Source organism: Schistosoma mansoni, chromosome W (assembly GCF_000237925.1).
Source record: "Schistosoma mansoni strain Puerto Rico chromosome W, complete genome".
NCBI classification, from domain to species: Eukaryota; Metazoa; Platyhelminthes; class Trematoda; order Strigeidida; family Schistosomatidae; genus Schistosoma; species Schistosoma mansoni.
Window position 1 is genome coordinate 8,223,560 of NC_031502.1, and position 72,089 is coordinate 8,295,648.

The following is a 72,089-nucleotide window of genomic DNA, read 5'->3' on the forward strand; positions in this document are numbered from 1 at the left end:
ATTATTCTTACTTTCATCGTTATTTCAGTGATCTTTTCCTCATCTATCTTCTTGTCATTGGATTATTGATAACAACGTGCATTTAACTTTGGAAAAATGCTATTTTTTTGGTTTTCATTGACATTACCTCGGTTAAGAGAATATAATGATAATGACAACAGCAACAACAACCAACTTATCCGATGATAAACAAATGGAAATTAAATTTACAAAAAAGCAACCGTTTCATCATACTTCTGTTTCGTCTAATAATAGTACATTTAGAAACTCATGATTAGTTCATACATCACATAAATTATATTATATTGCTTTTAGACTCAGACGTCTTTTTGAATACAATATAAATTACTTAATATTAACACCTTATTGTTGTCTCGAATTTCTGTGACTAACAATTGATAGTGCGGACAAAACTTCAGCGAAAGAAATGGTATTCAATTAGCATCTAATCTATTATGACACTTAAATGAAATTTTAATACCATCGAAATTAATCATGTCGTGGAGAACAGACATTTAGAGCATCGGTATACTAAGTTATAAAGATCACACTTTCAAACATTGATTAAAAAGAACTGACTTCGTTCTAAATACTTCGGTTGGGAAAACCAAGAACAACTGGAATATTACACATGAATTGTGAGAATTTAGGCCCAATATATCAAACATATCCTTATTAAAACAGTTAGAATAGGAAGGAGGATACAAGTAGACAGTTACTATGTCAAAAGTATTATATACAACTATGTTCTATGTGTCATCCTCATACTTAGCACATGTTTAAGTCATTTCAATATTCATAAATTCATTTTTCACATTCTTTTGTGTTTGTATTTCTAACTGTAGAACTCGACAATAAAGTACATTCTTCCATCCACAGTTCGACTTGTAATTTATAATGCATGAACAATAAATTGTTTGAAATGTAAAACGGTTGTATGTGTTCCACATAACGAAATGTGTAAGGTTTTGATTCTACCATGATTATGTAATGTGAATGAAATGGATTTTTCATCAACGAGGTGATAGCATGTACAATGTTTCCTGTATGGTGTTGAAGGTAACTTGTAGGTGACATGCATCTAATCATGAAGTATTTCTTAGTGTTCTATTTTACCAAGTACATTTTGTTGTACAATCAATCAGTAAGAACTAAAATAATAAGTGATGATTTCCATTATATTATAGTTGAAATCATGAGATAATTGAATCTAGACCACCATGGAAAACGTGGAATCACTGGATGGCCGATTCGTCCAATTGTGTGACTCTTCAGCAGTGCGCATTCACGATCCCGCCTCACCATATTCGAACCCATGACCTATCAGTCTCGTGCGCGAGCGTTCAACCTGTAGACCACTAAACTGGTCGGCATCCGACAGTGTTAATATCTAACTTCAACCAATCCACGATTTCCGTTATGTTTAGAGATTTTCAACCACGAGTATTAGTCACATCTTATTTGAAACCAGGAAACCTCAGACACTTGTGTTATCGTAGTCTGACACTCATCAATAGGGTTTTCCAACAACTCCCAGTTCAAACGAACCAAGAACATTTCAGCGATTAGGTGTACATTTTCAAATGTAATAATCTCACGATATAATATGTTGATGTTTCATTGTCACCAGTCACTATTTCTTATTCGTGTAAATCCTTGTACATCCAAATGAAATTCAGTCCATTGATCACAACATTCGATTGATTGTTTGACTGATATCAGGTGTTGCGAAATTTATATTTTGAAGTAGTGTTCTTAAGGGAATCGTGAAGTGATTTGTCAGTAGTAGAGCAAACGTAGAACAGTATGTTCTTTCCCGATTCGCACTTCCCGAGAACTCATCACATTTCTAATGTTTCACCAATATTAGATCGCGTTGAATAAATCACTTTTGTTCATCTCTTTAGATTGATAATAATGTCTGCAGTTTATTGCTGCTAATTATTTCTTTAGATAATAACAAATAGCTCAGCGAATAAATGGCTAGTGAATTCGAGTTTACTTTTGATTAAATCGATATACGTGAATTCATTCTGTCAGTATTTTATGTTAACTATAATTGTGTATCATAGAAATATGACAAATTTGACTGTATTCGAGCTGCAATGTATCACTGGGAACTAGTTGTCAGGTACACCTTCATGTGCATGTATTATCGCGTTGCAGAGATTCATGGCTGAAATTTTGATTATTCCTTATAGGGACATGTATGTGCTGAGTGGATGAAGTTTCGGTTTTATACGTTTGAGTGTAATTGGACAGTGAATAACAATGCAATAAAAGATGTTTATTTTGTTTAATTCATATAGGTGGATGATAATACAGATGCTTGATCTGATGGTAGTGGCAAAAGTAAGCGACTCAAAATGAGACTAACAACGGACAGTAATTAGAAAGTAGTTTAATCGTTTAAAGATTCCCATCATATTAAAAGACTAATATTTGAACGAAGAATATTTTTTTCGATAAATTCTTTTCCACTCGATAGAATTGTAGTAGCACTATCATATCTCTCTCACCCAATTTGACCCATATTTATTCTGATTACAGATCTTAAATTTTCACTTAACATATATACAGATTCAAGAGTTGACATTCTATACGAGTCATATCAACATTAACAATTTTATTCTATTTGGTTTGACAATCCTAAATTTACATGCTTTTAACGATGTACTTTGCCTTTAACCTGACCATGTTTTCGGGTTATTAATTTGGATATATAATTATAGAACCTGAAAAGGATACTCTATTTCTTAATTTATATGAAGTCTGTTTGGAGATTAAAATCGCTGGAATTAAGTGCAGTTTGATGGACTTCATGATTAAACTCATACTTGGTGGACAACCATTAAACAGATTGTTCTCAATCTGTAATAAACCATTTACACATTTGTCAATTCGAATACTAATGTGTTCACATACAACATCGTAGCTTACCATTGTTCCATTCTTCTGGTAATAGATAACACTGAGATTTTTTATTTACAGTCATATGAATGCTTTACGACATTATCAAGTTTATGTTAATGTGTCTTTAGTATACTACCTAGATATTTACAATGAGTATATGTGAAATCTCCTTGGAGTCGTATTCGAAATCAGTTATAGGAGTTTCCGGGTGCTTATATAAATTTAAATAAAATCAGAACAAGCACCGGTGCAGAATAATATGAATTCATGATATTTCTAATCATTGACCTATTTTCCTATTATGTAACATTGATTCAAGCCTTTTGTTATTCTTATCACAACTAGTACACCTATCATCACACTACCGATTTGTACTTTTCACTTATTATGTTTAGTTATGTAATCTATTCCACTGTTATCATTGATTCATAAACTACCTTGATTGGTTGAATAATTTCGTGTATGCATATAAATATTACTGTATATTAGAGTAAAGCCTGATGAGGATCTAATAGAAAATAATATTGTTCACTTATATATGTTGTTCTAAATCACAATATGGGAATTTTTCAAATTTTGAAATCACAGAAGTGAAGTTGCTTGAATAATTATGGCACACTTTATACGTTCTCTATGTGATACTCTTATATATTTTAAGAAAATATCTTGAATACTAGAAAAAATATCCTCAGTGAATTAATGCTCTTCTTGCAATCGGATTCATCTGTTTTTTGATTACGGCTCCTGATTGATTCCAGGAACAGATCCGTCGATCTTGTTTGAATTCTAATTGTCAGCAATAGAAGTTAAAAATACAGGGTTCATTCCTCAGTGAGATGGTATATGGGCATATTATGGGACGAAACATTCATCTGACCTTTTTTTATTTTCATTGATTGCCTAACTAGACTTTGATATAAATAACCTTCAAATAATCGTCTATGCCAAATTAGTTCTGTTGACTAGTAATATATTTGTTTAGTAGTAAATATTTTCCACTCAAAAATCAAAATTTTGTCCCAGTGGAATCTTGGTATATTTCCGTATTATTAAGTTTTTAATAGTTGAGATTAAGAATCAATTGGAGCTAGACCATCATGGAAAAACTGTAAGCACTGGATCAGTGTAGTTCGACCAGGTCTGCTGTGAGATAGTAACCCACTGAAGACATTGGTGGATGTGTCGCTCAATTTCGTGGATCGGTTGAAGTTAGAGATTAACACCGTTGGATGCCGGCCAGCTCAATGGTCTAAAGGTTAAGCGCTCGCGCGCGAAACTGATAAGTCCTGGGTTCGAGTCTCGCGAGGCGGGATCGTGGATGCGCACTACTGAGGAGTCCCACAATAGGACGACACGGTCATCCAGTGCTTCCCAGTTTTGCATGGTGTTCTAGCTTCAATTGATTCATGATCTCAACTATTAAAATACTATAATATCCACAAAACCCCTTCTTGTTTAACAATACCTTAGGTTAGCAACTGAATTTGTTTGTTATTTTTTTATATTTATTTTTTTAATAAACCTCCAAAATCATGAAAATTAATCGAAACATGTGATCATTAGTTTTTTTAAAAAAAATATTTTTTTCAAGGTTATTATTACTGATCATTCTCTTTAGTAAAATACCATGAACTTACTACTCCTTTTCATTTCGTTTATTGTAAAACCTATTGAAAAGATAATTTATCAAAATGGAGATATCTATCTATCTATTGGGTTGTTTGTTAATAATTCTATTTTTCCCATTATTAAAAAAAACAAGCAAACAAAAGAATTGGGATATATTTTTTTTAATTTTTTCGGAAAATTGAATTGTTGTTTATAGAATAATAAATCACATTTTGAAAATTGTTGTTTTGTTGATATTTTTCAACTGTTGATATTCAGGACTGTAATTGATTTGTGTGCATGTAACCTTGGAACTTCTCAAGCATACATCTTAGATACCGCTATTTCTTAAAAGGTAATTACATTTATAATTAATGGTCAGTATTAGATTTCAAAACCGATGGTATAGGCTACTAGTGTTGTTATCATAACTCAGTGGTTTTGCGTAAAACGTTTGAGTTCTATGATTAGACGAAGTGAACATTATAATTTGAACCTCTATGTAAATGTTTATCAATCATTTGGTTTTTGGTGATATTTACCAATACTATAAAGTTATATATTTGACATGAGATTAGACTTAATCGACCAATCCATCAAAAAAAAAACCATGAGAAATTTGTCAGTTTAAAATAGTCTCTTTGAAGATCCTTCAACAGTACTCTTAAGTAATCTTCATAGACAGGGAAAATGTTGGCGATAGTTCGATCAAGAAAATCCTAAACAATTATGTACTCCTTTACTATTATCCTTCTGAGATAATAATTATATATTTTAAATTTGTTCTCTATAAGCTTTTACGGTTTCGAGTTGAAGTACAACCCTTAAACAAAACCTAATATTATAAACGACATTCGAAATTAGTCCTTTTTTACACTTTTCGTATTGTTTTTTTTCTGTTCACGGTACATAGGCACAAATATCTGGAGCATTGGAAGAAGTTAGAACATTAGCTTTTCACTATTCACTTGTAATACGCCCCCGAATGCCCTGGTACGGCCGAGAGTGGGGAGAGTCCGCTCTCCCTCTCAAAATGCTCTCACATGGTCACGAATATACAGCCACTGCCGGGGAAGTCCTATTCACTGCCTTCTCGTGGCGGGGATGTTGTTTACGAAATTGAGAGGACGAAAAGCGAATGCCCGGTGCTTTAACCGGGTTGGTGTACACGGAAAGTCCGTCTAGGGGAGTTGGAAAACCCTGATTCCAAACCAATGGGGCACATGGGCTCCAGTATCCTGAGGGGATAAGTGGCGTATGAATCAACCGTTGGTCACCGGCTACCATGGGACTGCATCTCCTCACGATGCTCCACTGCCTTGTGGATCAGACCTTTAGGTCAAAGGCTCCGGGTATGGCCCCCTAAGGAAATCACCTGTTTCGGTTTGAGCACCTTGGCAGTATCACAGCCCTCACACAAACCAAATGAGATTTGTGTGGCGCACATATATCTGGTGCTTCCTTGTACTAATATTTATATGTTTAAATAATAATAAATAAATAAAACTTGTAATACTTTATAATTTCTAATTTAGATGATGCTTTCTATACAGAATTTGTCAATCGAACTAAAGCACTAATTGACAATTAGATCTATCAGGGATTTTGACTTTATCATATCTAATGAAAAATGATGGAATTTTTTCCATTATTTTATATAAAAATGAAAACGTTGTGAAAAAACTTATTGAAGTTACCCCTTCGATATGATACATCATTTAAGTTGGATTATTCAATAATATTTATCATTTCAGACAGCAAATATCTTCAGTTGTTTTCTTATTTATTGCTCCATAACTTTTCCACTTTGATAAATCATGTTACTAGAAATAATTGTTTAATTAGATTGTATCCTTATAGTCTTGGTATAACGGAACCCGATGGTTTAAGATGTTCAAAGGGGTCACTATTGATGGACTCTCAAAAGAATAATGTCCCTTTACGTCCTATACTTGATATGAACAACTCTCCATATCACTCGATTGTTGAATGGTTAGTTAACATTTAACAACCTGTTAAATTGTATCCTTTTAATGAACAAACGCTTTTCTTATAGATTTCGATAATGTTATTTTTCTTAAATATGCCGATTCCATACAAGATAAATTTATATTACAAGTTTTAATGGTAAACATTTTTGTTTCTACTGAATATTGATTGTTTATTTCGATTAAATCAATAACTCTACAGTAAAATTCTAATTTCTTGAAGACAGCAACAAAATAGGTAAGCTAAGAATCATATATGAAGATTTGTAATTATGCATAGTTGCTAAGCTCTATAGTTCAGTACAATAAAGAAAACAGACAATTTTCAAATAGTGATTTTACATAGAGAGGAAGAAGGAGAGAGAGCCTATGAAATGCATTTTATTATTAATAACTATTATTGGAATATCTAAGCGTAATTTTTTAAATCAGGAACTGTTTATAACCTATGGAACATTTATTCAGGGATTGTTGACTTGAAATCGTCCAGGACATTTGCTATACACTGTCAATAAATAGTGAAATAAAATAAAAGATCTGTTTAGGACTGAATGTTTCCCATATAACATCAATTCACAACAAACATTACCAGTGAATTGTACAAAATCTTTTAAGAAATCAATCTCAGTAGAGATATAATGATTTTCTAATTCTAAGCTGTCAATTTTGATAGATCTGCTATATGCCACTTTATGAACTAAATCGTATAACCAAAGTATTTTGATGAAAATACTTACATAGTGATTAGGCTTAAGGGTAGTTTTTGCGTTTATTTTCTTTACCATTGTTTCATTAGTAGTCAAATAATCAATTAATAAGCATGAATGAGTGAAATACCTTTTATTGAAAATGCGGTACATTTATGAAGGCACCATAAAGTCAAACTGATAATTCATTACATTTCAATCAAAACACTCAACCATTCTAATCATCTTTTTTTGCCGTTACTAAAGCGTTACTTACTTACATACTTACGCCTATTACTCCCAATAGAACATGGGCCGCCGACCAGCATTCTCCAACACACTCTGTTGTGTACCTTCCCTTCTAGTTCTATCCAACTTTTTTTCACTCTTCTCATGTCTGTCTCCATTTCTGTGTACTTTGGTCTTCCTCTTCTCCTTTGACCTTCAGGATTCCGTGTGAGGGCTTGTCCCGTGACGCAGTTTGGTGCTTTCCTCAATGTGTGTTCTACCCACTTCCACCGCTTCTTCCTGATTTCTTACTCCTCTGGAATCTGGTTTGTTCTCTCTCACATTAGGTTGTTGCTGATAGTGTCTGGCCAACAGATCCGAAGTATTTTGCATAGACATCTGTTAATAAACACTTGTATCTTCTGAATGATGGCTTTCGTAGTTCTCTAAGTTTCCGCCCTATACAGTAGAACTGTCTTGACATTTGTATTGAAAATTCTGACTTTGGTGTTGGTTGGCAATTGTTTTGATTTCCACATGTTCTTCAGTTGTAGGTATGCTCTTGCTTCACCGATCCGTGCCTCCACACAGTTTTTTTCCCGTTATAAAGACTTTTACCAACTTAAAATAACTTTAAATAAATAATACTGACTGATTAATAGAACAGTCAATGTAAAAAAACAGCTAAGAACTATTGATTCCGCTAAGGATAAATATAAAATTTTCAAGCTGCTTCGCAGTGCACACCATGTAGATTTTTGAAGTGTGGATATGAACCATGGATGTAGAAATCGGAATTCGAAATCAAAGAAAATTTACTAGAAAGTCAAAATCTAGTGATTTATATCACATAAAAAGCGCAGTAAAACCAATTGTGCACTCGATTTCAGAGATGTTCAGTTAAAGTCGACTTTTTTCAGAGTATCCCATTGACGATACCTAATTTCGAAGAATATACCAATTTTTTGACTTGTTTCATCAACCACTTACGGTCAAATGTAGTCAATTTGAATAATCGCTATGAACAATCTGATCTAAATGGCTTCACTGATTAGATTTAGATATTTGTTTAATAAATTACACATAACTTTACAAACTACTTGAACATTCATTTAGTAATATACTTAATCGATGTGAAAATGCAGAATATGCTGAACTAAAGTACAAATGTTTCCACATCAGGTAAATTTAACACACTTAATACTATATATTTCATAGATGACCCCATAAATACTGTTGATAAGCATTTGATCATATATGAATAATTATTTGTATGCTTATGAACAAAGATGGATAGTAGCTAGCAGTGCAATACAGGACGCGCTTTTCATCCTATTTGGGACTCATCATCTGAATGTACCTGTATCTCAGAGTTGATGTTCACTCTGAGACTAGAACTGCTAGTAACTATCCATCTTTGCTTACCATGCTTATGAATTAGGGCTTTATCGAGGCATTAAGCACAGTATGCATATATACCAATAAGAGACTGATCAATTGCAGTCCTAAATGTCAATGGGAAGATTCAGCCAAACAACACCAAGTGAATTTATTTGTATGCTTAATTCGATGATACAACTTCCAATTAATTTTTTTGAACACAGTCAGTAATCCATGGTGAAGTGTCAAAAATTACCCAATAATGCTAAGGCGGATATGAATAATATTTTTGAAGGAATAACATTAAAACAAATGTGGTTTGAATTTAATAATGAGATCCACACATGCATTAATAAGCAATTTTTCATAACTCCCTAACTTGCACTCCTCAAGCCTGATATCAAATAATATCAATAATCATGTTATACCTACTGACTTACGTATGTTAACCCTCGTGGAGGAGCATAGGCTGATCACTAGGACTCCCCAACCAACTCTGTCCTTAGCAATCCTTTTCAGTTGTTTCCAAATGCTATTTACTGTTATGATGTCTCGCTACAAATCGTGAAGTAATTTGTTCATATTTCTTCCTCTTTTTCTTTTTCCTTCAAAATTCCAAGTTATTGCTTGCCGTGTGATGAAGTTTGATGATTTCTGCAATGTATCTCTAATCCATCTGCAGTGTCTTTTCTTAATTTCTTCTCCAACTTGATGTTGGTTTGTTCTCTCTCGAAATAGGCTGTTGCTGACGGTATCCGGACAATGGACATTCAGTATCTCACATAGACAACTGTTTATAAATACTTGTACCCTCCTGATGATGCTTGTAGTAGTTCTCCACGTTTCAGCTCCATATAGTAGGATTGTCTTGATGTTCGTACTGAAGATTCTGACTTTGATATCGGTTGACACTTGTTTTGAGTTCCCCATGTCATTCAATTATATGAGTTCTGTCCTTGCTTTGACGTTCCTCACCTTCACATTTGCATCATATCCTCCACGTTCATCGATGGTCCTCCTCAACTAGTCAGTCTCTTAACAGTCCTAAACATCAATGGGAAGATTCAAACAAACAATACTAAATTAATTTAAACTTCACCCCATCGCACAAGCAAGTAACTATTAGGAGTCAGTAGCTGAGTGGGTTACGCGATGGCGTTTGAAGCGAAAGGTACTGGGTTCGAGTCCCAGAGTGAACATCAACTCTGAATGCAGGTATATTCAGCTGACCAGTCCCAAATAGGACGAAACGCTCGTCCTAGATTCCACTGCTAGCCACTATCCATCTTTGTTTATATCAATAATACTGTTTTTAAATATAGAATGAGCAATATTATAGATTCAGTATAACCCCAGAAAACACTGTCTGTACATCAAACTATAAGTTTTTATATTTCCATGATCTAGATTTATGATTGAAAAAGTACATAAAATTTCCATTACGCCGAAATCGTTGAATGAGTTATTTAACATTCAACTTATTTACAAAAAAACGTATTCTTGTATAGGTCGACATGTATAAATATTCGTTGATTAATTTGAAGTGAAATATATTTACCACAGACAATCGAAAATCTATAGAAAGAATTCAAACAATCTGGGAAAGTAAACGTGATGTTTGTGCAGTGTCTATGTAGTGTCAACCTATCCAGGAGGTGAATAATATCCTTACACCTTACTCCACACCACATATATGTTCCACAAAAAATATAATTTACACTTATATTCTGTTTTTTAAGTAAGTTGATTTTCATCATTTGCACATACATTTTACGTTTGGACCGTTAATGTGTAGTGTGACGGCACAACCTTCCAAATATTTTAGAATCTTGAATAAAGAATTGTAGAAATAGGTCAGAAAATGTGGTCAGTTATCAGATTCCGACAATACTTGTAAGAATAAGGGATGACTTATAAATTGTGAGGGAGAGAAGATATCTGTCATGAAAGAATTCGTGAAGAAGATAAAATAGGAATTTAGAAAATAAATGGTGTTACTTATGTTTGTTTACGTCGCTATATTCTACTCAAATGATGTTGTAACTAAATTTACTTACACCATAATACTCACTATTCATCATTGATAGCTTGTTTAGTAAAAGATCAATTCAGTCAACTTTATTGTTTATATTCTTTTACATTGTGTAACTATAATTCATTGCCTTCTGGTTTAAAAACCGAAGAAAAATATAAATTAATAAATTCATTCAGTATTGTTTGTTTGAATCCTCCCATCGATTTGTTAAGACTGCAACTGATCAGTCTCTAATTGGCATATGTGCATACTGTGCGTATTGCCTCAATATAGCCTTAATTCACAAAACTCTGAGATGCAGGTTCATCCAGCTGACGAGTCCCAAATAGGACGAAACGCGCGTCCTGGATTCCACTGCTAGCCACTATCCATCTCTGCTTACCATAAATTAATAAGTATGTCATCCATTATAGAATAATCACTATCCGACTTGGTCGGTGCAAATTGACTATCGATAAGATGCGATTAAGAGTAAGATAATTGATTTATTGAATATGATAACCTCTCAGTTTTACATATGCTTTTAATTCAACAGGATTGTTATATCCAAACAATTTCTAATATGTTCACCCAGGTTTTATATTTGTTTGCGATGAAATTCGTTTCTAAGTTAGTGTTTACATGCAATTAATGATCATCGAAAGATGGAACTCTATGAATAGCAATATTTTTCCAGAAAACTTTATCTAAACAACAGGGAGACAGGTAGTTTAGAAGAGGAATATTGACCAAATAATAAGATTTTAAAAGCAACTTTGTCTGAGGTCAGTCAATAATTACTTGTGAATAGAAATTTTATGAATTCCACCCAACAATTAAGTAAATAGGGGTAACAAAAAATTTCGTTTCACCTTACAATACATCAATCTTATTCCTTTCAAAATACTTCACATTTATGATAATATGTTCTACATTGTGGCCTGATCTTAGTTCGATAACCAATTAAACTAGGGAGCACCGGAGGGTAAGGATATTCTCAGCAATGCTCAGTCATGATCCTATAAGGCGACTGAAACGAAAACTTTCAATCCCGTGATAAAAACTATAGAAATTCAAAAATCTTGAAGATATATTTGCAACATCCTCATTCCCATTATTCGAAACTACATCGAAAGTTCTTCATTTTCAGGTTTACCGGGGATTTCGTCATTTTATAATTTATATTCGCCACAATTGTTTGAATCTTTTAATGTGTATTAATAATTCTGTTTATATTTAAAATCATCTCTGACCTATGAGCCGGAGTGGATTGGGAAAAGCAAAATATTGTCCATGTTTTATATTTTTGTTAATATCAGTAGTGGGCATTAGTCATAGTCTTGCATTACGCTTTCAGCTTTCGCATCCACCACTGTAAATCTTGACTTACGTGAAAAAGTGTTGTTTTCTTTTGTGTGCTACCTCAGTATGACAAAAACTTTTTGATTTCTTCAAGTGTCGCAAATAAACGTAGTAATAAAGTTTGTATATTTATTGAACAGGCCATGTATGAGAGTGTGATATTCAAATTCAATGTTTTGTTAAACAAGATGAAGATTAACTTCATAAGCCGAAAATTCACCTCAGAAGTATTGGAAAAATTACTGTAACATTCAAAAGGAAATGGTGACTTCGCCAATATTATTTACTATTCCGCCACATGTTCACGTTTGTATACATACTGTTGTGTTCTTGTAAATTGGTAAAAATGATAACGTACTCTCAGAACAATACGCTGATTATCAAATAAGCACTTATACTGATAATCTGCTAAGGAGATCGAGTCTCAAAACTCGATTACGAATAGTTGAAACCTGTGTATTATTTATCTTGAGAATACAAATTTATTTACATTAAAAATGTATTCAGTTATGATCGTATGACTATTGAGCTACTTACCGAACAATTGAATAGTTAACTAATCAAGGATGAAAATAAAGGTCATTCAATAACCAATGAGACTTCATTACGAATCATTAACTGTTCAGCGGATAAATCTTTTATTCATTCTTTCTTTCCTTCTCTTTCTCTCGGATACACACAAACGCACATATGTACAGACAAACAGAAGTGGAAGCATATAAACAAATACCTTACCTATTTTTGCACTCATTGATAAACATTCAGTTCTCAGTCTATGAAAAAATATTTTCTATTGTCTTACAGCTCATCTAAACAGAATGCTCCAATCGATAATTAATTTCATTGCTTTTGTCATTAAATGAAACCAGGTTGTTGTTTGTTTGTTTTTTAAAAAAGGGAAATAACTTTAGACTTCATCTTATTCAATAACTATATCCATAATTTAAGGTATTCCCCTGTATAGTAACAACTGAAATTCATGTATACATGAAGACAAATGCTGAAACTGTACATTAGACCATGTATATGATAAATGATATCTGCTTATATAAAATATTTATACATTCGTAGAAGAATTATGTCAGAGCCATTTTTCCTCGATAAAGAAAGAAGAGGAGAGATGAAGAATTAGACAATTTACATCTACAATTTACTCTGTAAATTTTATATAGTTAAGATTATGAGTCAATTGAAGCTAGACCACCATGGAAAACCTGGAAGCACTGGACAGCCTGTGAATTCTATCATAATATCTGTATTTCTTAAAGACAATTAACAAGAAGAATTATTCTGTGAATAATAATTTTCCAGTCGTATTTTTGTCTGATTTAATCTTCTTTCTCATTACTGAAAGCAACCTATCATCTTCAGTTATAATGCTCAGGTTTCCATCCAAGGTTGCTTCCTATAGAAATAACTAAATAGACTGTTTCCTAAGAGAACTAATGCACTGACGAATAACAGCAGCCTTCAGTACACTATGTAAAGTTTCCAAATATACAAATTAAATTGTGAAGATTAGTAAGCTGAATCTTTTATGAGGCTCACAGCAATATGCATAGCTTTTGTATGAATACCAGATGAAGCAAAAGCCAACTTATTGGTGATACATTCAATTATAACTACTAACAAGTAATGTAATGAGAAGACGAAGATTATCAGAACTATGTGATATATTAGCGCAATACATTTCGAACAATCTGATCACACATATCCTTGTTAAGAACATTTATATATAAAATTAAAAGGTCAAATAGACTGGAAATAGGGCGTATACTAAGGTTTATTGAAGCCTTAGCCATACGAAAATTCAAACCCCCTTTGTGTATTCAAAAACAGTTTGTTCTCATCTTAAACCTATCCTGGTAATATCAGGTTATTATCCAGAGTGATTAGGTGTCAAATTATAAGGACATTATTTTATCATTATTATCCTTGTCTATTCTTACCCCTATTTCCAGTCTATTTGACCTTTTAATTTTATATTCAAATGTTCTTAACAAGTATATGTGTGATCAGATTGTTCGAAATGTATTGCGCTAATATATCACATAGTTCTGATAATCTTCATCTTCTCATTACATCATCGAAATTTATCAAAGAGACTAATTGTTTTAAATTACTAACAAGTAGTTGAAAAACTTGCTTATGATAATAAAAACAAAATTTGGAAAGAAATTCAACTTAGTATTGTTTGTTTGAATTTTCCCATTGATGTTTAGGACTGCAATTGATCAGTCTCTTATTGGCAAATGTGCATACTGTGCTTATTGCCTTGATATAGCCTAAATTCACAGGCATGGTAAGCAAAGATGGATACAATACTAAGTTGAATTTAAACTTCACCCCATCGCACAAGCAATTAGCTATCAGGACTCAGTGGCCAAGTGGATAACACGATGACGTTTAAAGCGAAAGGTACTGGGCTCGAGTCCCAGAGTGAACATCAACTCTGAGATGCAGGTACATCCAGCTGATGAGTCCCAAATAGGACGAAACGCGCGTCCTTGATTCCACTGCTAGTCACTATCCATATTTGCCTACCAAAACTTGGAAAGTTAATCCAGATATTGGTCGATGTAGTTTCAATGATACTAGAAATGTCGATTAAAATCAGTTAAATGTAATGTTTGAATTTTGTAAACAGAGGATGATTACCATGATAGTTATTCAAATCTGGGCAACAAGTTTCGAACAGAAGAAACTTACATCTTTAGTTTAAAACATGGAATAAACTTAATATGCAAACTGGTGTCTACAGAAAATTCAATATTCTCATTTTATTAATGTGTAAAAGCAAGTCTGAAAATGTTCATGAGACCTCGGGGTAAATAATGAAGTTATTTTCTATGTTAAAAGGTATTTATGGATACTTCAATTCAACAAAATCCTTTAGAAACATTGTATTTCTGATGTTTCATGGCCTAATATAAGCTACTACTATAAAGAAGTGGCTTACATTGAGTCATTGGGATATAACGAAAAGCAATTTTTTAGTTCTCTACCCAGTCCTCAATTTGTTTGAAACATAGAAGATACTACAGATTTAAAATTCTGTGTACCTACTTCTCGCAGTTAACTGTAATAAAGTACTTCATGTAGCCAATATTTATCTTACCACTGGGAATACTTTCTAAACTATTTGAATGAAACAAATTTTAATTGTCCATTTTTTAAGAAGATTTATTCATATTTGTATTTGGTGAAAAAAACTGGTGCCCACTTGGAAATAATAATGCCTAATAATTAAGCTTTTGTCTTTAATATATGATCACTAATTGATTTCCGATTAGATAAAATGATAGAAATATTCCTTACAGATACTGATCGAGTACTATTGATCAGAGAATCCAACAAAAAGTTCCCGACTGGATGAAATAAAGAATGTTCTAGACCTTATGAATTTTATTACTTATTAGTATAAAGAAACTAAAGTTATAAAAAATTTGTACCCTTTCAGAAATTCAAATTCAGATCATTTATCCCAATAATTTAAAAGTGTTAAATTAATTTAGTATTGTTTGTTTGAAACTTCCCATCGATGTTTAGGACCAGTTGCAGTCCAACTTCACCCCATCGCACAAGCAAGTGGCTATCAGGACTCAGTGGCCGAGTGGATAACGCGATGGCGTTTAAAGCGAAAGGTACTGGGCTCGAGTCCCAGAGTGAACATCAACTCCGAGGTGCAGGCATATCCGGCTGATGAATCCCAAATAGGACGAAGCGCGCGTCCTTGATTCCACTGCTAGCCACTAACCATCTTTAATTTTAAAGTGCTGTTTTAAAAATCTGTTAACTGAGTAACATTTAGGTTTTTGATATTTTTTATCTAACAAAGAAGGAAGAAACTGTAGATTTCTTAGAATAGTTAATTGTTCCAACTTTGTCATGATTAAACGCTCTTCACCTCATAACAGTATCGGTGAATTTTTTTCAATTACTCGCTGTATATCCTGTAGTTTGCTTTGTATCCAAGCCGATATCTGTGTAATCATTCACGTAAGGCACCTGACTACTGATTTAACTATCTAAAAATCCTCAAGATTATTTTTAGAAGTCAACGACTGTATCTGTTTATTCATTTTGTGACTGTTTGAATCATAATCCTGTCGTTTATTATAGGGAAAAGAAAACTAGTTTTTTTTTAGTTCATTTGCATGTGGGTGGTGTGTATTTCTCAAACTGGTGTCTTGTAACAGCTTAATTTCATGTAAATCATAAAATCTCCTGTTGATTAGTTGTTTCTATATCATTCAGCGTTGAAAAATTATAGAACCAGAGATTTTATTAGTTAGAAGGATTTTCAAAGTTATTTTTAGATCGTTTTTCTAAAACTAAGAAGGATTACATTTTAAGATTATGCAGTTTTCATGACATTTAGAAATATAACAATTCATTATTTGAAAACGATTTTGTAGATATTATAGTATTTTAATAGTTGAATTCATAGGTCAGTCAAGTCTAGATCACCATGGAAAACCTGGAACCACTGGATTAGTAACATTCATCTGCCATCAAAATTTGAACATATAATGATGTTATCGTGCTCACTGTTGACAGAAGTTTACACGTTGCGCTCACACACCACTATATCACTGAGATTTTGGACTGTATTATACATAGTTTATCAAAGTTGTAAGGCATATCAGAACTGCCCGCTTAATCAAAACAAATGTACGTATAAGGTTTAAGAGGAACAGATCATGTCAAAGGTCAACGTTTAAACCAATTATCACAAACAGTTGTTCGTAGTATGAATCTTCATACGCAGTTTATATTGTGATTGCTCCAGTAGGACTGGTTAAGTGTTAAAAAATTTATTCGTAGCTTAATCAATACTTAGATCGTATAAACCGACGACTGATCTTGTGTAAGATCGGGGTAATTATTGGGAAAAATCACATTGTCTTTAGTATGTTACTGTTTTCACTGAAACCATTAGATCGATATCTTTCACTTCATTTACCTAAAAAGTAATCCTACTTTGTAAATGTCTGAATGTACTTGATAACATGTTCACGTCTAGGTTTCACTTTTTCTGATATTTAGAATGAATAAGTTCCTCTGACTCTGAAGGCACACGTTGGTTTTATCTTCGTTATAGTTCATATTTATCAGCAGTTAAGATGTGAATATATAATGTTAATAAGCAAAGTGTCTGTAATCGTTATAGTTCACATGTGTAGTGTAATTCAAGTAGTATTTGTTGCTTAACTTCGTAGATCAACCAAATATTGAATAAGTTTAATTACATTCTTATAACGCGATCTGTGTAAACTTACTGAATATAACTGTTTACACACTTCAGTACACATGGTTAGAGTTTAGAGGAAATAAAAACTATAATATTTATTTAATTTTCTGAGATGCATGCTCAAGGCGGAAAGGTTTTATTGTACTTGAAAAGATATTGCAGTGAGGTTATTGTGTTAAGCACACATAACTTATTCTAGCTTCTGGACAGGCCAGTATATCCCTTCTTCTTGGGTCACATTTTGACTTTGTTATATATTCACTTATCAACATTGATTGTTTTTGTATGAGTATGTGTGTGTGAGTGTGTATACATCTTATCCCATTCATCATATGTCTTTAACATATTTTTATCTGACTATAAATATTGATTAACGCTTGATTAAATGGAGTTGGTTCACACGCCATCTCTACTGCACGTCGTTTCTCTTCGCTTCATTTTTCTGATTGTCTGTTCAAATCAATGAGTGTAAAAATATATGCATTCAAAAATTCTTTCTCGTATTTGACTTATTCAATTCCGTTATTCACTAACGTGGATTAAGTCATTTATTACACACGAGGATAGCCAGGATGTATATTTTGACAACAATCATTCATACGATCTAACTGGAATTAGATCCAGGCCTACTAAAACGGTGGACCCGCCGACGACGAACCGAACGCAGCAAGCTACGTCGATGAAGAAACTTCTGCACCCCATACTTTCGACAAACAAACTCAGCGAAGCCCGTGCAGCATGACATGGACATGCTCAAACCGTATTATCTTATCGATTCTTTGTCCTCGTGTCCACTATTCTCATTGATCTATCCGGCTGATTGTCCCTTTATGACTCGAATATTTATCATATGCTCATTATCACATTAATGTCTTATCATCACATAAAGTGGAATTATTATTGCTGTTCGTATTGACATTAAATTATGACATTTACACAGTCAAATCACTCATCGAAAAAATTATAATTTTATAAACATTCCATTCACGTTATGAAATTTGAAACTCACTGGCCTATTTTCATTATTCAATAACGTAATTTTACCCTGCTTTGAGTTCGTTCATTTTTTTTCCATGTCATTGTTGGCCTGTTATTACACTCATTCACATAGTTGAGGTCATTTTTATTTTATCATATCACACATTTTTTATTTTGATATTGTCTCCTATTATGTCTGTGGATACCTTTAATTTTAGTAAGCTTTTTGCTAGGATCAGTCTTCTCTATTTTGTTCTAAATCATTTATCACATCAATGGCTATTATCGTTCATTCTTGCGGACATATCGCTATCTCATGTTGTATATTTCCGACGTCTTTACTAGCTGCTCGTACACTGAACAACCTGCAACCTGCTAAGTAAATTGGTGTTCTAGTGAACTACACATGCTCACGAATCCTCAGTCTAAGCAGTTGAGCGGAACTCCTGCACACTGATAATGGCATGGTCGCAACTTCACAAATGCTAGAAACGGTTGGCAACTCTATCATAGACATAAGTTTGGAGTCATATTCCTGATAGTAGGAACTTATGTTCTCGATATATAACTAATGTTCATTGATCTCATTGGTACGCAGCAACCGTCGTTTTCTACTTTTTTAACGACAACATAAACCGAACTTCAGCAATTTTTGTTTAATCGATTATCCCTACGTTAATGCCTATACACAAACCAAGTATTCCACACCGCATTACCAGCCGATTAGTAACGATTATGTTCATATTATCTATTCATCCACATGTATAACTGAATGCTGTATCATCCATTACCTATAGACACTATTCGATTACTGCAGTCAATATTCTATTCTCATCGAACTGTATACAAGAATATAAAGTTTAGAGCTAGTCTCTCAATGGTACACTCTTGTTTGTTCCATCCAAGTTAGTCTAACTCGCCGTCAACGATAATCATATGTATTGATATTTTTATCATGCCTTGGTACGGTTTCCTAACGAACAAGGTTTAACGTATATCCCTCTAACTACACAAACCACTCTAGGCTTCATGACTAAAAAGGAATACGACTCCGCATATCTCGTCTTCGCAGTCACCATTCCGTTTCTCTGGTCATTCTACTAATACACATTTAACGATAACTCGACGCATCTGGTCATAACACAAACGACAACGTACACTGACTTCTCATTTTATTAGTATAGCATGAATATCACCCATAGATGCAGTTATCTTTGTACGGCTGGATTATTTTTATCCCACATAAGCTCCATGTATGTAAATTCGAATCCACTCATCGCTAATCGACGTTATTTACTCTACTGCGGCTTATCAGAATATCTTCATATTTCACTGTTCTTTATCATCATATTCAGTCAGCACCACAGACCAATTTCTGTTATATTCTACCCGACTTATTTCCATGATTTATTCCGCTATCATACCCATAAACAATTTATTACTCTATTTTCACGATATTTCGAATCGCTCATACGAACATGTTATTTTATCATCCAGACAGTCACGACATAAATGCATGTTTAATTTTTTTTACACTTACTAATTTACTCATAATCGCATGCCAAAATTTCAATTTTTGTCCGCATCTTGACGATATTCATGTCCATTTTTAGATAAGTATGACACTTTCGTATAATACGCTCACCTCTCATGTGACACTGTAATTTATTAGGTATAGTACAATTTTTTCACTACTTATTGTTAACATTGTCCACATATCACTTCAGTGTTATTTTCTAAAACAGACACTTTTAAAATTAAATGTGCTATTTTCTACAACGGGGCTATGTAGTCAGGTTACTGTGTTAAGCACACATAACTTATTCTAGCTTCTGGACAGGCCAGTATATCCCTTCTTCTTGGGTCACATTTTGACTTTGTTATATATTCACTTATCAACATTGATTGTTTTTGTATGAGTATGTGTGTGTGAGTGTGTATACATCTTATCCCATTCATCACATGTCTTTAACAAATTTTTATCTGACTATAAATATTGAGTAATGCTTTTCTTTGATATTCTTAGCCTTCTGCCTCCAGGCATTTCACTTTCGACTGATGATACACACTACTTATATCCGTCAACATCAGTAGCACATACCACAATTAAACGAATTCATTGATCAACCCATTGTGAATTCATTTTATGGATTAACTCACTTTGATCCAAACCTAAATTTTGTATGAACATAGTTATCTGGCATTAATATTTTTTGGAATTGGTTTGTTTTCAACGCAAAATCTGTTATTATGTTACTCCTTATTCCAGTATGAATGAAATATCATTATTGTTATTTTAGTGCCTTTCTTTAGCAATCAGTGATGAATAAAACACAAATCAATAAAATAAAAAGACATAATAATTGTACCCATATGATGAATGTTGTGGGAAATCTGTTTGTCATAATAATATTTGCTTGAATATAAGGTGGTTCATAAAGTAATAATTTCAACTAGACGTGGTTTATTATGTATATTTCTTTGATGAGAGAGTTTAATGAACATTCGTTCAATATGTGAGTGGCATTCTTTACTAACTGAACCATTATGAACTAGAGATTACTTAGCAATGCATACACGACCCCCCTAGGGATCGAGCTAAGAATATACGAAACTTAATCGTTTTTTGTGCTGATTATCTACACATTATCTTGTAAATTGATTAATGAGACTATAAAAACTTGTTTAAAGACGTGTCTTTAAATATTTCCCTAAAGGTTCACTTGAATTTATCGATTATTTGACTAATAATAATATCAAGGAAAATACTATGTTTTTCATTCACAGTTATGTCCCTGAGAATGATTGACAAAGTCTATTTCACGCTTTGAGAGTGAATATTACCAACGTAATAATAACGTCGCTGTGAGTAGTCTTTTATGAGCTTTTCTAATTGATGTGAATAAATCTTAATAAAATAAATTAAAAAGGAGATAGGGAATTACAGACGTACCATAACAATCTATAAAAGTGCATCTTCTTTATGTTCAGGGTGCATGAAATATGATTACTACAATAAGAAAGAACTAAGGTTTGTACAGTGAAGGTGATCGTAATGATTCTTCCTTTAAACACAGATCTAATTTTATATTAAGCGGATCCAACAACTCAGTAAATAAATAAATACAGTTTGGCAGCCTTGGTTTTATCTCATGAATACTACCAAACGATGATTCCAAGCTATATGAGTGAAATCGGTGCAAATTATCATTCACATTCTTGTTTCAGTAAGCTACTCTTTTATCAGTTGACCTAATCAGTTTATCTTACGACTGAAAGTCATGAGAGAAAACAAAACTTAGTTTTTTTTTAAATTTTATAGGTCATCCAAGAATATATAAAAACATAGAATGAGGTCAGTTTTATGAAAGTTATACATTATCACACCCACATATGTTGTACTTTTAAACAACGTTTCAACACGTTTCTGTACTAGAAATTTAAATGTCATTTAATATATGAATCATAAATTTTTATTGAGATCATGAACCGATCAATGTTTGAACATCATTCAAAACCTAGAAACCCTATATGGTCATTTCGCTCTATACAACGCCAAAGATGAAACATTTTTTCTTTTTTGTCATGACTGACTTGTGGAAATTATACATTCAAATTTAACAACCATTCATGAACTGGTCATCTCATACAAACAAAATGCACACTGTTTAAAAACTATTCATATTAATAAAGTCTATTTTATGAGGATGTGTAATTCGTAATATAAAGTTGGTAAATTGTGGCTAGCAGAGGAATTCAGCACTCACATTTTGTCCTACTCAAGACTTGTCGTCTGGAGGAACATGGATCCCAGTGTTAATGCTCACAGTAGGTCTGCAGATGACACGTTACTGTTCAAAGTAATAAATAGTGGTGTAGCCCTTTAGTTGACTATAGTTGAATGTAAGTTTCCACTTAATTTCGAAAACGATTTGGCTAACCCCATTGTGCAAAGAGAGTATAGAAGTTCCGATACGAAATGTCCTGGAAGAATATATTTCATGGTTTCCATGTAGCAGACAAACGGTGGTAATAAACATAGATACATATCCGTTTTTGACTATTACTAGCCAAAAGACAGTTAAGTATAGGTCAGGTTACATAATAAAAACAGCTTATGCATAACAGATAACCAATTAGACAATGTATCAGAATAGACAACAGACATGAACTCAATCAAGGCATACAAAAATTCGAATTAATATGGTCAACAAGGTAACAAATAACATGGATATATATATAAAAGATTACAATTATTCGTGGTAAAGAGAATTATTAATATCTGTCTAAAGGTTAAAATAAACTCACATGAATGTGAAGAAATCTCTGTATAAGCTTCCAGTCTAGACTTGAAAATTAAGACTATGGTCTAAGTCCATCTATCTAACAAGTCCTAAATGGAACGAAATACACCTTCTCTGTCAGTTACAACCTATGTATTCTCTAAAACCTGTCTAACATTTACCATATCAAGACAATCTTCACATAGCCCACATATACCAACGAGAACTTTCGAAGTCTAGTCTTGAACATCAACAATAGGATAATTCAATCCTTAACAAATAATGAATAATAATAATACTTAACTTGTTGTTTATGTCACATCAATTTTAACGAAAGGATATCGTTCTTGAGTTAGACAGCTGTTCATTACGTTCTATTTTTTAATAGTTATCTGTATAAAGTCACTCGGCTATGTAAACTACAGATGAAAAGTATGCAGCTTATTATTACCATTGGATAAGTAGGCTAAATGAGAAATCATTCTAGTACTCATAGATTATTTTAAATAATCTAATCCGTTGAATTATGAAATAATTAACTACTGGCACTTCTGGAAGAACTTCAAAAGTTCCACAAATGACTGGAGAATCAGGTTATTATAATGTCGCGTGATAGGTAGATTGCCATGCTACAATGGTTGTATGTAACTGAAATATTTTATGAATGGTTCACATTTGAGACTGCGAAGGAAATCCATCTCATAGTCATTTCTCTAAAATGAGCGATAGCGTACGATTATAATAGACTGACCTCTAAGTATTAACCACTGTCATATTCGTCTAGTCCTTTATTGGTAACCAATTTCTACCAGCCATGTTGAAATTTGTCTACTAATCTAAGTGACTCCACATTGCGTACACTATGCTGAAGCATGGGATTTGCGTAAAATATTTTTTCCATCCTCTTTTGTTTGTTATTATATATTCTCATCCCAACTGAGTTGTTCTATCCAGAATAGCTTTTAGGTATCCCCTTAGACTGAACTTGTGCGATGCAGGTTTGAATCCTACAAATAAAATCACTTCTCTCAAGGCTGTGGGTACGCTCTGCTAATAAGTCCTCAATGGTATGAAACCTATGTCCATAATATCATGGAGAATAACTTAAACCCCTTAATATCCTGAAATATAATTGGAAACTATTTACGTTTAGTAAAGATTTTTTCGGATCGAAAACAGTTTACACCAATGGCTGACAGACTAAAACGATGCTTGTAAAGAAGGAAGCCTTTTGTAACTATACTCACTAATCTATTTCATCAAATTGGCTCTCGTCGTATGTGTAAACAATTAAGAAAAATAGTACTTGTAGAAGATAACTGACTGATTGTATTTTGCTAGTAAGAATTTTTAATCTAGTAAGAAGCCAATGTTCAGTGTTCTACTCAAGAATTAAAACATTCCCCACAAGCAAACAACTTAAGAAAGAGAATTTATATAAGTCGGAAGACTAATTCATTTATTGTTTGTGAAATATAGAAGTTTTAACCTTGAACAACTGATTACCAAAAACTCTGTGTTGTTACCCAGTAAATTCAAATTATGATGCTGAGTAATTACGTTCAGTATGCTTGTTTTACTCACCATGTCCACCTTGTTGTCTTCATGTCATCATGTATTACTAAAGGTTATTATGAACATTGAAATATCTTCAATATTGTCCCAAGAACGAAAAATATGTTACAAAAACAAAATAACTAGTAAAATGTATGAATGAATAATAGGACAGATAATAGGAAAAGAAAATATAGCCTACGTAAACCACACGTCCAAAAATTGTTGCACTGATCAATTAATTATTTTGACGAACATATAAATTTCAGGAGAAAATAAGGTAAAGAGCAAGCACGAAATTATAACAATCACTGTTGGGTAAAAAAGGAAAAAAATGAGGAAGCTTAATATACATTTTTATAAGACCGAACTCTTACGCAAATAATGATAGAATCATAAATTGTGAAGAAGTATTTCATATTGGCGAGTACGAACTAGTAATGCTACTTCATCGTTGGATGCCGGCTCAATGGTCTAGAGGTTAACCGTTCGCGCGTGAGACTGAGAGGTCCTGAGTTCGAATCTCGCTGGCCGAGATCGTGGATGCGCACTGCTCAGGAGTCCCACAATGGGACGAAACGGCCGTCCAGTGCTACTAGGTTTTCCATGCTGGTCTAGCTTCAATTGACTCATGGTTTCAACTATAAAATCACTGAAATTTCCACAAAACCCCCCTTCTACAATCTATTTTTGGTCGAACAAGACTTTCAGTTGACTGATACGATGTAATCTTATCCTTACTAATGAAGAACTACACAGTGTATTCCTTGGAGTTTTATTGATAAACTGAGACTTCTGTAGTTAAGCAAGTTGAGGGTGAAATAGTAAGCTACTCTTTGATAACCTGAAACAAAGAGTGGACCCTACCATTAATTCAATAAAATGTATACTGTAAGTCATCAGATTTCTAATTGATGACTCGTTGGAATTATATTAATGATATAACTTGGACTCAATCGTATGGGGTATTATCTGTGGGCATCACTGCCAAATTTAAAAGTAGATCAAAACAAATCTCTGATACTTTTTGGTTGTTGGTGAATCTTTAGCTGATGTCATGCTGTAAAATAAAGAAATTATTTTTAAAGATACATTACATGTTTAATGACATTGACAAAACAATGAACAACGTGGTATATTATGCCTGGATGTTGAGAATGGCTGAGTGTAAAATGTACTGTAAGTTCATTGGTAATAATAACGTAGCAGTATATAAGAAATTCAAATTTTCTTCCCAAAGCCTGTGAGCTCTCAGTATTAACAATCTAAGATGTCTACAGAAAAGCATTCAATAAATTATTGTGTTGGTATATTTCCGTTGTTACTCTATACAATCAGACTGAAGTGATTTCTATTAATACATGACTTAGCTCAATGAATGTTCCAAAGGTGTTTATTTTCACTAACCATCATCGTATATCTATTCAAGATCTGAATAGAATCTAATAATATCAATGTATCATTTCAAAAAAATGTATGTTCTAGGATGGAGAGTTGAGTTATATTTGGGAAAATTCATTGTCGAATGAAAATGTTCCCTTTTATACTTTAACTGTCTTTCTATTTTCATATTTCAAATGATAATAGTTTAGACACTAAATTTAATCCAAAATGTTCACTCTGTATTTTACCTTAATTTTTTATACGTTTGAACTGTCAAATTCTAAAAAGCTTCTAGAAATATTTGTCCATAAAATAAATATCCGGTGTGTACAGTAGAATTTATTTATTTTCTTATTCCCTCAGTGAACTATGTTCATGAGCTAATATGGGCGGCTAAATAGAGGATTGGCTGAACACCGACTTTACCACAGATGAAAATAGGGCTTATGTCTTAAATCTGATTAATAGAGAACAGAGGATAACCTTGAGTTAAAAGCGTGAATGTAGTGTTGGGGAAAAATTTCCTTTTCATGCCTAGACCGATTCCCTTTGTAAGGGCATACTAGGTGTGGCAGGCGCGGGTCAGTGCAAAGACCATAGATTGTGCCGTAACCAGTGCTCAGGAGTTAACACTAAAACTCCTTGTGGTATGAGCGCAATGAAAGCATATACTCCATGACCACTTCTTAACGAAGTGATCTGATTACCCACTACTCATTTAGTGTTTGGAAGCTGCTGGGATTCGATCCGGGGTTATCGCATTTATACCTATAGGCACTCTATGGAATATATGGGTCTCAGTCTGTACATGCATGTAACGCATACTTGAGGTAGTTACACGCCCATTATGGTGTAGTGAATGAGAACACAAGTACAGACAATCGAATGTAACCTAGCACATTACAGAATATCTCAGTAAAATATGAGAACCATATAGTAAATAGTTAATTTGCAAATCATCAATCAATTGACTCAATCTTGACTGTTCCTTCTGTAAATATCAGTTTATCGTCTCTGATTATTATTCTTCATGCATTTTCACATCAATTAGTCTTCGTTTCCGCTCTTTCCTTATCGATCTTCTACTGAAATACATTCAATGCCCGACCATCGTATATACTACTTACGTGGATATAAGTAACACACATCACAATAGCTCTTAACGGTCTTGGTTAGTTCACAAGTTTCTGAAAGCAATAGGAAACTGTAGACTATAACGTTTGTGTATACTACAGGAAAGTGTAGACTGTAAGGTGTCCACCCGCTATATGGATATCAATTTTCCTACATACATGTAAAAAACTGCAGAGTGAACTATTAACTGGCCTGTTTACTTTGCTCTCTTCAGTATTCCAGTCGAGCACTCTTTGCAAGGGCTCTTTCTTTTACCAAAGGCCTACAGCTTTCTCCTACTATGTTGGGCAGGAATACTACTACTACTACTTCATTTAATTTTCATTTTAGCAAGATTTCATATGACTAAACTGAGGTTGTCGCAAACACTGGAAGTTTAAAGTGCGCCACTTTAAAATCTAAAATGTTGAAATTATGACAGTTGATTGGTTTTTTGATGTTCTCATTAGCTAGTTGAGTAAATGACTGACTGTCTAATAGAAAATTTGTTCAAATAGATATCTTCTTATAGAGTTCAAGCATACAAAAGTCAGTTAGATCAAAGTTTATTCTGATCTGGAAGATACGATTTGAAGACAGTTGATAAATGTATTGAAACGTCCTGTCTTATTTTCAAGCTGAATCACGTGGAAGATACTAATAATAATCATCAAAAAACACCATAAAAGCTCATCCTTAATAGTGTAAAGCCACGTTTAGCAGACGTTTATGTGTAAATCTTTTCAGTTTTATTTTTATGGTTAGTCTGTAGAGTGAAAGGCACTGTAATTCATCTGAAAACGAGAAATTTCAACCATTTCTGCTAGCAATCTTATAGACATAGAAAATAACTACTCGGGATTCTCTGACAGATGATTTCAGCTGTAAAAAAAACTTATGCTCTACATTTATATGAATTTGTTCAGCACAAAGAATATAATACAGGTTAATTGTATGAGCTTATCCCAATAGTAAGGGCTAGACAATTGGGATTGATTTTTCTTCTCATACTAGTCAATATACAAGCATTTATATATGATTCCGGTTTAAGTAATATTACTATTTAGTTACGTAACAATATTTTTACACAAATCATAACTTAATGCCCTCCCATCATTCGCAGAGTAATTTTTACGTCAATTTCTAACGAAATGAATGAAAAATGCTAAATAAGTTTCCTATATTCGATAGGATGAAACCTGTCCCATAATTTTTGTGTAACAAGATACCTTCTCTCTGATATTACATCATCACAAGACCACATATCTAAAGCTTATGATAATGTACACTTTTTATCACTCAGCGGCTCATCAAATGTTGCACTATGTTCAGGGGAGACAGTGAAGACAAGTACATTTATAAATATTCTAAAAAACGTCAAGGAAATCAGATGATTTAATAACCTAAAAATCTTCTGTCATCTGTTTACTCGGTTTACCAATCAGTGACTAGTTGTATTAGAGAAATCCTATTTGAAACTTTTGATGTGTTACTCTTCAAAAGAGTAAACAAATAAACGGTAAAATCAGGTTTTGCATTCTTATATTATAATGATTCACCATTTTCAGATTATTTTCACCGGGCAAGCCTCAGTATTTAGACCAAAAATAACTACTTCATTATTAACTTGGATTCTAAGTTACCAGATTATATTAGTTTATTCATATGATAAAGTCAAATATTTCGGTGTTATGATGCCATACGTCAGTAACCTTTACAGAATAGTGTTGTTTTTTTTAAAATGTTTATTTGTTAAAAATCTCATTGAAGATATACTAAGGCTTTTGTGTTTTGAAATTAATAAACACGCATTCCATTCGTTTTTATCTGCTAATATAGGTCAACATTATACTGTGTCTTTTTGTATTTCGTCTGATAAGTATACAAAAATCATAAAAGCTTCACGTAAAGTCTACATAAATTTGAATGTTATCTCAGATGTGTTAGGTAATCGGAATTAAGTGATAGAAAACCACGGATCTAGGTTTTTTTGTTCTAGTTGACACTAGTTACTAGAATAAACCTGTATTCTTGAGTTAACAAATGATACTTCTGGGATTCGATCTCGCATCACTCATCTCCAGATACACTGCAAAATAAAGAAATTACTGATGAAAATAGGAAATGGTTGAAGAAATTAAAAATTTGGGCCTGAGAGCAAGCTGGTCGTAAAATGTTTGAAACAACTATAAACTGTTTTGCGTATACATTGGGATTAAAGCAAATGAATTACTGATGAATATCATTTTTGACATTGTTATGTAGACTTTCTTCATTTAAAAGTTATACGTACTTTTCATCACAAACTAATGATATCTAGAGAATTGGCAAGATCTGTAAAGCTTCTTTGTTGTAGTTTTTCCAATATATTTCATTGTTTTCAAATGGAATGAATCGTAGTTTTTGTATGAAGTTGAATTTCTTCTCATGTGAAATGATACTTATTAAAAAAGAAAAACTTAGGAAAGATGATAATCTTGATTTGTTTTAGTATTGTTAGTGTTATATCGAGTGAGTGCGTGCGTGCCCTGTTATTATATGACGTAATGAGACCGCCAATTGGAGAGCAGTGAATTTATTGATCGCCCAGTGATACACAAATGCCGTATGAGCAGTCTTGAGTACTTATCAGTCCTGCTTCCTGCCTAGCTCAGCCAGTTAAGTCCAGAACACCAATAACAGCCTATACAATATGAATCATTATTCTGAAACATACTGGGTTTATATACCAAACAAACTGACCACATCGTACCACAAAATAGAAAATAACATTTGTACAAGATTTAGCCAAATGTGGCTGTGAATAGGAGGAACAGTAATCAATAGACTAGGGATAACTCAAGAATGGTAAATCGTATAATAATAGTCTATAGGTCAAAATAAAGCTTATAATAAGAGGGATACGAATATGAATAGTTTAGTTACTTAGCAATTATACAATAGGAATTATACATATCATATTGGTCCATAAATAGTTTACAAAGTTACCATTCATAAATCTCCATGAGATATAACAGTTAGAGTATCTATTCTTATTTCCTATTTAATAAACATTAATTTTCAAATAAATTTTGTTTGATGAAAAAGATCGAACAGTATAGTGAATGGTAATTATAAAAGCTAAACAATAATTAGCATGGATCTACTGAGACTAAACAACAGGAAATTTTAAACCTTATTGAAGATTGAAAGGAATCAATAAAGTTGTCCCCTACAGTAAGCATAATAATTGTAATAATCAATATATTTTTTGTTATATCCTTTCTTGACTTAATATAAGCCATTTTGAAAGTATCAAATATAGTGTCTTTGTAGTTGAACTATCCTTGCACACAAAACAATATGATAGATCAATATTATGGAACAAATAGCCATTCATTTATTTCATTCGTGTTTGAACATATTGTTCATATAAGTATGGTAAAATTTCAGCTTATCGGAATTATCGATTGAGGTTATCCATCCTTGTTCCTGTGTGCAATAAGTGTGTGCTCTATCCAGTTCATTTATTGAATAAATGATGAGTATAAAAGTATATTTTCACTGGAGATTTTATTTCAAAACGGAACTCTCACTTTATTTGTATTTTTCATCTAACATGTTGGGGAAGCGTTACAGTACAATTTTAGACAAAATCAAGTGATTGAAATGAAATCTTCAGTGCAAATTGAGTTCTTGTTTGTAACATTGACCCAATAATGACTGGATTAATGACAAAATGCTGGATATTGGAAATTTATTGGACATGTAAAATGGTTGGACAATTTCAATTAAAATATTTTGCTTAAATTAGTTAATATGTATTTTGAATTAAACAAAAAAATCATTGGAGATGGTAAATGTTTTTAAATATTCATCAATTTCAAAGTAACTAAAAATTCAGATACATATTGGTAAGGGTTTACTGACAGAATAAATCTAATTCATTTGTACTGCTTGTTTGAATCTTCCCATCGATGTGTAAGACTGCAATTGATCAGTATCATTTGGCATATGGGAATCCTAGGCGGATTGTTTTGATATTGCCATCAAGTCACAAACATTACAAGAAGAATTGGGTGGTAGTTAATAGTAGAATGTAGGATGCGCGTTTCGTCCTCTTTTTTAACTTGTCAGTCGAATGCAACAGTGAATATCTAGAATCAGTAGCAAAGTGAATGACTCGATAGCAATTGAAGCTAACGGTATTCGGTTCAAGTTATGGAATGTGAATCAACTCTGGGATGTATGTACATCCGGCTGACGAGTCCTAAGTGGAACGGAACACGAGTTGTGGATTTTGCTCCTGGCCATCATCCAAATCTGTACGGAGTCTATGTGTTAACACTAAGATAAAATCAAAATGAGCTAAAAATATCAGATTATAAAGCCAATAGCGGTTAAATAATTGAGGTCTTCTCTGTTTAGATTACAGTAGTTGAGTTTCGGTTTTTAAAAACTAGGACAAAAGAAATTTAGGTGCATACAATCTTAAGATATGATTTACTGAACAGGCATAAAATAATAATGGAATATTATATTTTTAGTAGTGAATAATTCATATAAAGTGCTTTTGCTGTTCATAAAAACATGCTTTTGTTACTGGGTTACTACTTATATCGCTTTCTTTAGGTTAAAACTAGTTGATCGTTTTTGATGTATATCCAATGATTGAACATGAAACCAAGAAACTGAATAATTTGGAACTGAGGTGAGTGATTGTTAAATGATCTCTTCTTAAAGTATCATACCGACGTTAATGATTCAATGTAAATAAAAAAACACATTCTTATTTGCTTTAGGATTTTTTAATTATACCATCATAACAGCGACAACTGGTACCTCTAAGAAGAAATATTGAGTCTATTTACTACTAAATGAAAAAGACAAAAACTAATGGTAGATAAGGATTTTTCCTCTGGAAAAAATGTGTCACGATCAGTTTAATGAAATGAATTCATATCCATGTATATTTTTTATGTGACTTGGATGATTATCCAGCGGATAATACTCTTAGTTGAAGCCGGGGAATTATGAACAGTCCTACAAAAATACAATCATCAGTGCGAATATAGATACTAAGTTGTTACCGCATGAATTTTTTTACAGTATAAGCTAATTGGGATGATTACCCGGATGAAATATTTACAATTGAGGCATAAGCCTAAGAATGGTAATAATCTACTTTATTGAGTGTCACAGAATATAGAATCATTATCTCAGTTGTTCAAGATTAAGTGTTAACTAGTAACTCTCAGGACTGTCCGGTTCGTAATCTAGTAGTCGCGTAGGGACCGGCATTCACGTCAGAAGAAACACCTTGAGCACAATCGAATGTGTTGTATTTGAACTTTGAATCAGGCGCGGAATAATTTACAAAGAAACCATCACAGCAACTCTGTAATATCCACATGGGTTCCCCACTTACTGTCGTGATTTATGGACATAAATCTGTCACTCGGTGTAAAGACACTTTCATCTTGGCATTTATTTCGGTGATAAAACGAACAGTCGTGAGAAGCGAAAATAGAGGTTTTTAAATGAATAAGTTTTGACTTTACGAAAACTAGTTTGTAAGTAACAGTTAAGAAAATTTTACAAAAGCGAACACAGTTCCATCTTCGGAATAGTAATAAATGGGCTCATGGTATTGGATATATTTATGACTAGGTCTTATCTATTATCTAGATGCAAAGCCATATATAAAGTCTGAATTTGTGTTGTCTGTATATAATAGTGATTACTTTACAAATTTTTACGCGCCTTATTCGAATTACAATATAATATATTTAGGTGTGTTCACTGTATTCTCTCTGACTTGATTGGTGTTCCATTCGTGACTACTAGAGTATGTACTGTATAATCCTGAAAATTACTAGCTCATAAATTCAAGTCTACCATTCTTATTTACTATAGACTACAAATGGCGAAATATTTGTTAAACATTCTTGAATGATATTAAAATACTTTTCAGAAATAAATTCAGATACTGTTTGCTAAATGATAGTCATCTATCTGAATGTAGCCTAAGGTCTTACAAATATTTTAGATAATCCTTAGTTCTATAGGTTAATCACATGATTCATCGTTTTTTCCCAGTGACATGTTACATCGATGTTAAATAAAGTAAGCATAAGTGAGAATATCCAGTTGACCAATATATTTAAACTAGTCTGTCATGCATGGTTAAATATCCACGAACTCATGAATTGGACCTATGATTCTGGCAAACTGAACACCTGTCCCGCATCCAACAATGACCACAGTTGGAATCGATCGATAGCTCTGAAATGCATACCTGGAGGTGATGAGCCGGTAGCATTTGATAGCAACGGTTATAAAGGACATTTTTAATGATTATCAGAACTCTATCTTTATTCACGGTTAACATAAAGTCAACTTAATACAAATGATTATTGCTGAGGGTTATAAACACATAAAGAAGATTAGAACATTCGAAATGGAAATAAATAACGTTGGTTCTATCGCTAAGGACAACCTGAAATGTTTTCTACCAAAAACCAGTCAACCAAAATCTCATTGCACCTGAAATAATAAAGTTAAAGTCATCCGTACAGATCCGTTGAAACTTCCACAATCCACATTTTGTATATAAGTAGCAGGTAGAAGTTTGATTCGTTTTAGCTTGCATCAGCACCATATCCATACAAGGTTATTCCCAAGCACCAAATAGTTTAAACTAATTGAACAGCTTAAAACCCTAGATAAAGCTAAAATTATTTAATAAACGACTTCTCTTTAGTCACTTAGTCTGCGGCAGCCTTTTCCATTTACGTTGTATTTTTCAGACACTCTTCTATTCTCAATCAGTTGGAGGTGATCTGTAAAGAACCATGGACTTAGATTTTTGGTAGTTGGGATTCATTAACAAAATGTATTTACAATCTTAATAAGATCGCTTCTCTCTGTGGGAGACGTTACCGTCGAACTATTTGCCTACCGTACCTATAATCGGGACATGCTGTATACAATGTCCAGTTGCTCAGTCGAATGGTTGTAATACATTTTGTTTGAAGGAATTAGGTCAGCTCAAAAAACTAGACAAACGGATGATTACTCACTGAGCAATCAATACAGTCGCTTTCTGTCCGAATAGGTCACTGGCGAGATTACATTAAAAAAAAAAGACGACCTCATTTTAAAATACCCATTGTCTAATTATCGATCCCTTCAACAAGACGTATAACCATTGAATAAACATATCTTTCTATGTTCTGATTTCACCAACAAAATGAGTCCTAATAAAAATTTTGTTATGATTCAATGGGTACTATAATTTTTGATTTTATGCCATTTATACTTCTGTTGCGTTACAAGGAAGAATTAGTAACCTCAAGGAATCTTAACAATGAATCAACGAGTAATAAAACTGATTTGTAGTAGCTAATTAAATAATAACGAGTAAAGTATCGGATAAATTATTCAAAGACAATAATAATCCTGAACACAAGTTCTATGTTTATTGATGCCGTCAACATGACCAGTTTCCATCTAGCTCCTCAAATCACTAATGTATATGATATCTCTTTACAATTAAATAGATTATTGAAGTATCCTGTAACTTTAATTAATAACTGACACCCAACACCAATTAAAACAATAATCTTTCATCATACTAACTAAATATATTTCCAAATTTCGTATTATAAGTAAGTAAAAAATAAAAACGATTATAGTAAACAATAGAGTGTGCTTGAAGTCATTGAAAATTGTCCATATATAAAAGAATTTACGTAAATTGGTTAGCATTCAATTTGCATGTACATATTTTCACTATATGTATACATACATTGTGGTAATAATAAAGTTTAACGGTTTGCAGGTTTAACTCCATTCATAAACGAACAGTGAGTTATGCATACATGACTAATCTGAATGATAGCCTTGAATAATGTATCTGACTAATCAATTTATCATTCTTATTTATATACAGAATTAGGAATATTTCTTCATAAATGATATATGAAACTCCTCGATTTGTTTCATAACATATTTCATCTTCTCAATAGACGGTAGGATAGTAGTTCTGTATAGAAGTAAATAAAAGCAAAACATAAACTCTATGAATTCATGGTTTTATATGTAACATGAATTATTCTTATTTGTAATAGTATGAAGATATTAAACAAGATTATAGCTAGTACTTCAGTTTTAACTGACCAGTTAATGATTTAATATAAACATACTTAATCAAGAAATGTTAGCAAACAGGTTATGTTTAAAGATATTTCAGTGTCATTGTCAAATAAAACTTGTGTTAACACACCATAGTAGTCAAATTTCAATCAAGGAGTCTCATATTTGAATTCTAACGCGCTCACTAAAAGTGAAGGAGTGGAGTAGTGATTAAGGCGTTCGACGTTCAACCATCAAATTCCAAGTTTAAAATCTGTCTCACCTACATCAGTTTTTGTAACCAAGTAGTGTCACTAACCTTCCATGTACACGAACCTGTACTTGATAATGAGTTGATGATAATTCCTTTAGTTTAAAGTGCCAAAGATTGATATCACTAATTATTCCGTATACATCTATTATGCACCATAAAATAAATACTTGATCTGTATTTATTATTGGAGTTATATAAAAGATTAAGTTGCACATAACCTAATAAGTGTTTCTTAGAGCCCAATAAAATAATAAAACAGATTATTAGCTAAGCATTTCTTCCAAAATTAATGTCATTAGATAGAATGTACTTCATCATACAAATAATATAAAATCAATCTAATTGCCATTTAAATATTAAGAACTGTTTAATTATCGGAAGGGGGTTTCGTGGAGATTTTAGTAATTTTTATATAGTTGAGATCATGAGTCAATTGAAGCTAGACCACCATGGAAAACCTGGAAGCACTGGACGGCCGCTTGTCCTATTGTGGGACTCCTCAGCAGTACGTATCCACGATCCCACCTCGCGAGAACTGTTTAATTGTAAAAGTTTATTTTATAATAAGTACTAAACATCTATTAACATATTATGAATATGAACAATGATATCTCGGAAATTTATTAAACCAAATTAGCCTTGTTAAGCGAAAAAAAAAAAAGAAAAAACCCTACCAATTTAGTATGATTTGTTCACAGGGATAACTGCATGTGGTACTTATGAGAAAAAAAACTATACACATATCGTACTACTTTATTTACTCTAATGATTTCTAAACAGTTTACGTAATCATATATATACATATGAGCCAATTTAATTTACAATATCTAACCAGTGTTCAAATGAAATACACATCCAGATTTGGATAAGTTAAAATAGATAAACAAATTATGTATATTTATTAAAAAGCAGAAAAAAATAAAAAAAATTTTTTTGTATTTTTTATTATAAAACTACCATAGTGGTTTGTTGAAATTTTATTAAATATATATTAATTATAAAATAAACAAAAATAAAAAGTGGCTTTTATTTATTTATACGTACACACGTAATTAATAAGTAAAAGTTTTAAAATGTACCAAATGTATTTACACGTCACATTGAAATGACCATTCTTTTTTGAGTCATTATATAAACAAAATATCAGAAGGGGTTTTCTGGAGATTTAGTATTTTCATAGTTACAAGCGTAAGTCAATTGAAGCTAGGCCGCCATGGAAAACCTGGAAGCACTAAACGGCCGTTTCGTCCTATTATGGGACTCCTCAGCAGTACGTATCCACGATCCCGCCTCGCGATATTCGAACCCAGCACTTATCAGTTTCACGCCAGAGCACTTAACCGATAGACCACTGAGCTGGCATCCGATGGTGTTTATGTCTAACTCCAAACAATCCACAAAGTTGAGCGACCGTTCATCAATTGTCTTCATTGAGTTCCTATCTCACAACAGACGTGGTTTGAACTCAACTGGTCACTGCTTCTCACTAGAACTCCAGGATTTACCTCTCGAAGTCAGTCACTAGTGAGCATATGATAATTATTATCAGAAGTGGTTTTATGGCCGTCTAGTGCTTCCAGGTTTTCCTTGGTTGTCTAGCATCAATTGACTCACGCTTGCAACTATGAATAAACAAAATAGTTTGTTAATAATATACTATTAAGCATAAAACTGAAGTATTTTATAGTTGTGTTTCTTTTTTTTGTTGTTGCACAAACTATATTCTGTATTGCATTCATCAACTTTTGACATTCTAAAGCAAAGATAGATAGTGGCTAGTAGTGGAATCCAGCACGCGAGTTTAGTCCTATTTGGGACTGGGGTCAATTGGATGTAACTGTATCTCAGAGTTGATGTTCACTATGAGGACTCGAACCTAGTACCGTTTGCTTCAAACGCTATCGCCTTATCCACTTAGTTACTGAGTCCTGTTAGCCACTTACTTGTGCAATGGGTCACAGTATGCACATATACCAATAAGTGACTGATCAATTGCAGTCCTAAACATCAATGGGAAGATTCAAACGAACAATACTAAGTGAATTTAACTTTTCACATTGTTTTCAAAACTACATAAAAGTTGGAATAATCAACAAACTTGAGAAAACCCGTCTATTGGAATTCAATAGAGTCAAAGTACTTGAGTCTAATTTGTTTGATCACAGGTTAAGATATTGCGTCGCCTATTTTAGTTTTGATAGCTTGATGGCTGAAAGTCATGTGCACAAATATGTACATTAGTCATAGTAGTTCCGGGCTTCATTATCTAGTTGAAAGAAAAAATCCAAATTGATCCCAAACACTAGAGCCATGACGATATACAATCCATTACTAAAATACTACGTATCTGAGCTGAATTGAGATGCTTAAAGATAGTTAATGGAAGTAAGTCACATCATAAATAATAAGCTTGACGATTTATTAGAAATGTAAACGGAGAGTTATTTTGCAGAAAAGGATTATGAATGATAAAGAAATTATGGATTCAAATTCACTATCGATTCAGTTTATTTGAATATATCATCAGTCTTGTTGAAGATGAAAACATTCTTTCACTAAGCTGAAAGAACTTTTAGAGCTCTATTTCTTAGATTAGTAGAAGTTAGACATTAACACTGTTGGATGCCGGCTAGTTCAGTAGTCTAGAGGTTAAGCGTTCGCACGCGAGACTGATAGGTCCTAGGTTCGAATCTCGCGGAGCGGGGTCGTGTATGTGCACTGCTGAGGAGTCCCATACCGGGACGAAACAGTCGTACAGGGATTTCACGTTTTCCGTGGTGGTTTAGCTTCAACTGACTCATAAACTCAACTATGAAATTACTAAAATCTCCGCAAAACCCCTTCTGACAAAGATCTATATGACAAGTTCATGTTTATGTACTGGGTTACGAGCTCCGGTTGAGGCATGATGTCTATTGGTTGGCCAAAGCAAAGCAGATGAAAAGGAGTTTAAATTCCACTGTTTCAACCACTAGTCCATCATTCCTAATTGGAAAAATTTGACAGTCAAACGAAAAGAAACAATCCTGATAGAATATTATTTGCTCAGATGAATTTAACTATTTTACATTTAAACATACTGAACTCAGACTTTGATAAGACTAATTAACAGGAGCTTGAAAATGTATGACGATTAAATGAGAGAGAGATATTTTACTGTTTCCTTATATATATATACATATATATATATATATATATATATATATATACCACCGAAAGGGTACTTTTACAAATGTATTATTTACCTGAAATGATAAGTTCCTTCTTGCTGCCCAAAACCAGAACCGGGAACTACACATATACCTTTTTCTTCTAACAGTTGTAAACAATAGAAGAAATCTGGTGCTTCTCCTCTTCTCTGTAATTGACAATTGTGAATTACTAATATTACTTTTTTGGTAAAATGAAAAAGAAATTTCGGGCAAAGAATGCCAAATTAATTTTAACGAAGACATTTTATCATTGATAACCTGATAGCTAGTTTAAGGGGATAGAAAATATAAACTTCACTGTGCAGATACACAATTCACTCTATGGTAGTTTCTTTTTGAGTTTATTTCAGAGGTAGACCATGTTAAGCTAAAAGACTGTGGTCTTCAAATGACCCAGACAGTTTACACTTGCGTGGTAACTTTTGTCACGGCGAATAAAGGATTTTAATTTTTGAATTCATGAGTCTAACTTATATCGACTCATGAATTCAGCTGTTAAAATCACTACAATCTCCACAAACTCCCATCTTAATAATAATGGATTAATCGAAGTAAAAATAGGATGTCACAAAATTGCAGTAGTTTGCTTTTAGATATGTTAACATACCTAACACACAATAATCGAATGTCATTTTATGAAAATGTAATTTAAGTTTTTGTCATTGTCAAATTTTGACTGTTTGTAATTAACGTTACTTGATGTAAAGTGCTTTCCCCGAAGAAAACTTACGATTCAATAGTTCAGGGTTTCCTGTCAACTACTTCCAACTACCTAAAACTTATCCGTGTTTCCTCCTAAGTCTGTATGATCTGAACATTTCTGCTTACCAACCGACCTGACAGAAATGTTTAAAATTAGGGTATCTAAGCTTTCATATCTAATGACGGTGAAATCTACGAAAAATGTTAGTTATACGAAGAGAACGCTTCTGACTTAAGAGGATATCGAAGCAATTCGCACATGATGAACATATGCCAATAAAAGACTGACCAATTGCAGTCTTCGAAATCAATGGGAAGATCCAAACAAACAATACAAAATGAATTTAAAGAGAAAAAATGTTTATCTCAAACAAGACGATGAAAATAATCTTCGATAGTTTAGGCAATTATATTTTTAATCACTGGGTTGTGTGTTCTAAGTTCGGTAAATTTCAGTTAAAAGAGTTAGACAGTGAGTGATATCTTTAGTTTTTCGTGAGCAAATATAACTTCAGGGAGAGAAAATGTGTCAGCGATAAGTGAAGGAAAAACATGGCAAAAACGATACAGGTCTCAACTATTAGTGTTTAGTTGAACCTACTTTAGCTTCTTGAATAGCTTTTGGTGGTAAATGTATGCGTGGAAAGGCATACATTGCGCCTTGAACAGGATTACATGACATATTTGGCATCGAATTCAGTGCACTATAGGTGATATCAGCTTTATCTTTCAATGCACTCAATACATCATCTCGTTCTTTGACAAATAAGGAATATGATGGTTCACCTGGTCTAGGCGGATTCACGATTGCATCTAATGCTACCTAGGTAATTTTGTTTTGCACAAAAACACAAAAGATAAAATAACACTAATGAAACTGTTGAACATCCATTAAAAGTGGTATAAATGAGAAAAATACATGATACACTGGTCATTTATTGGAATAAGAATTACTATGATAACATGTGACATCATTTTAAACCAAGAGACAATTGATCAAAAACAAATTGTCTCCAAACGTTAAAGCAATCCAGTTTCCTTGACCTAGTTTAAAGTGTAATGGAATATCCTCGAGATAACTCCTATGCTTCGCTCTTAGATAACTCTCAATGGTGTATAAATTTCAGGGAACAAATACAAAACGGTGGCTACAGTTTACTGTCGTACTGCGCAGATCACCAAGCCACCAAGCACAAAAAACAAATACGAATAAGTGCAAATGCAAATGAAAGAGAACTAATAAATGGATAGGACATCAGAAACACATATGCAAGTAAATGAGTCATCGAGCGACTTAAGTAGCTGATATTTAGGCTATCAAGAGGAATATGTATGTAGGCTGTGACGCGTGATCAATCTCCTATGGTTATATACTCATAGTTGCCGACATAAGTGACACCGTCTATTTAGTAGGTTAATTAAAAGGTTTAATAAACTTAAACGTGTACGAACTCAAGTATATGTGACGGCTCTATGAAAGTACCAAAAACAAAAATAAATGTACCGTACAGAAGAAACGTAATTAGCACATAGGAGGATATTTGCTTTGCTACACGAAATCCACATTTAATGCCTCTTATGGCAACAAGCACCGAAGTTATATGTATTAAACAGAAAGTGTCCGATTTTACAAAAAGACAATAATGATACTTTTCCAATAATAAGCTTCGATTCATTATTGTGTTTTACTAAGATTCAAATTCTAATAATTAACCAGGTTGGCTGAACAGAGGTAATATAGTTTGATGATAAATATTTAGGATGAATCGATATGGATTCGGGATCCTAGTGTTACCTAGTTTAGTGGATAAAATATGATCCCTGATTAGTAAGCTTGCATTTACACGTAAAGTTTCAGGATGATATCAGTTATAAATTAGCGATTTGACAGTAAAATGAACTCTGATAATTGTAGTCGACAGATTTGGATAAACCTCTCAAGTTTACAGTTATATATTGGTTATTTAATGATGCTAACATAACGTTTCAAATACATGTTCCGTTTGGGCAACTTGATCTGAATGTAAAGACTTTTGAATTCTTGATACTGCAAACTACACCAAGTATAAAAACTGTATGGCGAAAATGTAGCTAAGAAGTGAATGGAATTATTAGATAAACATATATAGAGATAATAAAGTAATTATAACATTGTTAACCGGGTTACTAATTTATACACACTATATAATCAGTCGCCTCTGCATCAGTAAGCTTCAACATACACAAGGGCAAAAGCAACATCCTCAAATACGACACGAAGAACACCCACCCAATCACACTCGATGGGGAAACTCTGGAAGAGGTGGAAAGTTTCACTCATCTGGGTAACATCATCGATGAATGTGGAGAATCTGATGCAGACGTAAAGGTGAGGAATGGCAAAGAAAAGGCCACATTCTTACAGTTGAAGAACATGTGAAACGCAAAACAGCTTTCAACCAATACGAAAGTCAGAATCCTTAATAAAAACGTCAAGACAATCCTACTGTATGGAGCTAAAACTTGGAGAACTACCATCAGCAACAGCCTACTGTGGGAGAGAACAAACCAACCTCAAGCTGGAGAGGAAATTGAGAAAAGACACTGAAGGTGGATACAAGATACATTGATGACATCATCAAACGGTATCACGGGGCAAGCACTTGGAATCCTGAATTAAAAAGGAAAAGAAGATGACCAAGGAACACACTGCGTCGGGAATTGGAAGTAGACATCAAAAGGATGAATGACCACTGGAAACAACTGGAAAGGATTGCCTAGTATGAAGTTGTATGGAGAATGCTGATGGGCGGCCTATGTTCCTCCACGAGTGGTAACAGGCGTAAGTAAGTAAGTAATATAATCAATCACAATCTAATTCATGAATATTATAACCATTTGAATTAACTCGTAACGAAAATGCACGATCAGTAGTAATAATTGCTGCAAACTAAATTAAACTGAAAATCTATGAAGTAGTATACCTGTCCCATTAGCGGTGGACATAATCGTGCTGAAAGGGCTTTGTAAAGCTGAGCTTGAACAGCTGGATCAAAATTTAGTAATTCACAATATCCACCGCGATATCCACATCTAGAATAGACAAAAATATCTAAACAGTAAATTGTTCCGAAAACGATGAACAACATGAGAAACAATATGGCATATCCAATTAGCTAGTACCAATGTGAAGTAAATTACATCACACTTTTCTAGCTACTCTGGTTTAGAAGACCCACTTGAACAACCAACTGACATTAACGGTTTTTCCATTAGTTGTCTCACAAAGAGCATTAGGAAGGTGGTTTTCGCTATAATGTCCTTACCTACATTTAAACACTTTATGGGTAATAGTTAATCATAGAAGAGCTTACAAAAGACAAACGTCTAAATTAAAATAAAATTATTAAAGGAGCCTAAACAAACTCAAAGGAACTGTCTCACCACAAAGTATGTATTTGAGACATCATAACTTACTGCTTATAGTAAGATTATCTTCTTTAAGTTTAGTTTGCCAGTGAAACACACCCCCCGTCTTCTTTTACTAGGACGGGTTATTCTACGACGCCGGTTGTCAAGTTATGTAACAATATCTACTTGAAGACATAACTGAACTATTTTAATAACCTATCATTTGTGTAAGAAATCGTAAAAAATTCTCATCTAACTTTATCTCTGTGACTGAATAACCACTGCTATAGTTTATTTTCAGCTATTTTATCGGCACAGTTCAGTTCCATCATACCTGTTACCGTGTCTTTTGTTGTATAGTGTTCAACACTTAACGAAGGTAGTGGTTGAACTTGGGTCGTTGCAGTTGGAAGTTACCAGTATTATGTGGGGTTTAACGCAACCTACTCAAAATATCACAACGACACTATAAAAAGGTCTACCCAATCCTCAGACGGACAAAAAGCGACTCAACTGACTAATGCCACTGTTAGTGTCTGTTTAGCTTAAATTTAAGTAGGAGCACAGGACTTCAACGTAGGTAGGGCTCTGATATTTGTGACAAACCATCTTGGTTGAAAGTATATGAGTACAAAACTTTCTCACAATGAAAACGCTTTCAGAGTAACCCAACATTTTGCTCTAAATCAATATAAAAATGTCGTCTTATAAATGCAAAACATTAGTATACGTCGTAAAACAGATAATGAAGACATCTGAAAAGAGAGTACGATAGTGAACAAAACCCAAAGAAGGATATCAGAACAAGTATTTACTTATTTGTCAAAAATCTTATAACAACCGACTTACTCTCCCATGTAACCCTTGCTACAGGACATGAGTGAGGCCAATTCCAATTTTCCTGAGTAACTTGGTCCCATATTGAACAAAACTTTTTTAAAACTAGCCCATGGATATTTGTCCGGCTGGTAAACATTTTGCTGGTAAACTTCGTCAGCTATCAACATCAGTCGATTATCAACTGCAAATTTAATAATATCTTCCATACATTTTTGTGGAAGTACTTGACCCGTTGGATTTCCTGGATTAATTATAACTATGGCTTTCGGTATGCATTGTCCTTTGACACTCATTAGTGCTCGCTTCAATTCATCGGCAGATAAGGACCAGTTGTCACTTTCATCTAAGTAGTAGTTAATCTAAAACATAAGTTGTAAAATAATTAAGGAAAAAACTCAAAATGGTAGGTAGATGTAAACCTGAAGTGGTTGTTTTTATTATAAGTAACCGGATTACATTAAAAACAAATATCATTCGAATGTATGGAGATTTAGTGAAAATGAAATCGCTTGTCATCGATCACTAATAATAAAAGCTTGAGGTCAATTGTTGCATTAATTTGATGATGTAAATGTAAATTTACACGAAACAATGGTTTATTGTCCGTGGTTAAGAACTAATATTAAAAACCAGGTTCTCAGCTGGTAGATAAATTCTTGAGAATTCGGTGTGACCAGGATTGTTCAATAAAATAAGATAGAAAATCTTTGCACCCATGTTTCTTTGTCTCTACAAATACAACCCAATGATAGATAGGAAAATAATACACGGTCGTGACCAGAGGCGAAGTTCAAGCACCTTAATTTTAAATACACGACTAAAGTTATTTTTCAAATTTAGCATCAGCAAGCTTAAAAAAGCCATAAAACACTATTTTCAGTGATTTAAAGTTTAAAGATATTATTCGACTCTCAAAACATGGTGAGTTCCTGATTCCAAAAATCTATACGAATCCAATTTATGCTAAAATGCTAATGTGGCTGCAATTCACTATTACGTCATAAGAATTGACGAGAAAACTCGCCATACAATTTATTAAAAGCAACAATAAAAGGGTCATCAACCAACCTGAAAGTTGTTGTATTCAGAATTCGTAGCTGAATACAAAGGATATTGTGGTATTGGAATCATAACACCTGCGCGTTCACTGTCTCGACCGGTTGTGGATATCATTTCCAGTAACATCTAAAATTCCACAAAAATGCGTAACTCAAACAAAATCCGCTAAAATGACCATATTTACCATATCTAAAAAAAATAGATAAACGTAAGCCGTCGAAAACCTACCATACGGTTATTTGTGCCATGTGTCAGTTTAATCATTGTTGTTATGTGTTATCAATTGACTGTTTATAAAAATAAACTAAATCCTTATAGGTTTTGCAAATGTAACAGTATAGTAACCACATGTTTACGAAGAATTCCAGAACTAGGTATATCCTTGCAATACGCACACAATGCACAAATGAAAAGTTTAACTAGCCAATTTCAATCCCGAATATCAACAATCAGAAACCACAAAGTCTTACTAATAAGTCAAGATTTGGAGGGAAATGTGACCTAATTCCATATCGATACGGCAGTATGTCTTGAAATTTTCGGTATTTAAACTTCATTAGACATTCAAAATCTCGAAAAAAGCTGGTAAAGTGCACATCACTTTGACTATCTGTTATTGCACGGTGGATAAGATCTTCAGATGCCGATGATTAGCTTTTATAGCATTGATTATGTGAATTAAAACGATCGAGTAAAAATGCTTTAAAACTCAGTGGAACGTCATTGAAAAGGAAGGTAACAAATTGTCTTATTACTAAATAATTCGTCATCCTATAAGTCTGTAAAGCAACAATACTTAATACACTTGTTTTCAGCCCACTTGGCGTTTTCACCCCCCCTTCATCTTTTCGACGTATTTCACGCTATGCCCAAGTAGTAGCACTCTAAATAGACACCTTTTATTAATTGGCTTTCAACTGTTACTAACACCTGTTTGGACTATTTAGTGAAAAGTTCTTGAAATTGTAGAGCGTTTGCAGTAAATTTTAGGAAATCCCCCGTTGAATAATCTATTACTGTGAATTCTATCTACAAAACTTAGCATACGTTTTGAAATTCGCAAGAAAAACGCACAAAAGGTAGTGTATTTTTGGCTCTATCTCTTTTAGGATTGACTGGTTCAAAGCAAATGTTGAGACAATTCCACCCACGTTCAATAAAATTATCGTCTAGTAAAGAAGAATATATAAGCCGAAAACAAGTCAATTCATAATTGTAAGTAAAATACCTTTACAGCCTCCGTAGCTCCGCAAGCTAGAAAGATATTCTCCCAGTTAGACTCAATCCCATCGCGTTGATGTATATACTTTGAAACATCTCTACGCACAACCTCCAGCCCCAAAGAGTGACTGTAAGAACCTGAAATCAAGAAACGGGTGAAACATTTAACCGCAAATACTACTAATGTGCGGTTAACGCATGGCATGATAATACATGAATCGATGCTAGTGACAAACAAAAGCTATCTTTTAGCGTAGTACATGAGTAGAAACATAATCAAGCAGTATTTAAACCACTCACATTACTTATGACCAAGAGGCTACATCAATAAGTTTTAGTATCATGACTAAACCTGAATCTCACTCTGAAAATTAAACCACATCTGGTTTTAAGTTGATTAATTACCTTCAGCACTGACGGTTTGTACCATATACTGAGTGATTTTTCTATTTTAAAGGTAACAATATGAATTGTCGTGCTAAATTCAGTTAATGCGACAGAAAAGCTAGTCTTATTACGAAGCACTAACGATAGGAAGTAGATAATACGTAGTGACGATTTCAAATAAAAAAAATGTATGGTTTAGGCTTTCTTTCTTCTAAATAGAGCCTCAATAAAATCATTTGTTTTAACTGCAAATAAGTAGCGGTGAATACGACAGCTAAATAAATGTTGTTCAGCATATGATGTATCCAGATAACGTTAAATCTAGCGAATAATCAAATAAAGAAATAATACATCTCTACCAAGCGTCCGAGATTGGGTCTTCTAGCTACAAATGACAGACGGTATACAATTTCACCTAGGTAATAGCCGGCCATAAGTAAGTGATTTCATAGACAAGTAGTTCCTTTAACGGGATTAGAACATCATCGACCTCAAGTATATGGTAACATGTGTGTTGTTTCATAATCAGGTTGCAATCAAGTTGAATATACGTGATAAATTTAGAATAATAAGGAGTGACGCGAATACAAAAAGGTAAATATGATTCAAGAAATAACATAGTATTCATACATACCGACACTAGAACCAGAACAAGCTGCTAGTAAATCCTTAGCTTTTGATTTAGTATCTTCTGGAAAACTCTTGTCTTCAAGGAGATGAGGAAAGGTTGCCAAGGCAGTAACTTGACGTACAAACGTGATAAACTTTTGGCCAGTTGCGTGACAGTCACCGATATTACACTTGACAACTTCACTGAAGGATTTTTTATCACCCTAAATTTATCTATATTATATATGGGTATTACTTACATTCCTGAGTTCTTTTTCGATTTGGAGAGCACGTTCCACAATTGGACCACGTACTGCATATTCTATTTTTATCATATTAGGATTGATACTGTCAAGTGTTAGCACTTTATCCATGTTTAAAGCGAAGTAAGGGAAGACCAATTTAGGACTCAAGTTAGCACAGAAACCAGAATTTAAGTTGACCTTCAGTACTGAAATATACAAACAAAAGCATGAATTGCAGTTTCGATCTTCACACTTTGAAACAACACGACAAGTACCTGTCTGAAATATCGTGGCTTTTATGAATATTGTTATTTTATTACGTGAAATGCACTCACTTCACCGATAATTTCGCCGGCGCACCCTCGTAAGTGACATAACACTGCGATGATATGTTATGTATGTTCGACCTGAATACTCCTATATCCGTTCGTGAAGTTGTCTGCCGCCCACTGAGTTATTGAAATTCAATTGTTTCCGCTGACTGGAATAGTTTTCACTGTACAAAACAGCCTGGTTTATCATGATTTTTTACCTACAACCGAATAACGGATATCAACGTCACCAGTAAAATTTTCGGAGACGAAACGAGACACTCATAGAGATACTCACCGTGAGATGGACCTTGTCATTTAGACTGCAAAGAATTATATTCGGGCAGCAAGTTTAAAATAATTCTTTATCAAGTGATATGATACTGTAGGGCGAGTGAAATGTCACTGAACTCTAGCCAAAACATCCGACAGTTAGGTCACTAAATATCGAACAGATCATTGCTCCCCGTCAGGGTCAGGGACAGTCAATGCGTATTCAGTTAATCATACGCCATAGACTGGCCCATGCGGCAGTGCCTCTACTTTCGCTTGTACCCACTTTAACTAATATATTAATGTAATAACGTCCCTTATGTTATACAGTCTTCAGAGCATCCATGGTCCCTTGATACGTCGATGGGGCAATCAACGTAAGGTGTTGCTCGCGAGGTGTGACTTCGAAGTTAGTTTGTTCGTTACACCGTTCCCGTCTTACTCAAGTAGGCCTCCAATCATTCGACATAGATCATCAACGTTGATCGTCTACAACACATTTGAAGTCGAACATTATTGAAGAGATTGTAGCGGTAAATAAATGCCCATAATGAATAGCTCTGTAAGTCTCCAACATTGGATACTGACCACATTAGTTTTAATACACTCACTTAGCTGAAGGAGCTCGGTCATGCATCCGCACAAGTCCACGAGTGGAAACGCCGTCCACACCATCCTGTGCAATCGCTAGCCAGGTTGGGAGAGTCGATCCACGATATATTGATGATCTATCAAATATGTCTTTCAACCTCCTCACTTCTGTCTTTTTATTTCACTTGGTGGGCACGATTCCTAATAGAAGGTGTTACTGGCGTCCTCAAAATGCGAATACCTGCGGCATCTTCAAGATATTGATAATGAAAAGTTTGGGATAAAGTTTTTCTATTATTTGTCAAGGACGACATTTTATGATGTTTTATCCCGGCCTTTTTTACTAAAATCATATCACAGTCATCACAGAGTCATTAAGGTTAGGCTCTCTTGACCGGTAATGTGTCATCCTTCAAAATTATCGAGCTGTCAAATGTATGATTCAAGATGTTTTAGTAGTCTGGACTCATGGGAATAAATTGTGGGATATTCAAGCAAATATTTTTAATCTTATCAACATTTATGATAAAGAAAACGTAGTGCTCCTTTCTGCTCATAGGTCCTCAATGCACGAGTGTAAAAATCTTACATTTGACAGTTCCATGTGAAAATAATTACTAACTTAACCCTGTCTGGAACCTTAAACACATTAATTTTTTTAGTCATGTATTTCATGTCACATTTTGATTGAAGTAAGATTATTACTACGGCCTTTTTCTGCAGTTATAATATTCTACCATCCCTTTGCTACTGTTTAGTATTTCACAATGTTTTAGTCAACAATACACTTTGGTAGTTCCTTCATTGGAAATCGTCCTTGATTATGTGTACTAATTTTGACTGATCTGTTTGATCACTTGCGAAATAACTACTCAGCTCGTCTCGCGATAACACTCTTTCGCTTTGGAGAGTAATTAACTGTGTATTTTTCAACGACAAGTCCAAATGACCCCTTTTACTTTTAATTGTATAAAAGTTTTGAAACACATTACCAGCTAGTCGACATTAAGGAAGGAGTGTCCAGATAATTTGTATATTATGTTTTTTGACACTTATTCTTTTCTTGAACAATCTTGTTATTATGACTGATAAAATGTGTCTCAACATCTTTGTGATGATAAACTGATCAACCTATTAGTGCAGTTAACGTGGAGTAAAACCATGTGTAACACTAAAAATCATGGTTGCAGCAATGGTCTTTAACTCTCGAATCTGCAGTTGCTGTCCAAGTGAGCTGTTTTTAGAAGCCTTATATCAGTATCCTTCAATGCTCTTAGTTCAAGATAACTTCCCTACCCTGGATAATACTACAACCATTATGAGACTGAATTATAAATAACACAGGATACAAAACTAGCTCATGGACTTTTCAGAGGGCTCATCCATGGATCTTCGGAACAGCGTGATTGGACATCAGTACTGTGACATATCACTTTAAATTCCCTATGAATGTCCTACTAGCCTTCGGGAAGTGTTGGCCTCGGTCTTCACGTTACTGGTCACAGATAGGAATCTGAAGCCGTTTACATCTCCGTACGTGATATGGCTACAAATATTCGGTTGCAAGATGGGAGGCAGAAGGTTTGTGAACAAACATTCTTGGAATTTTTAACCGATATTTATGTTGAAGATACCATCAGTATTGTAGTTTGACAAATATTAACCATTAACACCTTCTATAATCGAATCGTGCACCACTCAGTTAAAATCAGAAGTCAGAAGCGAAGAGGTTGGAAAGATATATTTGGTGCGTCATCAATATATTGAGAAGCGGTTGATCTAATCTGGCTAATGAACGTAGGAGATGTTTCCCACGCTGTGCTGTAACGTGATCTGGTGCGGATGCATGACTGAACGCCTTCAGCTAAACAAGTCCACTTTAACTAATGTGGTCAACATCCCGTGTCGAGCACTTAAAAAGCTATTGCTTTTAGAGAATTATTTACAGCTACAATGTATTGTCTAAAAAGAGGCTACAAAAACAAAACAGCGCACAAAGCTGAAAAAAATGATTAATAAACTTATAGTACTAAATAACTACATCGGTCAGTCAGAATCGGTGACCTCCAAAATTGAATTAAACTCGTGATTCAAAATGATGAAATGTTTATTAGTTATTTTTGCATACCAACAAAATATTTATGTAGCGACAATATCGATGTAATTTTCATTAACTAACAACAATTCATCTGAGTGTAGCTCCAAGCCCTGAAAATATTCTCAGAACTTTTCAAAATCTGTAGAATAGTCGTACGGTAAACAGTTTTTATTAATACTCATATTTACCTCGCGCTCAACGAAAGAGGGGACAGTGGTCATAACTGTTGAACAAATATACTCAAACCTGTCCGCACTGCATAACTATTTGATCTAAAGTTGATGAGTCGCACATAAATGTGAATACGGCAAACTGAGCATTTGTTTGACAGTATTCGGAATCTATCGGTTACCCTGAAAAACATAACTTTGGATGATTAGCTGAAGTGATTAAATCGGATTGTTAATTCGCTTACAGCCTCACCACTTAAATCAGTTAGTTAATAATTACTCTGTGTTTAAAATTTTTGAATGCTTTTCCGGGATTCAAGGAAAACTTTGAACCAAACTAAAAATCCTTGAACAATTTGAAACTATAGCTACGTCTTACTCTTTGACTATATCGTAGAAATAATAACAGTCTATCAAACATCCTCCTTACTATAAAATTCCGATGGTGAAGCAGTAAAGCACACTAATGGGACCTATATAGCAGCTTTACTTATACCATTTCGCCTATGGTGGGTCTTAAATGTTACTGTCAAGAACCGGGGTGATTCCAGAACGACAAATTCTACAATATTATGGCGATTCCCTATATTTTACTCAGATATAACTCTCAGAAAAATTTAGACAATCTTTTCCAGTGAGTTCCTAGATGTTTATCCCTTGGTAAGTTGAAATACATGTTAAAAATACCTGATAGAAAATGGTAATTCTTGAAGAGTATGTTCACAACACAGATAGCTTCAAAAAGCAGAGTAAGCTATGGAGAAAATTAACTGATAGCAATACAGTACTATTAGTGGTAAGGTTCAGTATGATAGCCAGCGTCAAACACAGCAGCACTTTGGTATCGAGGAATCAAAATCATATGAAACGTGTAAGACACAGGATTAGCTTTTAACGGTACACAGATTTCTAAAACCTACAGCACAACCAACTATCCGTTAGGAAGGACGAAGAAGAATACAACTAAACTCTCATGAAATGAAATCGATAATATCAAATTATAGCAAGGATGTTTAAGATAGTTGAAATGCCAGTGACAATATTGAAGCTTGAATTAGGAGTCGTAGGATCCTGAAGGGAACAGCACTCAACTTAATTCATTTCTACTGACTGTTTGAATCTCCCTATTGATGTTCAAGACTGCAATTGACGAGTCTCCTTTGGTATCTGTCCATCTAGTGAGGAATGCTTATCTTGCCATTAAGTTTCAAGTACGTGTCATGACTCATAGAGACGACAAAAACGGCATTTATCTCACTATCAACACACGATATTGATTAGTAGGTTTGATAAATACAACCTAACTATGGAAGAAACCGTAAAATACTCATCAAAAATCATCACACATTCATCTTATGCTTTGAGAAGAGTCACATTGTTCACTTGTGACAATAAGTATACCTAGAAACAAAATAATGTACTCACTGCTCTTCATTTTAACTAAAAAATAAAACCCGACCTTCTTCAAACAACTGTGATGATGAAATATGTAAAAAAGTGCAGTTAACTTCAAACAAGGCAAAAAATACGGAGGAAGATGTGGGTAATTAATTAATTTAATAGGATCCTGAAGGACTAATTAGCTACCTAAATACAACCACCTGATATGCCTTGACGGAACTGACTCAGGGTGTACCTATGAACATCAGGGAAAGGTATATAGAACGTCCTCAGGCAAACGTTCAAAAATTATAATCTTCCATCTCTAAACCTCTTAACAGATATGGGTTTACTCCTATGATGTTCTGATAAACGGTACCTAGCTGGTATTAAAAGAATGGGCAGTTTAAGAACATGAGTAAAAAACGCTACGTGGGACTACATTCTCATAGACGAAACACTGTCAATCAATATGTTTTGAATTCAAACTCGTTAAACGGGAAAAATATGTTGTAGTCACCTTTTGCACAAGCATCAATGTGTTACTATATTGTGTTGGGAACTATCCCTGTCTATGTTACTGCAAAACTGACTGCCAGGAAGAAATATTACCAGCCCTCACCTGGGCGCAAGCATTGGAGTGTGTTTTCTACAGACATCGGTAAGAAACTATGAAAGAGAATTGTTATTGAAGGCAAGTTGGCAGATCTTCGCCAGATTTCGAAAAGCAAGAGGAAGTAAACTACAGGTTCAAGGTCAGGACGGGGTGGACGGTAAAGTATGTTGATAAAGTCGGGTCATAAGAAACATCTTTGGGGACTGGCGTTACTAAAAGCTGTAAAAACTAAGTGTTATATCACAAGCCTTTAGCTCTTAAAATTCAAGCGGATTTAAAATGCATATATTTGGATTTAACTCATGGAAAACCTACTGAATAGGCTCATCTTTCGAAAGGTTTGTAATTGCATTGCTTCCTTACCACACGGTCTTTAAAGCTGAGCATATAATTACTGAAAAGGTTTATATTCAACATGTAACATTTGGAGTAGGTCAGCAATAGTGAACGCGAAAACATTCATTCAATTAATCGGCATGGCGTGGTCAATTTTGTGTGACCCATACCTTTCCACATGAAATATATTATTCTCTCCCCATCCAAAATTTATCCTCCCTAAGTGCTAAACATCATATTGTTGATCGTCATGATACGGCGAGTCATTATGGACAATGATGTGACTTGCATGTAAGATCTTGTTGATTAGGCAGTCATTTCACGACAAATCCACAACTTTAGGATTAAGTTTATTATTATAGCAGTAATAATAATGAACTAAACCATAATTCTACAGATTTTTGAAGCTACCCGGCTTATGCTAAAGTGATGGCTAAGTTTCAGCCTAATAAATCACCAGCGTATGACATGTTGGTACCAGCTATCTTTATGCAGTGTACCGATACCTTTTATACGCCATTCCGTAATCTGTTTTGATACCCATTAGACGCTCAATATTTTTTGAAAGAATAAAAGTAACCTATCAATCTCTTTCCAAACTCAAACAAAGGTTAAGAAATGGTGTAAGTTGTGATGGATTAATTCCATTATTGGTGAAATCTATAACAATTCTACCTAGTCAGTAGGTCATGAACTGAAACTCCAAAAAGTTCTCTACACAGCAAAGCGCATGTAAGCTACCTTTTTAATTCCAGAAAACTAAAAACTAAAATTTCAATAGATGGTATGGAGAGATATTCGATAAAAACTACACCAAGTAAGATGTTCAGAGAAAACACTGGCTTCTTATACATAAAAGGTCTTTTAAGTACCTGTTTTTATTTTTCGTTGGTGATATTTCACGAACTAGTCTACACGTATAAGGAACTCATCGTGGATAAATGACATTTAATTCAGTAAAATTAGAAGACCATATTGAAAGAATTTTCGACTTTTCAAGAATATTAAGTTAAGGATTACTAAAAGTAAAATTTAAAATGTGTAGCCAAGTTATTTTTTACTGTATCACCAAATTTAAACATGTTATAACATTGGCATGCAGTTATACTGTGAATGGAAAATCGTTATTCAATTGGCCTATCAGAGTTAAGTGATCAAAAGTAAGGAAGTGACTTTTCTAGAAATTAGATTCATATTCTACTCATGACTAAAAACATATCTGAAAAAAGGTGTCTGTTTTTTCTGTTGCTTGTAACTCTCTCTCTCTCTCTCTACATATATATATATATATATATATATATATATATACATATCCTTGTCAATAATACTATATGAATAAAGTAGATTTACTAAGCTTAGTACAAACACTGAAAACTTAATCCTCATCATTCAATCGAAATAAACGGGAAGATAAAATCTTGTTGAAGTATCAGTAAATTCTTATTTTCTAAAATATAATTATGTTGAGGATTTCAGCAAAGGATATATTCTCTACATACGATTACCAGATGAATATCTTCCACTACGATCATTATTTTCAAAATGATAACATAAACCAAGAATGTTCAAAAAGCGATTTAGGTATTCATACATATATATTCATTTATTAGATCATCTTTTGATGAACATTGACGAAAAAGATAAACCAACTCATTCTTAGTTTCATTTTAAAACTGAATCAATAAACGGACTAGTTAATAAACAAACAGAAGAACAATGAGAATAAGTTACTAATAAAATGCAAATAAGTAAGTAGACCAGTAGGTAGGTAGATAATCATTAACAATAATAATAGTAATAATAATAATAAAACATTATTGTTAACAGTCACATTTTAGTGCACTGAAGATTTGATATGAGTTAATGAAATGCATCTTTATTAAGAGAAAGGAAAACAAGTGATAATGTATCACAGACAACTAGTAAAACTATAAGATAGCAATAACTAAGATGACAAAAATGACTGGTCCAATGTCAACTCTATATTTTCCTTCCATTTTAGTTCTCTTTATATTTGTCATTACAACCTTTTTGTTTGAATCTACCAGTTATCTAGTGAAAATAAAACACTTATTTGACATTGAATTAAAACCAATTAAACAACACAATATTGGAAGAAAACAAGGGATGGGACAGTGGAACTAAGTAATAATGAATATCAAACAACAAAAAGGTATTCACATGGATCGGAGTTTGTTAAGAACGTTTAATAAAGAGTGAATTCCGTCTTCTCTATACAGATATCTATGTAGTGAATGTTCTACGCAAATCTGAACAACGATGATGATTTGTCACTTGTAAATGTTTTTAAATTTGGAATGTATCGTACACAATGATAACGACTATAATAACGTTTTTATTATTGCTTAATAGATTAGTTGGAAAATGAATAAAAATTAAATATTCGAAGTTAGCAATATTAACTTACTAATGTATTCATACATAGAAGTTTATTATATCATATACATATGCTTCGGTCCTTTTTCTTTTACTACTATTCGTTGTGTTTCTGTTAAAAATTAGATGAATATGTGTGCGTGTGTTTCTATATTGACAAATAAATAAAATGTTTCCCGAAATGTTTCTTCTATTATCCAAATAATCCACGTCTCGTTACTTTGGCAGATAATATATTGTGGAGAATGAATACTACAGGCTTTGGACATCCTAGTAAATCTAATTCCTGTCAATTAACAAATTATAACTTTTGTTAATATATATAAAGAATTTATAAAAAGCTGGATAACAAGTATGCTCCATAAGGCATTGGTTAAGAAGCATATATAAGGAAAAACATTATCGTTCAGCAGATTAAAAGTTAATACTCTGTTTCGCTTTTCCAGAAATATTTTTGTAAAACTCTATTTTCGAAGACAAAAAGGGAACACAAAACTAACAATAGATCTCATATTTCGTTGCAAAACAATTTGAAATAATACAACACAGATGTAGTTTCGTAAGAAATACTGTTGATGTTGTTGCACATCTATGCTCATTAGATTTAGTTTGAACTTCCAATCAATAGTAATTTACATTCTAACCAACACCTTGCTTGCTGAAGGACCAGGTGACATACAATAATCTTCCCAAGCAAACTATTTTTAGAATAAGTTGAAATATCATAGCACAATAATTGTATCGTTTTACCACTTGTTCAGCGAGTTATAACTGTATGCATGACTGCCTGAACATTTTCCTAAATACTCCATGTTGAAAGCAAAATTAAAATATTGTTGTTACTCTCAGACTTCTGATATCAGAAATTATGGCTGTTCACAAACAATTGTTTGCTTTTAAAGTATACAGTAGCTACCCTTCTAACTCTCATTTACTTAAAGACTCAAAACAATTTTAAAAAATTTCATGACTGATTTCTTTCAAAATGCAAAACTATCCGTCTGACTATAACGTTAGCTCTGTCCACCTTATCTTAGATAAATGAGGGATTTATCTAGTCCTCATAATTCTTAAACCTTAAAATAGAATACTGGATAGGATGGAACTTGTTCATTACAACAATAAATATGGGATGGTGTATGCACTGTAAAACAAAAACAAATTTACTGCGTGTCAATACTTAAAAGATTAGCTATCCTCATACAAACATCATCCAATAATTAGAAGTATCGGTTAGCTAGTTTGTGGACAAATAAACGTTCATGAAGTTAATTTCTCAATTTTTGGATAAAAACTTGACTTGTTTACTATTACAATTCTGTTTTTAATCATTTCGTTTTTGTTATTTATTATATTGTAATCAGTTTATTTATGTTCTAGAGAATAGACACTAAATTAAAGCACATTTTTTTCATTTTTCTTTATGTAGTCTCGTCTTCCCATTTGTTTATTGTAAACATTAAAAAAACAACTAATTAAAGGAATTTTAATAGGCATTATGAATTATATACTTTGTTTGGAGTGGGTCCCAAATGTAGCCAATAGAATAAGACTTGAATCATTCAGTCCTGGTCTTATTTAAATGTTAATGAAAAAATCTTGTTCAAAGTAATATCTTGTATGAAGTTATATCATCACATATAAATTATATGACATCGATTCATACAAGTGTTTTCTTCAAATGAACTAAACATTCTGTAAGCAGAGATGGATAGTGGCTAGCAGTGGAGGGTACTGGGTACGAGGGTACTGGGACCGAGTCCCAGAGTGAACATCAACTCTGACATGCAGATACATCCAGCTGACGAGTCCTAAATAGGACGAAACGCGCGTCCTGTATTCCACTGCTAGCCACTATCTATCTCTGCCTACCCTGCTTGTGAATTAAGGCTATATCGAGGCAATACGCACAGTATGCACATATGCCAGTTAGAGACTGACCAGTTGCAGTCCTAACACATCGATAGGAAGATTCAAACAAGCAATACTAAATGAATTTAAACATTCTGTATTGCCTTCAACCTAAAACATGAATAAATTTTCATTTTTCTTATATATCACTCATGTTGAAGATGATTTTCGTCATGGATTAACATCGGCTTTGGAATCCTTGAAACACAGAGATAAATACCAGGAAGCTGTTCCTTGGTTCTGTGCACTAATGATCTTGGTAGTAGTCTTATGCAGGACGTAGATATACCTCTAAACTACCATATTACCCTAAAACCACCAATGTGGAATCTGATAATTCACATTTTAAAACTCAATTTAAAATATTGTATGACTATCACCCACTGTCTTGAGAAATGACGGCTTCGCTCTATTAAGAGGTGAATTACACACATTTCAATTTCCTTACTAAAATATATACAACTTATAACGATTTGAATGCTGTATTATGCAGTGATCAGAGCAGATTGTATCTCTAGATAAACTTTTTTGATTCCAGATAATTAAAACTGCAAGAGCTCTTTGCCATATTCCTTAGTTGTTAATCCTGCTGTTTCATAGAATTTTAGTGAAAACAGTGTGAAATTCATTGATGCTAGTTATGATATTATGCTTCTGTATACTTAAATGTCCCTAAAATTAATTTTGCAATATAGATAGTATGACTTGTTGATAGTGTAGGGAGAAAAAGAGATTTATCAAAAGTATATGATATCTTGATTTTTCATAAATAGGTCAGACAAGATGAATGGAAACATAAAGACTCACCGCTTTCAATATTAAACAAAAATAAACAATAACAAGGTAAATTTAACGTAAGTACAAACCTCTTTTGAGAGTATAGGGAGGAATCGACTTTTCGTTTGACTAAAACTTGAACAAACCAAAGTATAGACCCTAGACCATTTTGCGTAAGCACTATAAAGGCTGAGTTGAGATGGATTCTATGGACACTTCGACTACACTGTCAATGTGGAGTTGTGAAGGTTGTTGGATTTCATTGAAATCACGAACCGATTAGTTTTTAGATCAATGTTTAACTTCGATCGGTCCGGTATCTCAACGAAATTTCAATTGTACGACTAAAAATAGGACAGAATAGGTATTTATCGCCTAGGCCAATGCAATTTAATCTTTTGTCAGTTATTTAGGCAGATGCAGGACGACCCTCGCTTGTAATTCATGATTACTCTTTCTGTGTTAGCTTATCCATATATGAATGTAAACTGAAAAATCGAATAGGATATGAGTTGTACGTTAACAAGCTGTTTACACTTTTGGTGAATAACAGAATCTTTTATCACATCAGTGATGACCTAAATCACATAATAAATACTTATTTGTCTCATTTGATCTTTTATAGCTTATATAAATATATAAGTTAATGTGTGATCACACTGTTAGAAATGTATTGTGCTAATATACATCACATAGTTCTGATAAATCTCGTCTTCACACTGCACTAATAAAGTTTATTAAAGTGACTAGCTGTTTTAAATATGGTACCATTAATGTTATTCAAGATGAACATACTTGTATGGGATTGATAAAATAAAAAGATACACTGAAAAAAGTGTTTGTTATTAATATCACCTATTTATAAGTCACGTTTCAACAAATAGCTGAAATTAAACAAACACCGAATAAGCATTATCTTATTAATCAACCGTCTTTATCCATTTGCTTACATATTCTCCATCTGGTCCGAAATCAATCCACAGAATTGTCCTCCCATCATCTGCAGTTGACCTCAATCTTTCATATGGATACTCCCATATCACATGTCCACTAGTCATATTCCCATGTGGATAAGATTGTGGTGTTGAATGTGATTCTATAGGAAACTGACAAGAGATTAATTTTAACCCAGTATCATAGTGTAATGTTAAACGACAATCATAATTTTGCCATCTGCAAGTGATAACTACTTCTTGAGCCCCGGCTACAGCCATATGTGCGCCTTCAATAATTGCATTAGACCACGTCATTAAATCCTCTTGAGTAGATACGGCAAATGTATGAGATTCAACACCGTGTTTACTACCTAAATATTCAACAGGAGAACAAGGAAAAGCTATACTGAGTTGAATAAATGTAATGTTTTCATAAATTTCTCAAAAGCTATTTTAGTTCATGTAACTAATAAGTTCACATATTTGACGTCAAGTAACCAGATAACCGTATGCAATATACTTACCTGTTCTAGTTACAAATGTGACCATGTCTCCAGGTGGATATCTTCGACCAATTTCATTTTGTGCATGAGAATCATTCAGAATCGATTTTCTTAAATCTACATGAACAACACGTGTAGCAATTAATGGATGTGCTTGTACAGGATTAGCCCATTCTTCTTTAGATGTGGGAGCAGTGTCATACAATAGCAAATCTCTATCAGATAAGGCTGCGAATACTGGTTTCCATGTCGTATGAATAAGTTGAGAATGTGCTGTGGCTGTCGTGTGATCTCCAGCTGATAGAATATCACTTACAATATTTCCATTTATATCATCCATATGATCACCTACTCTATTCGGTACATCTGAACTAGTACACCGTAATTCCACTAACCAGTCCAGTTGTTTAAGTTCCTTTTTTATAAAAGAAAAAATCGTAAAACTAATGAATGAAAGTTCAAGTCAATTTTAATGTTGAATGGTTGTTTTATGACTTTTAATTCTTAAGTAAAGTATATAAAATTTTTCGTTTTGTTTATAGATTTGTTCACTGCTTGAACAAAGTCAAGGTTTAAGTATGTCCTGATCTGTACGAAACATGCAGACTCTGTATTCAATCCCGTGTGGGTTCATCGGTGAACACTGATGAGGATAAGATAACACATTTGTCCCAGATTTTACGTAATATTCAGAACTACGTTAGTTCGCAAAAAAAAATCTGGCTGATTTCCGTAAACACTTCTAAGACAAAGAAGTTCATAATTAAAAAACAGTATGGCTTACAAATTCACCCTTTTCTACTATAAGCATTTAAAGATACTGAAGTGGGAACTAGTCTAGTTCATGATTCGAATCTTAGAATATACATTCATTATCTGGGACTTCAGATAACAAGCTTTGAAACTTAAATCACGTATGACAAACTACATGTTATATGTCGAAATTTCTATGTCCATACAAGCGTATGAAATCAAATTAATAAAACTCACTTAGTCACGACTTTTGTGATCGATTTCGTATTCTTTCAAATTATTACGGATCGATAAAAAGTTCAAAATGTAAACTATCTGACGACAACTCGTTAGCCTAAAGGCTAATCATTCTACCCGATCCCGTAAGGTTCTGTGTTGGTCATAGTTTCAGTCGTAGATGGACACTCCGAAGGAGTCCCATAACAGGGCGAAATATCCGTTTGTTGCTTCCTAATTTCTAATGGTTGTCTAATTAAAATCATTCCGTGATGGAAACCTACTAAAAGCATTGCTTTATATTGATTTAAATAACTGAGATAAGTATTATATGTTCATATCAAGAACAGAGTTGTTTTAAATTCCTGAAGCTCAGTATCATATTATGTGCAGTTTAATATTTGACTTATTGTACGAGTTTCAATCATTTTTGAATAGTCTTTTAAGAATTTGTAGTGGTATAAAAATTAATTTATTAAAGTCGTCCATGTAAGATAATATTACTAAGTCAACTGATTGAAAAGCCCATTAAATGAAAAATTTGAATAACTTTAGCAAATGATATTCACATAATAATGGTATGAACATATTTATAAAAAAATAATAGGAATGAACATTATGATTGTCAATGATGTTGCTAACTGCACTCTGTCTCTTTCGGCGTTGTTGTTCTGGCTCTCCAACATTTAAAAAAAGCCGGAGAAGTTTTCCTTGATGAGTGCCAAAAACGTTTCGTAGAAAGTCGTTTATCCTAACTTTATAAAAATTTTGGAATTATTTGCTGTTTAAAAATTAGAATTCTAGCTAGAAAGTCCAAATACTCTTTAAGTAAACAATTATACAGTTAAATAATTTCTGTGTATAAATTTCTTTATAATTACGGGAAAATTATGTGGAAAGCAGATCACCACCACAACCTAAAATAAAAAGTATACGATCTGTCATACTCTTAAGTCGCCGATCTGCTTCCCAAATGTTTAATCATGAACTAAATTTGAAGAAATCCTCCTATAAAGATATGTCAACGTTTGAAATGAAAAGCAGATAGTATAAGTCGTAGATGGTATCCTTTTGATCACGTTCTAGTTAACGTATTCCTTCACCCGTCTGATAAGCATAATTAAAATTCTCTTCATAACCATATTCTAAGTAGTCAGGGAAATATGAAAACTTTAGTAAACTGGTTAAACAAATTTGCTTGTGCCCTGTTAAAAGTTTATTTAATTCAGGCTTAAAAATGGAGGATGACACACATTGTTAAGATGTCAGTTTTGCATAGAACCTCAATTCTAGGGGTTTTACTCACTTTTGCTTGTTGGATAAAACAGTTAATCTATTTTCGAAACCCTGTTCTCTCGTTACTTAGTGGTAATTGCAGATGTTATGTATAGATACAACATACTCCAAACTGGTTTAACAACTACACTGATCACAGTTTGTCCCGTATCACTTGTATTAAGACTATATAAATCATTCTTTGAGGTACGTTATATGAACGGGAAGTGATGCAAGCCGACTTCCCAAATCAAAGTTGGTGGACATGTGATGCAGTGCTTGAAACTCGACTACTTTAATATCTATTCCACCGCCTCTAAATATTAGGTTAGTCCACACTGTGAATGTCTTTCTTGTTCGACAGCTTGGTAGAAGTTGGTTCTGCTTAATATTGGTTAGTTTTCTTGACGTTAGCACAACTTAGTAAAGTGATTCAATATAATTAACCCGTGACAGTCTGACATTATTAATAGTGCATCTTTAATATTTGAAATCACTATCACATGGTTATTGAATATGAATTGATCAAAGATGAATCTACATCAAAAATGATTTATGATCAGTAATTTTATGATAGCTTACGAATTACTAACTTTCGAACCCGTAGAATTCGTATTCTGAATAGTGTAAGATGTGAACATTGATAAAAAAGGTTCAAGAATATAATTCATTTATTAGTCGATGTTACATAGAATTCGAAACTAGTTTTCAAGTATAATCATCACTCTCTAAATATCTTATCATCAAAATTACTCACATGTTTTATAAAACACTATCGGATGGCGATTTCTTTGAATATTACATATTCAAACTATCTGACTTTGTTCTTAATTGAAAGACTTAGTTTTCGTTATAGACACGATCAAAGTGATTCAAACACTCACCGATTTCTATCATTTATTTATTCCAACATGAATAGTCATACACTTCTATTTTCAATTTTCATAGATAATAATATAAGCCAATTATTATCATAGTCAGTATTCAACAATTAGATGGAATAAGGAATTATTCACGAGTAAAAATCGAGGAAGATAACTGTATGTACATGCATATTTTAATAGATTATTAAGGTATGTCTTTCTAATCGTTTTAGTCACTTTTCTCTGTAATTATTAAGTTTATTTCATGAATTGCCATTTCATTGCAGTAAAATCTCTCTCTCTCTCTGTTGTTGTCTTTTCTTGATGAAAACCTTTCATTTTTATAGGATGTAAATAGTAGTTATTAAACAACTTAGTAACAGAATAAATTAGTTATTCCTTTCATGGCATTATTATTGTTAGATACTATTGTTCACAACTAATTATGATTTTAAAACAGTGTTCATAAACATATTTGTATTGTTTGCTTAACTGGAGTGGAAGTATTCGGAAAGTTGTATTGAGAATCTAATAAACACACACTGTGGGGCTCAATGAGAGTTTGGATTAATGGTAGTTGGTTGGTTATTCTCACTGTGTCCTGTTTGCTTTTCAGTTGATTCAAAGATTTTCTTACGATATATGTCAAGAAGAATGAAGCCCGGAAGTAAAATCTCAGCACAAATCTCACTATTATATCATAGTTACTAAAGGAACAGAAGATAACTATAGATCCTATTATGACACAGTCACTTTAAATAGCGACATGTTGAATAACTCCATTGTTTCATCTACTCATCCGATAGGCAGCCAATAAGTCATCTAGATGCTTCTGATACCTTAGTAATTATTTCAAAGAATAGCTGGCCATTGGCCAGTGTCAAATCAGTATTGTGGTCACTAGTGTAAGGGGTTGATATTGATTAAAGCCTCATATGTTTTGCTCCATTAATTCAATACAAATTCAATAATGTTATTACTTCGAAAGATATGCGTAAGCAATATTTCATGCATCTTTTTGAATTTATTTCTCAGAAGTAAGAGCGTTATGATGGTTTGGAAAACCCAAATAGACAAGCTCATAAAGTATTTTCGTTATTACACAACAGCGTTATGATCTATCTAACTTTACGGTTCCTTGACACAACACTCCACAACATGAAAAAGCACTTCTTTTGATTAAGACGCCAAAGACGAAATTCCATCCTGAAAGAATTCGTCGGGCTTTCAATGTTCTATAATTTTCTTGTTAACATTTACTCAAGAATGACGTTAACAGTGTGTGAAGCTAAAGCACATGACACGCACACAGAGCTATGATGTTTGTGAGTGACATTCAACGCTGAAATAATGGAAGACAGTCCCATGGATAATCGTAAATTGATAGGCAATAAAGAATTTTTGTTGTTCATCTAAACTGGTCCAAAACGTGTAAAATAACTAGAAGATAATATTAGGTCTAATACCGATCTTATAAGGACATGAACTGTTATACATTGTGAACGATTCCTCGTCTGTACATTAAGCTTACAACGTTTCGTTCAAGGCTGAGAGAATTCACAATTCCATCCTGTTTAAAAAAGCAGTGATTGGTAGTATGGGAGAACGTTCATCTTCACAAACGTCTTGTTACATATGTACTGCAACTGTGTTTGGAAAACTCACAGAAAATCATAAGAGAAGTGTATTCGAACAGTAATTTAAATATCTGCAGATACGAAGCAGATATGAACGACTTGATTCAATGATTGGTTTCGTAACAGTATTTTGACGAGAAGCGTCCATTTCACTTTGTAATAGTTTGTAGGAGATATATAGTTAATCATGTAACTACTTATTCCAGTTGATATAACGACTCAGTCATGATCACTTTCGGAGATGGAATTAGTTGAATCAATGCCTGACAAATGAACAGATAATAGAAGACAGAACACAACACTAGACAAAGTTCAGTTTTTCTGATTACAAAATACTTTTAAGCAAAATGTTGGGAAGGAAACTGCACCTGTTTTAAAGTTATCAAAACAATATAGTCAACAGTAAGGTGTGGTGGTTAGGTTATTTACTGGCAAATGGAATTAAGAATCCACAGTTACTCATAATTCTTGTTATTAATGAGGGTGGAATTATCATTATTTGTTTATTCGTTCAGGCGATATTGTGACGATATTTCACTCTACTTCGAACATGTATATCGTCACGAACAGATATTTGACAGATAACTACTGAGAACTGGAGAATACCGGACAGTAATTCGATTCTAGCTAAAGGCTCTTCAACAGTACTCATCAACAGCTCATACAAGGATTTAAATCCACGAACTTAACATTAGCTGCTACTCATTAATACACAGTTTTATGATATTAGGTAAATCCATTCTCTACTACAAATTCAAACTTTTATTTCACAATGGGGACGTTTGATACACCAATGTCTAACTTCTTACTCCAATCACTAATAGCTCTTAAAACTGGATTATGTTTCTGAATCAGTTTATAGACATTAACTATGCAGAACTTTTTCGTCTACATTATACGGGAACAAATAACCAATATCTAAAATTTATAAAAAATGACGGACATACAAATAGATTGTTATTACTGTTTGAAGCTAATATTAATTTCTACTTGAAGAAATAAAAAAATTAGCCATTTAATTCATTTATGGCAGGTATTTTTTATTTATCAAAGCTAGGCTTCTTATTTCTGATTCAATGAGTTCTATCAGTAGTAAAACTGATAGAAATAACTGAGTTGTTTTAGCAAGAAATAAGATACCATCATCTGCAATTAATGTGTGAAATAAATAACAATTTTGATAAAATAACTATTGTGGCTTACTTGGGTTGGGGGAAGTAGACGATTTAGTTCAGCCAAATAAGATTTATTTATAATTTTCATTTTACTGTGGATTGCATCAAACCACATTCGAGCTTCTTGAGCATCTGGTGCACGGAGTAGACATGAACGTCGACCATCTGAACTGTGTAACTCAAAACAACAACCAGTCACATCTGGTAATGTTAAATCTCTTACTAAATGTGTCAATCTTAATGGCACTACACCAGGACCACCAGAACGTCCTGGATGCTCTATACCGCTTGTTGATGTGACATTTTTACCAGTGCTATCATTAGCTCCGAATGGGACCAGATTACCAAGCTGACTAGTAGGCCAACTGAGATCAGCAGAGCATGCTATAGTTTCCATCCCTACTGCCCTGAAAGTAATGAAAGTAAAAACGATCGTGTTCACATCAGTCGTTACACGATATAACGTTTTTTCCAAATATTATAGATTGAAAAATCTTCGTCCATTGGCCGACATGCTATAATATCGGACCAAACGATTGACAGTGACAATATTGAAATCATTCAGAAAAGTATTAAAAGTCATAAAGAACAACTTATAGCAGAAACACATCACATTAGACAGAATTATCTAAACAGAAATGAGAAGTTTGAAAAAAATCTGATCTGACTCCAGCACCATCCCCTCCGTCTCCAACTAACATTGTTAATATAAGTGTGAAAAATAGAAAAATTGTAATCACATTTTTAGAATTTATTCATATATCAAACCAAACAATTAACACCTCTCTTTTGTTTTGACCACTTCATTCATTCGACATCACAAAATTATTTATTCAGAAGTTTGACCGATCTACCATGGATAAACTGAGATTCTTGTACATTCCGATTTATTAGTTTGATAAAGCTTTTAACACTAAATAACGGAATGTCATTAAAAATAACTGTTTTTCTACACTCATTGGAAAATAGAGATTCCTAATCATGGGGAAAATTATTTATCTAATACCAAACTTTTTTACAAAACAAATCTGAACTTGGTTTAGACTCGTATGCATGAAAATGCAATCATATTGTTGCGTATCGGATATCAAAAATTAAACTAAAAGAACGAGATCGATGTATGGGGTTAAAGTCGAGCATTTATATAACTAGCTTCAATTAGGTCAGTAGTTAACTGATTACCTTGTGTGGCAAAAATACCGGAATTAAGGATGATAAATATCTCGAATGATAGTTAATCAATTCAAAGATATATCGTAATACTGTGATCTTTTAAGTCAGCTATGTGAATATAACACATCAGAAAAAAAATGATTAGAATGATAGAAACTAGAAAAAGTTAACTTGTACAATGATTCAACGTCAATTCATTAGACATTAAAACTAAGATTATTGAATTCTATTCTAAGACGAACAGTTTGTGCTTTTGAATCTCAACAAAAAAGAAAGTTACTGAAATTGTTTCTCAAGATTTCATTAGAAAAAGAGACTAATTCTACCAACTGATTTTATCTGGATTTCAAACTGCAGACCATTCACTAAAATCTGACTAATAGTTTTAAGAAACTCCATGTTCTAATTGTGAACGCGTTCATGTTTGTTATTGACACTTTGTTTAATCTTTTCTCTTTTTTACTTCAAGTTAAATGTACTTTTTGTCCACAGAATACAATTAGAAAACTTCTATCTAACTTATAAAATTATAACATGAATATAATAGTTTTGTTATTCACTTTCATTCTTAATTTTTAAGAAAACACAACAGTAAAGAATAGGAGGTCTAAAGTAAACAAAATACAAATAACTGAGCATTTATGGTTGATTTGATCATTTCATAACACTCAGTATACTTAACGAAAGGTTTTTAAGATTTCTAAGACTTAAACCTTCTGTCACTATTAATAACTAATATACTCTATCACTATGGTACAGGATCATATTTTGATCCATTCGTTGTAATCTGATAAGGACATAAATACTTCGAAAACAATCGATGCACTGATATGAATACAGACAAGTGTATTGCTTCAAGTGAAGTAATTTAATGAGTGGAGTTAATAGGCAAATGAAAAAAGTGTTCTGATCCTCCTCGAAAATAACTATAGTCTGACACTCTATGAAAACACATTTCTGATTATTTGTCTAGTATATGAGCGTGTATTTTACAAGAAATCCAAACAAACAAATGTTATTTTTCTGGATAAAGTAAACTAAAGGACATTAAGATAATAAATTATCACAAATTTGTCAATTTTAAAATTATTTAAAAATGATTTTTGTCAAATCTGATGTCATTATCAGTATGAGGTCAGGGAGATTGTTGAGTTTCATTGTAATCATGAACCGATATGTTAGACAAGAACGAAAAACGTAAAATTACTGAACAGTCATCTCGTCCCAAAGTGCGGCTTTTCAGCAGTTCCCATACACGAAACTGCAGGCCGGGATCGAACCCAGGATCTTCAGTCTCGTGAAAGAACCCTCAATCTGCTTCGCAAAAACTCCAAATAATCTCGCTTTACAATAGCCCGAAATTCTGTAGTGAACTGATTATTATTATTCTGTATTCGATTTAAACTACACTGACCATAAATAAAATATATAATGAGGATATCAACGTTAGTAAATGTAAAATGGAAATAAGATAGTGAAAAAGCAACCATAGCAGTCTATAATTATTCATTTGCTAACATATACACGTTACTACTCGGGCGCATTGGTCACTGACAAGGATTCTTCAACCAACTCTGTCCTGTTCTCTCCTTTTCAGTAGTTCACAAGTACCATTCATTCTTTGGACGTCTACCTCCAATCTCAGGCTAAATATGTTATTCGGTTTGACTCGTTTATTTTCGCATTGACGATTCCAAATTAGGGCTTGGCTCATCATGCGGTCTATCTACCTGCGACGTTTTCTCCTAATTTCTTCATCTGGAAGCTGATTTGTTTTGTTTCAGAGTAGGTTATTGCTGATGGTATTTAATCAAAGTATGTAGATAATCTTGCCTAAATAACACCTGAATGATTTTCGCGATGGTGGTGATAGATCTTCAAGTTTTAACTTCGTGAAATAGAACTGTCTTAAAGTTTGTATTGAAAATTATGACCTTGGTGTTGTCTAACAGTTGTTTTGAGTTCCGGATATTCTTCAGTTGCACAAATGCCAACCTCACTTTGTCAGTCTGTGCCTTCACATCTCTATAAGGCCCTGCCTATTTATCAGTGATGCTGATCACATCCCTAAACGCTTCTATCACTTCGACGGCTTCTCTATCTAATGTGATCAAGTTTGTTCAAATTGTGCCACATTTCATGATCTCACATTTTCCATTGTGGATGTTAGGAACTACTGCCACATAGACTGTTGATACACTGGATGCTTTTCGCCCACATTTGTTCTTGTGTATTGAATAGAAGAGTCGGGTTATCTGTGAAGTGCAAATCGTCTGAATGCATCCAAGCTATCCAATGCATTCCGTGCTTCTACTGAGATATGGAGGTCTTCACAATTCAGTAAACAACAAGAAGGAAGAGGAAGGACGAGCGTAAGCAATCTTATCTGACACCAGTATTCACGTGCAATGCATCCGTGAGTTGCTCTCAATCCACGACTTTGCAAAGTAGTTCATCGCGAAAATTCCGTATGATTGTGGGAATCTTCTCAGCCAAACTGCAATGTAGTAGAAGGTTCCATAATATTCTCCAATCCACATTGTCAATGGTTTTCACCTAGTCAAGAACGTTGGTATATAGCGACGGGGTCCATTCGGATGATTGTTTGATAACTATCCGTTTTGTTTCGTTCGTGTCGGTACATGGTTGGTCCCTACGAAACCTGGCCTGTTGGTATGGAAGTTGAACGTCAACTAGATCATTCATTCTGTTCTACAACACTCCGTTGAAGACTTTGCCTGGTACTGAAAGTAGTGTGATGCCTCTAGTTTTCATATTTACTCAAATCCCCTTCCGTTGGTATATTGATGAAGTATTCTTCCTTCTAGACTGTCGTTATTTGTCATTCTATCCAAATTTGTCTGAAGAGGAAGTGGTACGTCTTCGCAATTACTTCTATGCTGAATTCAGCGCATTAGCTAGTATGCTGTCTGGTTCTGCTGCCCTATCACACTTCGTTTGTCTGATGACCAAGCTGATTTCATTAACAGTTGGTGCGGCAACATCTACAGGAAGACTTTTGTGTCACTTTGGTTTCCGGCGGTTGCAGACAGCTCGGTCTGCTCAAGAACACCTCAACGTGTTCTACTCATATGTCCCTCTATTCTTAAGTCGCAGTGATTGGTTAGCCTTCTTCTTTCCTGACTGGTCGCTCTAGTTCACTGTATTTCCTTGTTAGTCTCACGTAGTTGTCTCTTACTTCCTTCTCTTGCAGCTTAATCCGGCATTATTCCTAGTTCTCCAACATATTTCCTATTACCAGATCTAACACTCCTCTCCACCCGATTGCTTGTTTCTGTGCACTCAGCATGTGTCCTAGATTTCTCTGCTCTCGTTCGGCTATTGTTGATCTCAGTCCTGTTCTTCAGAGATCTATTCTATATTCCAGTGTGTCTCAGGAACTAGCACTTAATGACTCGTTAGTGTTACTATTTCTTCAATCCCTTTCCAGTTGTTCTTCATAGTGCTCTCCTCTTCACTGTGTAGATCTTGTAAGGCTTGATACGTATTGCAGTTAGTCATCGGGGGATCTCTGAGTTTGTCAGCATCTCGAAGGAGTGCTGTATCAAATTTCTGTAATGCTATTTGTTTAATTGCCCGATGGCTGTTTAGCTTCATTTTAGCTTAGGCAGCACCAGGTGATGAACTTAAGTTATATTGGCTTCCATCTCTATCCTAACTTCTTCCAATTATATGCTGAATTCTTTATTGATTCAGAAGTGATCGATCAGGTTCCTTGTAGTGTGGTCAGGTGAAATCCATGTACCTTTGTGTTTGCGTTTATATGGGAAAATAATTCCATCTATAACCCTTTTATTGAAAGCACACAGGTTTTTCAGTCTCTCACGTTTTCGTCCCCTTCCTCCAGTCCCTGTCGTCTCATGATATCTTCATAACCAACGTTGTTTATGCCGACTATGACGTTTAGGTTCTCACATCAGAATGGTCAGGTCTTTTCCTGGGCATTTATCTACGACTGACTGCAGTCTCATATGAAACTGACCTCTATCCTCTCTACTGTCCTCCATAGTGGGCACATAACAATGGATGACATTCACTGTGAACCATTCCTTCTTTTTTCGAATGATGCTTTGATGATCCTAGGTTCAAGAGATTCTCATTGTATGATTGCCTTTAGGGCTTTTTTGAAGAGCGTCAGTGGAACTTCTTCAGAATACGAGGCATTTCCATTTTGATGACCAGTATACAACAGCACTTCTATCGAAGCTAGTCTTTTCTGTCTAAATCATATTCAAAAGTTTCCACTCATTCAAAGTAAGGCTATGTTGTAACTTTTTATATCTGCGGCTATCTGATTGGTCCTCTTGGTCTCTTACATCTTGTGGATATTTCACGTACATATACTAAGTGCTGCTCTGGTTATCAGAAGGAGCATCGGCGTCGTGATTTCTGAAGAATCTCGACTTTTATCACGAGGCGTCATGACTCCTGTAAATAAGGACTGTACAACTCCCAGGACAGGGTATAAATGGTTAAAGTGGTTTTTCGGTTCGCCTTTTTAATGTGAGGTTCTTTTCTATGGGTTGGAGTTGTTAACCTGATCCTCATCCTTGGAACAGGCACTAACCCTAGAAGGGCTCTTAGTGGACTCCCAAACAGTTTATTTTAGTGTTTTTATGTAATTCAGTCAAAATTAATTTACAAATAACAGTGAAGAAGTTACTATGTATTGCGTGTATCACTATATAAATGCTACAACACAATGACGAAGATTGTAAAATGTAACATTTTCAACAAAGTTATCCAAAGTAATCAACAATAAACCAATTGAATTCATTTAGTGTTGTTTGTTTGAATCTTCCTATCAGGACTCAGTGACCGAGTGGATAACGCGATGGCGTTTGAAGCGAGGGTACTGGGTTCGAGTCCCAGAGTGAACATCAACTCTGAGATGCAGGTACATCCAGCTGACGAGTCCCAAATAGGACGAAACGCGCGTCCTGGATTCCACTGCTAGCCACTATCCATCTCTGCTTACCAATAAAGCAATTGGTTTAGCACATATTGTTTGCAGCTTTATGAAATTATTTTTAAAAATAGCTGCCTATGAATGATAAATAAAAAATAATTTATATTCTAACCTAGCTATCCCCCTCCTGTGTCATTTGCATGCATTCTTTTGACCTCATGATTCATAAGTGTAAACGGGTGGAAAGGCCTGTGTAAATCAGTACATAAAAAAGAAACTTCCAATATTTCAACGCAACAGCATACAAACGTATATCATAAAGAATTGTTCACCCTTTATTTAACACAGCCTACTGTATTTTTATTGTTTGTTGAAAGAAATGTTAGCACTAATCACAGCAACAAACAAACAAACGGAAATGGAAATCACAAAACAACTATCGGCAGGCACGCAATGTTCGGGTTACTTATTTGATATGTATAATCTTTATTGCTTTAATGATAAAACGATAGACAACCCAGGCCTTCATACGTATAAGATGCGTGTGTGTCAGCGTGTAGTTTGAAAAAGGGAGGGAGATCGAACAGTTGAACAAAATAATCGTAAAAAGAAATAATCATATGAAAGGTTATCATTATCTTTGTATATAAAAATTGTTAGCTGGAGGGAATAGTTTTAGATATAACCTAACTTCTTTCATGATGAGAAAACAAAACAGCACTACATAATCATTCGTCGTCATAGTAAGAACAAATAAATCAGTTTTTTTCGAATTTCTTTCTTCGCTCTGGCTTCCTTTTCTCCTCTCATATGTTTTATAGAAAACATTAATAATAATTTATGAGTCAACTTGTTAAGAAATGAAAACAAAAGAAACGAAACCCTATTTTATTACACATTGATCAGTGAAAGATTTAACAAATAAAGAAATTTAAAACTAACAATCTTATCATTATGGTATCCAGTTGATT

General features: G+C 33.5%; 2 protein-coding genes and 2 non-coding genes across 4 annotated transcripts in view; 2 read left to right on the forward strand and 2 right to left on the reverse strand.

Annotated features, from left to right (window-relative positions):
• The first annotated feature begins 9,932 nt into the window (after positions 1 to 9,932).
• On the forward strand, positions 9,933 to 9,999 carry Smp_tRNA_00268_Gln_TTG.1.1. Its single transcript has one exon. It is a non-coding gene (tRNA).
• Positions 10,000 to 15,781: 5,782 nt separating this feature from the next.
• On the forward strand, positions 15,782 to 15,848 carry Smp_tRNA_00323_Sup_TTA.1.1. The gene has a single exon. It is a non-coding gene (tRNA).
• An 18,831-nt stretch (positions 15,849 to 34,679) lies between these two features.
• Positions 34,680 to 46,927, reverse strand: Smp_007760 (putative alanine aminotransferase; the record flags this gene model as incomplete). The annotated part of the gene is made up of 9 exons (XM_018800116.1): positions 34,680 to 34,770; positions 38,379 to 38,491; positions 39,649 to 39,870; positions 42,011 to 42,119; positions 43,287 to 43,636; positions 44,346 to 44,462; positions 45,565 to 45,695; positions 46,579 to 46,777; positions 46,814 to 46,927. 9 exons carry the CDS (start codon positions 46,925 to 46,927, stop codon positions 34,680 to 34,682), a joined length of 1,446 nt encoding a protein of 481 aa, XP_018653962.1.
• An 8,185-nt stretch (positions 46,928 to 55,112) lies between these two features.
• The window catches only part of Smp_126310 (putative syntrophin), a gene marked incomplete at its 5' end in the record, with an annotated part of 29,188 nt that continues 12,211 nt past the window's right edge, over positions 55,113 to 72,089 (reverse strand). Inside the window, 4 exons of the mRNA XM_018800117.1 lie at positions 55,113 to 55,256; positions 58,609 to 58,964; positions 59,118 to 59,511; positions 65,044 to 65,422. Of these exons, the coding sequence (XP_018653963.1) occupies positions 55,164 to 55,256; positions 58,609 to 58,964; positions 59,118 to 59,511; positions 65,044 to 65,422 (1,222 nt within the window). The 3' untranslated portion in view covers positions 55,113 to 55,163. The remainder of the gene's footprint in view (positions 55,257 to 58,608; positions 58,965 to 59,117; positions 59,512 to 65,043; positions 65,423 to 72,089) is intronic.